Source organism: Neodiprion pinetum, chromosome 5 (assembly GCF_021155775.2).
Source record: "Neodiprion pinetum isolate iyNeoPine1 chromosome 5, iyNeoPine1.2, whole genome shotgun sequence".
In the NCBI taxonomy this organism is placed as follows: domain Eukaryota; kingdom Metazoa; phylum Arthropoda; class Insecta; order Hymenoptera; family Diprionidae; genus Neodiprion; species Neodiprion pinetum.
Genome location: NC_060236.1, coordinates 18,073,663 through 18,134,610, shown reverse-complemented (window position 1 = coordinate 18,134,610; position 60,948 = coordinate 18,073,663). Strand labels below are relative to the sequence as shown.

General features: G+C 38.5%; 2 protein-coding genes across 3 annotated transcripts; both read right to left on the bottom strand.

Moving 5' to 3' along the window:
• Nucleotides 1–2,963: 2,963 nt before the first annotated feature.
• LOC124220272 (endoribonuclease LACTB2) lies at nt 2,964–8,530 on the bottom strand. Its single transcript, XM_069136644.1, has 4 exons — nt 8,370–8,530; nt 8,101–8,281; nt 4,759–5,434; nt 2,964–4,285 (listed from the first exon to the last, which is right to left on the bottom strand). Exons 2-4 carry the CDS (start codon nt 8,226–8,228, stop codon nt 4,169–4,171), a joined length of 921 nt encoding a protein of 306 aa, XP_068992745.1. The 5' UTR covers nt 8,229–8,281; nt 8,370–8,530; the 3' UTR covers nt 2,964–4,168.
• Nucleotides 8,531–36,435: 27,905 nt separating this feature from the next.
• LOC124218895 (breast cancer anti-estrogen resistance protein 3) lies at nt 36,436–58,809 on the bottom strand. 2 transcript variants are annotated; one of them, XM_046625802.2, is made up of 7 exons: nt 58,561–58,809; nt 52,375–52,585; nt 48,222–48,348; nt 43,112–43,351; nt 41,795–42,382; nt 40,137–40,974; nt 36,436–37,974 (listed from the first exon to the last, which is right to left on the bottom strand). In XM_046625802.2, exons 1-7 carry the CDS (start codon nt 58,601–58,603, stop codon nt 37,643–37,645), a joined length of 2,379 nt encoding a protein of 792 aa, XP_046481758.1. In that variant the 5' UTR covers nt 58,604–58,809; the 3' UTR covers nt 36,436–37,642. The 2 variants fall into 2 exon arrangements, with proteins under 2 accessions (XP_046481758.1, XP_046481759.1); XM_046625803.2 differs by lacking the exons at nt 48,222–48,348; nt 58,561–58,809 and having other exon boundaries at nt 52,375–52,515.
• Between the last annotated feature and the right edge of the window lie 2,139 nt (nt 58,810–60,948).

Sequence of the window (60,948 nt, the reverse complement as noted above, 5' to 3'; positions counted from 1 at the left end):
TATTCTCACGTTGATCAATTTGCCGTCGTGTATATTATCAGGGGGATGGGGGGGCGTAAAGGTTGTGATAACGACTTGTGGAAAAATATACGCGTAGTTGTACCCATGAACAACAGATTTATGTGAAAAAAGAATTTTTTAAAACATAATGATTGAAGTAGTCTAAAAATCCCATGTTATTCAAATGAAAAACAAAACGAGCTTAGAGGCACGTCTTCTAATTGGACTACAGCGCTCCGTTTTCGCACACATTTTTTTTTCATTTATTTCGAACGTGTCTAGGGGGCGCACTTGTCGAAATTCATCAGCACCCCAAATAAGGACCACCCTAATATATATATATATTTTCATACTGAGTAACATTGTTTAACCCTTTACGGACGTGAGATCGCGAACAGCCGCCCGATTCTGTTTACAGTAGCGAGACCTACTGTGCACGGCTCCGTCCGCAAAGGGTGCCACAAATGGAAAATCATCTCTCCGATATATCTGTAAGAATTGAAAACTTGCCTGGAAAAATCTCGAAACCTCAGGGAATTTGGGGTTCTAAGATTAGCAGACACCCTGCATGAACATAGTTCGTTTTAACTCGTAGTAATGATTTTTACTATTTTTATTTGTATTTTCATATCGTAATTTGTGTATTTCCTCAGTGCCAGGGCTGCGTCCTTCTCTTCTGCTAAGAGATTTCACACGTTTATATATCCTACCTATATGTTTTATGCCAAAACCATAATCGGGCAGATAATAATAATAACAACAACAATAATAATAATAACAATAATAATAACAATAATAATAATAACAATAACAACAACAACAATGGTGATAACAACAATAGTAATAACAAAACTTCATGCATACGCGATCCGAATATGGCGTAATTCTATTCTAAAAATGTTTTTTTTTTGTCATTATTTCTTTTTAATTCGTTTTTATATTTATCCACACAACAAAATAAATATATAACAAGACGCCTTGTTTTTAAAATGATTCACTCTTTTTCTGCATTTTCTAATTTCGTGCATTCGCGATGATTCTGAATCACTTTATCTTACCATTACCCAATTTAACCGCACTAGAAAAAACAACTTTCAATCTTCACAGTATCTAGTATAAAAATCGAAATTTTTTGTGTGGATTGGGGAGAAACTTGGTAAATAATACTTTGACATCCAATCTAGTTATAAACAAGAAACAGGGTCTACGATTATTTATAAGTTCAGTGTCTTCATTTTTACAGGTTTGTAAAATGAAAAATTTATGATTATTATTATGTTTTTTTCCTCAAATAAACGAAAATACAATGAATAGATATATAATTGTAAGTAAAATATTGAACAAGATTTAAATTGTATGTAAATAATTTCGATGAAATGACGCCAATTTTGTTTATTATTAATATCATTTTTCAACAACTTTGTTGACCTAGCTTTGCAATTAAAACGGATAAAAAAAAATCGAAAAATTTTAATCAGCGTGGTCGTAATTTTGGAATAGAATTACCGGTTGTGGTCCTATGGATGAATTTGAATATTGCAAGATGTCGTTCTTTTGCCAATTGTACGTAAAACAAAATTATAATTCTATGAATTGTTTGTAATAATTTGCTCTTGACTTGATTTCATTTAATATAATGGATCATTTTTGTTATTGTACATCTTTATATACACCTCTTGTGTTATGTAAGTGTTATAAGTTTTATAGTTTAATTGTTCAGTAATAATAATAATAATGATAATAATAATATGATTGTGTTGTTGATTAGTGACGATATGAGAAAATTATGTGAGTTTGTTAATGTTATTATATATACGGAGTAAAAAAAAGGAGGCAAGAAAATATATTCAATGAATAGTGCGACAAAGAGATTGTACATGTATATATACACATACACACATATCTAGTATTATGTGTGGTAACAAAATTAACTTTAGGAGTACAACAATAGCTATTGATGAGGTGGAAAAGTTTGCGGATTAAAAATGAGAAACAAAAAAAAATGATGACCACTAATCATACACATATGAAACCGTGTATAAATACTGCAATATCAATCAAATACACACACATTGAACAGGTACGATGTATTGCTCACGCTCATTCAAAAGACGTAAAGAGTACGTGACCGATATGCTTAATTGAAATTTGGTTGAAATGAGCTTATTGTGAATCGCATAGCATAACTAAACGTAGCAAAAGATCTAACGTAATAATGGAAAACCAAATACCCCTTCCTCACGGTCCTTAGTTTGATCAATAAGAAGTTTCATGCCAATGATCAAGACTCCGAATACTCGCCAGAATTAGGATATATATATGCATTTGTGTATACATATATACGTATATACGTACACTCCTATACAGTAGGAAACAGATTTTATACACGCACGATGATATACGCGTACACATGTACTCATATGTCTAAAAAAAATATATATATATATATATATATGTACGTATATGAGCGTGTGCGCGCGCGCGCGTGTGTGTGTGTGTGTGTACATATGTGTACATATGTGTGTGTGTACATATGTGTACACACACACACAACTATATATCTATTAATGATCTTGAGGTAACGTTTATAAAAAAAATATATATATATTTTATATCTGTCATACAAGCATATAATTATCATGTCAATTTGTTGTAATACACAAAACTAATCAGATATATATTATATAAATGACGCATAACTAAATTTCTGATACGAAATGGTTCACAACGATAATTTCCTACCCAAAATTTTCACCACCTTCCAAACTTCATTGTGACATACGCATAACGGTTCTGAAACAGATTTGCCAATCAACTCACGCAAACGTTATGCATTCAACTTACCACCTCAATTATTACAGGGTGGCCACCCGTCTGGAAAACGGGGAAAACCGGGAAATGTCAGGGAATTTTGTATGTCAGGGAAAAGTCAGGGAAATGTCAGGGAATTTTTTGGTTGGTCAGGGACTTTTTATAGAACTCACGGATTTCAAAAGCCTTGTCCATAAAATTGAGATGCTGTCACCGCATCATTACAATTTTTCTTCTCTTCTTATTGACGATTATAAGCTTAGTTGTTGATTGTCACATGAATTCAGTAGTACGAGCAGACATCGGTCTGATTTATCTATGGCCGTCACTGCGTGTGGAGACGCACGTTCACCGACGCCTAATAGTCTAGAAAAAACGAAGTCTCAGTTTTTTGGCAATAACTCTAAAAGTAAAAGCGCTAGCGAAAATTTTAAAAAGATTCTTAAAGAGGAGGAAATTTCCAATAAAAAAGTACGAGCACCCGGAATTCTATCTTCAGTATTAGTAATTTTAATTTAACGCTGAACATAGGGCTCTGCGCAACTGTTACGGCATAGACGCGCCGCGTCTAGACAGTACACCGCCTAAAATAATTGTTTTGCTGTATTAAATATCAATTTAAATATTTGGATAAATTGTGGTGTATTCTTGACACTTAAAAGAAAAATGTCCCGTTGGAAAAAAATTTTTAAGTTTATTTTTCAAAAAGTTACACATTCGTTAATTAGTCATAATTCTTCGAACCTCGATTTTCATTGCAAACAGCATAAATGTTCAAATAATAGCTCTAAAAATATTTCGCTTCTTGGAGCCCCTTCTTAAATATATACTTAACAAGACGACGGAAATGGAAATTTTAATTTTTTGTCAACTTTCAAAAATCATAATGAACGGAATCAACAACTTTTAAAAACTTTTATAACTTTAATATATTTGGCCATACTTTAACTAGGTTACTATAGTTTTTAGTGATTTCTGCACAAATTGTGCATCAAAATGTTAGGGAAAAATAATGATTTCAGTCAGGGAAAACCGGGAAATGTCAGGGAATTCCGTGAACGGAATTGAGTGGCCACCCTGTTATTAAGACAATATCAGTTTATTACTTCCTTTCTCTTTATCCCTCTTTCCCTCTCTGTGAAGACGAAGGTTAAATCTGTGTCACTATTTTGGCAGAATTTAAGGTATGAAAAAAAAGCTTATGGATTCTGAAGTAAGTGAATATTTTGTGTATCATATCACATTATGTACATTTTGAGCTCTGTTTTTGCGTTAGATTGCTTGTGATGACATATTACAATATCGCTTTACAATACTAGTTTGTAAATCAACAGTACATTTTTATTGCTGCATACATTCAAACGCATTTGAGCCAGGCTCCCGTATCCCCGCGGACCTTCCGTTCCTTCAGAAGCTTCTTCAGATGATGGTTAACGTTCTCAGCAGCTGCAATCCAGAGGTTCTCAGGGGTATCCTGCAAACATGAATTATGTTTTGTAGCTATATAAAGTAAAAAAAAAAAAAATCAAAAAACCTTAGATTCACAGTAACGAAGAGTTTAACCATTTTTGAGGTCACGTGAAGTCATTTAAGGTCATGTGAACTCGACCGAAGCCTTGGTATCACGAAGTGGTTGAAATAATTTCAATTCAATTGAAGTCTTGCCGATTCAATTGCAGTTCTATGAATTCGTTCAAATCAATGGACGTCTTATGATGTCATTTTCAATTCAATTGAGGTCTGTTGAACTATTTTAATTCAATTCAAGTCTTTCGATTTCTTAAAGTTACTTGACATTTAATGAAAGCTTTCTGCAATCTTTCGACTTCATCAAGCCTTTGGAATTCACAATTAAGACTTGAAGTCATATGAACGCTCGAATTCCCGAATGGCCAAGCCCTCGATAATGCGAAACATTATCAGTAATACGATAATCATGATACCTACTTTGTAAACACGTCGAACTATGTCAATTTCCGACATCGGTGTCTCGGTGGCGTGCTTGTAGAGGACATCAAGGATTTGTTTTTCCCTCTGGTGCCTATGAGCGATATAGAACTTTATTCGAGGCACAGGATCCTCAATGACCGGTCCGTGTCCTGGATAAATGAGTTTTGGAGAAATATCGAGGATCTCTGATAGTGAAGCCATATAGTCGTAGAGGTCCTCGAAGACGGCCGTTCCCTCACCCAGAATGCAGTCGCCACTGAAAATCGCGTTCTCTTCTTCGACTTTCAGGCATGCATGATCCGTCGTGTGACCTGGAGTCCATTTAACTGTCAGAGTTGCCCCTTCCGTCCGAAAAGATTGCCCGTTCTCCATGGCCTCCCATTTCAATGAACGTTCGTCGTCGCTGATATTTTGAAAGTCATCTGGCGCCCTGGGTAACTTCGACACCCTGAGTCGGTCACTTTTTGAAATTTCCCAATTTTTCGACTTGTTCGGTTCGGTTACTCTGGATTCCACCAATGCTTTCACCGCCGACACACCGCCGATGTGATCATGGTGCCAGTGGGTTAACAAAAGGTGTTCCAATGTTGCATTTTCGCTTCTAAGCACCTCGGTCAAGTGCTTTGTGTACTCGGTCGACGTTGTTTTGTCACCCGCATCGATCAGAATCCGTCTTAAATTTTCGGTTTTCTTTCAATCATTTATTAATTCGTATCTCGTGTAGTAGACGTAATCGGTTTTGGTTACCTAGGTACCAGTTGTGGTCATAGTTTAATTATTCGATTGTAGCTATATATGTTCATTACATATAAACTGGGGATATAGCCCCAAACGGTACAGAGGTGTTTTGATCTACTTGAATACTAATTTTCAATCTAGAAAGTGTACCGAGTAATGAAAAACTTTTTTTCCAAAACTTGCTCGAAGTCAGATTTTGATAACGAGTTGAGTAATTGATAAGATTAGTAAGAATGAGTAACATACGAGCCAAATTAACAAATAAAGAATTCTATTTAATCGTCCACAACTGGTGCATCTACCCACTTTTTTCACAAAATTGGCGAAGAGCCACGGTAGGACCATTCTACATGCAATGCCAAACAGGAACACCCAAAATAATTTGATTATATGCGAGAATAACGCCAGGAAATGTATACCTGCATTAAATGGTAATTGAATTACAGGAATACATTCCCTAGCATTATTGTTACGTAAATCAAAACTTTTTTCAGATATTCGTAATTGACATAGTATGTAGAACGGCACTATCAGTTGGAGCTTTTTTGCGTTAGTGATGCGTAAGCGTCGGCATAGTCGAAATAAGTGATATTTCACACGGTCTCTAAAAACTCACTACAGCATCCTCTTAATATAACGCGATACTTTTTTATTTATTTTTATTTGAAAATGTTATTTCGCAACTTCAGGTTTGCGTATAGTTTAACAAGCCGTAATAAGGCATAACGTGATCATATTTTCAGTGCCGAATTAATGAACCTGCCGCCCCCAGACCCTAAAATTATCTGCCGCCCCGATACGTATTTTTTCCGATATCTTATTATTTAAATGAAAGAAAATGCATAGTTCAATAAGTCGATGCCATGACGTTTTGGGTAACTTAATTTTTTTTTTTACATCGGTCTACGTCCACTCTTTTGAGCAGCAAATTTCTCAATTAACTCTGTGTAATACGTAGAAGTTGTAAGATCTTTTTCAATTGCAAAAAATACAATGTATCCACTAATTATCATTTCATCCGAATATGATTGGAACACGATCTGACGGCAAAAACTGTAATAATGTAATCTTAACAAGAAAAAAAGAAAAAAAACGGCAGTGCTGCTTCTAAAAATTTGCCACCATGAAAAATCTGCCGCCCAAGGCCTGGGCCTAGTCGACCTAGGCGCTAATCCGACGCTGCATATTTTGCAAACTGAATATCTTCAAATTCACGAGAAAGTTGCAAAATACTGAATTTTATTTCAATGTCTCGTTACGTTAACGGTACGAACTTGAAACTCTTTTTGCGTTGAATTAACATCTTCAGTCAGCACTTCTTGTTCTTCTTCCTCAAGGGAGGCTTCTACTTTGTTGGGCCAGAATAAAAAAAGTTTTCGATTCTTTTTATCGGAAAGAGCCAATGCTTAAGTATACGCTCAGCAAATTTCACAATTGGAATCCAAGCAAAAATAATGGCAGACAAAAGGGATACGGTGCGCGTGAAAAAAGTTGCCGCCATACATTCCACTGCATTAAAAGACGCAAGATTGGCTCAAAGACTTGGGCGATGACGTCTTAGAGAGAGGGGGGGTTACAGCTTGCACGGTCTAAACTCATACCTATTATTAGGAGTTTTTTTGAAAGAAAATGAAAACACTTAGAGAATCTGAGTTTGAGGGCTTTATTATTTATAGTTTCAAGAAAAATTAGAATTTTTTCATTGAAATTAACTCTATAACTCATGATTTTATTTTTTTACCTCCAAACGCATGACTGGGGTTCGAAAATTAACTGCAGATTAACTTTAAACACGTTTTTCTCGAAACCACGTTTTCTCAGTTTCCGGAAGTGTCCCTACACATCCTAGATGAGCAATCGTTATGAAATATGGCCGGAACGTGTACCACAAACATCTTCATTAGTTGAACTAAAATTATCCAAAAATATTCGAGCGCTTTCATTTTATGAACAAAAAACTGCAAAAATTTTGGGTGATGAACTAGACATCCCCTTTGAACGCTCACTGTTTTGCTATTTTTCAATTTTTATTCTTGATTTTAGTTCAACTTGTACACAATATTGTACAAAGTAAAAATATATTTGATACTTTTTCTTCAGATTACTCGTCCAGGACTTAGGAGTTCCGCAAGCGAAGAATATCATCGTCGGCGCACCGACATACACGGTTCCTGTAACTCCCAGTGCCATCTTTTGTCAAACTTAAAAAAATACTATTACGTTCAATAAAGACCGGTTAGTAAGTATGCCAAATATCAACAATCTATATTTAATATTTTTCGCATCAATAATTTGTGAAAATTCGAACATTTTTTGGTCTAACAAAGTAGAAAACCTCCCTTAAAGCTACGTTTCTATTTTGAGGACAAGTACTCGACCTCATCGTCACGAATTTTGTTTGAAACAATTTGAAATAGCTAGTCAGTAACTTAAGGAAATTAACAAGGTTTTACATTTTCTTTTCTTCTTGCTCCGAAATCCGTGTAAATAGAAGTTTTGCAACATGCAAAGTTCCCAATAAATGTTTTATTACAAACTAACATTATCAGTATTTATGCAGGAAGAGTATTTCAACACAAAATATTTTCACGATGTAATCACCTTGGTCCTGTACCAACGAGGTACGTGTTTGTCCCCTGCAACGTCATCGGGCCTGGATTGCAACCGAGGATACGAATAACACGGCTTGATATTCGCGACACGGTAGGAATAGCTGTCAACGAGGTCATGATGCTAGTGTCCGAAACTCCGATATCATCAATAGCCCGCTATGAGTTTAAACCTCTAGACAAAAGTAACTGAATTGTAACTCTGGTAAAAACGATACATATTCAGTATCAGTAGAATAGAAAAGAGATATTTTAACTTGCCGTATGAATAATTATGAGCGCAGCTAAACTTCGATCGTTAGCAAGTTAGTTAATCTATTGATTCAGTATTCGCAAGCTCGATGGTACGGAACGATATTAGCGTCTTACATGACCTAACCTCAAAGGTTGCGGACTGTGATTTTTCAGTCATTCCTAGCCGCGTGTTCTACCTTACCGGCCTAACTCGCTGAATTCACATGTTTCCACGTCGCTGCCACGTTCTAATCAACACGAGGTAAACAAGTTTCAAGCTTATAAACTGCGTCGCATGTTCTGTGTACTTACGACAGACTTGTTGCGTCCTTACAATCGAAAAATATCTTCGTATTTGTTGTTAGGGGTCAATGACATAATTAACCGATTGACGCAGTGTGGGTTGATGCCAAGACGGGAGATAAGCCATTTGGAAACTCATTAGTCGTTGCTCATTATCTATAAATAAATACGAGTTTCTCGATAAACTGGAACAAATTTATAATTTCCGGGTGTGAAGTATTTTGTATTGAAACGAAGCGAAAATACTTGAAAGGAATCGGTTTTATTTCAAAACAAATTCTAATTTCATTCGGGGAATTCGGAATTGGGTACTAATATCAAAGTAATTGCAGCCATTTCGTTGATTATACGTAGTTGTAATAACTATACGTGCGTGATTGAAGGATTTTAGCAGTTTCGTGAGCAATGCTCGTTTTGTATTCGCTGTCTGCAAGTAACTTGCATCTAATTAGATTATTTTCATTCGGTTTAAACAAAACATAGTTTAATTTAGTTCATTTCATTTGAACTGACTTAATTCCCATTCTTACAATTACCTAAATTCAATTCGATTAATCTCAATCTGATTTAGATCAAACTAGCTTATTATAGTTTATGACGCAGTTATATTTTTCTACAGGCGTAACTATCGTACGATATCATTGACATTTAATAAATCGTTCCTAATTTGATTTAATCAAATGTAACTTATAGGAACTAATGCTTTCCTTTGCCGTATAGCATTAGCTTGATATTACTTGGTTCTGTCTTGAATTCTGATTTGAACATGATATGTTATGATTTTATAATGTGATACCGTGCTTTCTGATCTTCTGATATTCAAACAATTTATACTCATTGAAGTACGTAAATTCGTAAGCTGTTTTATCTTTATCATTTGTAAAATCGAGGATAATTTAGTTTTTGTGCAATTAGTTTTTGACAATAAGCAGCGAGATGGGTAGATTAACATAGCCTAGTTCATACTACTCTCTATTACGAATTCGGTCGTTATATGCTGTAATAGTAAAGATATTATTGGTGCAGGTTATTGTGATTATTATTTTTATTGTAACCACAATGACTACGGTATGATTGCATATGATTACAATTAAAAAAATGACTGCTAGATTGAAGACATTTTCATGATTACAATGTAATTACAGTGATTGCAAAATTACTACAGTAACGGATGACATATTGACTGCTTTAGTGGCTAAATCCTTGGAGTGATCCTGTTGATCTGACTTTATTACTAACAACGTTGAACAGCGAGGCGTGCGTGCGATGAAGAAATACTGAAGTAGGGTATGATGGACTACCGGGCACTGTTATAATCCTTCCTAAAATAATTTTAAATCATGATATTTTTCTATGCATTATCCCAATATGTTTGAGCAAAAATATTGCACGCGGATTTCAAAAAGTAATCGAATTAATTAAAAACAATTAGGTATACGGAGTGTGACATCGCTGCGACAACGAATCAGGACTTACAGCCGGAAAACAGGGTCCTTTGCTAATGCTTATTTTACATTTTTCCGGGTCCGATGAGTTTTCAAGAATTGAAAAAAGGCAAGGATTACTTTGAACGACGGATCAAAAATTACGGCTGAAATGCAAAAAATTTGCGACGGGTTCTTGGAACGGCGAGGAAGGAACATCACAAGTTTTTGGGTGTCAGTGTGCAGTAAGTTGACAAAATGACGAATAAAATTAGTGTATCAAAGAAAGTGAAATGCACAGATATAATTGAACATGACATAAGAAGTTGAATAATTATATGAGAGAGTAGGTGTACAGTATGCAATGTCTCGAGGAAAGTGTGAAAAATACTATATCAGATATGTGGCTTTTAATGTAGTTTTGACAAATAGCTTAAGTTTCCGCCGGTGGCCAGGTAAAACACAACTCTGCTGGGACACGATATATAATGTATGATATTGCATTGTCTCTTATTTTAGGTATGCTGTATTGGAAAGAATGGCAATCGAACTTTTGTAACGTTTTTTTTTTTTTTCTTGTATTTTCTCAACTGTTGGTCGTCGCCTAGTCTAGATCTCTTTGTTGCACTCCTCAGGATTCAATCAGGCTAGCAGACGAGCATAAATTTTCATTGTGTCCTTGAGAGCAATTGATGAAAGCATCTTCATTTTCGCGGCCTTGTTGCGGCTAGGGTGTTGTGCTGATAATTCCAGGAAATTCTTCAAATTTTTCAATTTTTCGAGTTGCGAAGCATGAGAGCATGTGTCATCGCATGACTGTCAAGGGAGGAAGGCATGCTTCCAGACACAGCATCGACATTGCAAGAAATTCATTACTGTATCAATGTATGCCTTTGTGCAGTTTTTGTTGTCAGAAGTCTACTTCTCATAACAGAGAAAGTTTCAAGTTGGAATCGCCACGATTCACTCAATCTCAAAAGGCCAAGTATGAAAGTAAACCTGCTTTGTAATTTGGCGAAGTCACATCGTATTTGTTGAGCAGTTGAATCTCGATTTAAACCCACGATATGTGAATGCTCACTTCGATTTCCCTTTGTGAGTCCGACGAGTTCGAAATAGTTTCTTCGATTGAGATTCACGAAAATCTATTGCTTAATACGCTGTATCCACATAATTTTGGAAGAGAACATGAATGCATCCAATCCCCCATGTTACCCTTTTGAATGATATGTTAACGGCAGATGAAATAATTATCAACTTCTTCATTGACTGGAGAATATAAAGACAGTTGCCCTAATCGGCTTTGGTATGATAACCGAAAATCGTCGTGCGCTTGCGCCCCCTGAGATGTTCCAACGGTACAGTTGAGAACTTATTGCAGAACATCAGAGAGTTACCGATTTCGACATGATGCACGCTGCATTCACCTTCCGAGTAATGCGGTCTTCGCGATGATACGCCCAAGCCAGTATTTTGCCGGTGTGTACTTACCGACTTGTCGGCGACACAAGAAATTAATAATGAGGGTGAATTTCTTCCAAAATTCGTAGCTAAACAGTGATTTGATTAAATATAGGTAATAATGATAGATCAGATGTAATAATGATGCAGAGATCAAATAGTATATATGTATATTCGGTCCATGTACGATATTAATATATATGATCCATTTACGATTACTACGTGATGCATACCATAGATTTTATAATTTTCTAGGAGACAAACTAGATTATCTACAATAATACGGAATAATATGAAATGGAAGAATTATTCATTTCGAAATGGGATTCTATTCGACACCCGCTCGATGTATTACATAACATTATTATTCATAAGTATTCCAATAACTTTTCATATGCTCTCTCGATCTTGGATTTTCGTAGGCATAGAATCTAAACGTTGTTTTAGCTAGTAGTAAGTGAAATACTTCACGTTGGGTAGAGAAGCAGAATTATTTTTCGAAAATTGTATGAAAAAAAATTCAGAGTAATTGTAATACATCACGGATGCGCTAATTTTGATCGAGATGAAATGGATGCTCCGTACATGAGACAGTATTAAACGCAGTGACCTGATTTAAAGACCTAAAAAGATGATTGTCGGCGATTTTTTGTTTCGTTTTTTTTTGATAGGGAGAGAAAGAACGAAGCTTCTTGAAACTTCGAGTGTATTTTAACACACATTTGAAAGGTACGAGCAAAAATTTTTATCATCCAGGTGTCGCAGAACGGCAGCGTTATTAGCTGACCCGTTAACTGAAGAATATATCTTTAGTCAAAGGCTGACCATCGAAGGGCCAACCGCTTGAGTCTGGCGTCGGCAGGAAAGATAAAGTGCGTATTTCTTGTCTGAAATGTGAAAACTAAAATCATCATACATCATATCATATCATCGTACATCATACATGATACATCATCATGCATCATACATCATGCATAGTATTAAAGTTTGATACCAAAGTTTGGATGTCGGATGTTCGGCTGTTCAGAAAGTGACGTCACCCAAAATTTTTTTTCTCTCGACGTCATCGATCTATGGTAATCAGCTGGCCAAATTCCTCAGTCTGGAAACAACCGCGCAGTAGAGCGGACGGATGAGAATCGCGCTCCGCAGATTTCGTGTACCGGGTTCTCTTTCTCCTGGATCCTGCGCTCCGGGTTCACTTCCTGGTGCAACTCGAGTTCCAGGACAAGCGCTCCGTAGTTTCTGCGCTCCAGGTCCGCTACGTGGTGAAACTCGACTTCAGGGACAAGCGCTCCGTAGTTCCGGCTGTCCAGGTCCTTGACCTGATAACTTTTGACCTTCCGGACAAATTTTCAAGTTTACAAGTTTGATTATTGAAAACGTCATGTTTTCTACTATCATCGGACAGGAAAAAAAACCGAACGACCAGGATTAACAAATTGCAATTGGTGAGTGGTTGGCATTGTATACATAGGAATACATGACAATAACGTCGTTCAATTGGAGCTCGAATTGCTGTGCGTAGTGTTTCAAATCTGTCAGCACTTAGCTGATTGTTCTGTGGTATTTTTTGACGAAATTTAGTGTCATAAAATCACAATACGTTATACTTTCATGCATGTGTAAACGTGATTTGTAGCATTATATAGAAAAAATCTTACTGATAGATTCGGTTTACGTCAGATGCACAAAGGCAGTGTTCGCTCTGTATACTATGAAGCATATACCAGATTTTTTTGGGGACTCATCGTGCCCCAGTCTCCCCTACAACTATGTCTTCCCTACAAAAACCAGTTACACTAGGCATCCGACCCCGAGCGAGCTTTAACAAGAGAGTGTTTTAAAACTAGTTATTTTTGATTCGCGCATCATTCTATTATCAATGTGTCGAAATAACCCAAAAAACCGTGATATAATATAAATTGTCGAGCTCGAACCTAAAAAGTAACGATTTTATCAAGAAAATTCTGAACGAAAATGAATGTGATTTAATGGATCTTTATGAGTTTTGTAGTTCATTGTTGATAAAAATATATGTCAATTCAAAGTGATTTCAGCTTTTACATTTCAGACACAAATTACGCACTCCGTCTTTCCTGTCAATTCGGGATTCCAGCGGCGAGGCGCTTCATTGGCCTGCTAATAACTTCGCCATTTTGCGACAATTGATGATAAGTAAATTTTTCTTGTACTCTCCAAATGTAAGTTGGAATACACTCGAAATTATAAAAAGCTTCGTTGGTTATCTTCCATAGAGAAAAAATAACCGACAATTTCGACGTTTCCCTGAAAAATTGTCGTATTTGATTGATTTAAAAAATAATAATATTTGTACTTTGCCCCATCTTTCATATGACAGCATTTTAAAAACCCGGTTTCCACTTTGAACCGACACGAAAAATATTTTTTCTCCATTATCTGATTTTATTATTCACCTTTCTTCAGTGTTACTTAAATATTTAGCTGCATAATAATTGATTGCTTTCAGTTTTTAACCATTTGTATGCGGTAATAGTACAGAACAAAGAATTATAATCAACTATTTTCCTGTGAACCATTAACAAAAAGCTATGTTACTATTTGTGCACGGTCAGTATAACATTTTTACAACATTTGATGGCGATTCTAATTATATTTTATCCACATTTTTTTCAACTTGTTACATTTACTATGAATTATTTCGATTCATTTTTCGCACAAGCCCAAATTCAGTAGCTCTCAATGCGGTCGTAAGATTTCGATAATTTTTTATGATTTTCTTATGATCTTCTTGGTCAAATCTGTCGCTGGAAAAATTACATTATTCCTTACACAATATTGTTGATGTGTTCTAATACTTGAAATATTCATTAGTATTCGAGGTATGACCCGAGGTGGTTAGAGGTGGTCGTTGGAGGTGGTTGGCGGTGGTCAAGGTGGTAGAGGTTGTTTGCGGGTGATCGAGGAGAACGAGTATTTGTGCACGGTGAATGAAACACTTTTGTAACATTTAATGGCAATTGTCATTATATATTCTCTGAAATTTTTTAATCTTATCACGTTTACAATTAATTATTTCAATTCATTTTTCGCGCAAGCCCCAATTCAGTAGCTCTCAATGCGGTCGTAGAAGTTCTATAATTTTTTATACTCTTCTTGTTGAAATGTGTCAACACAAATATTATAATAATCCTGACACAATATTTTTCATGCGTTATAATACTTAAAATATTCATTACCCAGTGAACACATGACCTCCATATGACGTCATAGATAGGTCACATAGAGATCATCGACTTTTTACATAGATATGACATAAAAATGACTTTATTGATGACTCTGATATGATGTCATGTAGTATGACATCATTATGACATAGTGCTGACATAAAATTTGACTTTTATATGACGTCATGATTGTGACTTAAATATTACGTAAATATTATGTCTTATCCCTATCACATGTGTGACGTCGCATCAAAGTCATAAATTTATATATTATTTACGTATGAAATAAATTATACAATTACATAAATTACAAGTCATATTCTGACGTCAAAAGGATATCATAATACCGTCATATTCTTACGTAAGAAACAACTAATACTTTTACGTAAAATTGATGTACGATGAACGTCATACTTAAGCATCAGCTTCCGGTCATTCTTTTACATACGAGTGACATAATACTAATGTCACGACGGTATAAAAAAAAACGATCAACGATACTTTTCTATTTATGTTCTATGTTGTATCATGTATTGATTTAATAATTCATAAGTGGAATTTCATATGACATTTCTTAATTTTTACTTTTATATTTAGTGTCAAAATTTAACTTACCGCAAATTCTCTTTAAATGCAAACATTAAATATATTTTTAACATTGAAAATCTTAGGATATTGTCATAAATAAAATATATAAACTAATTTCAAAATTAATTATTATATTGTAATAGAGGTACAGTAACAAAATAATCACTATATATAAATGAAAAATATAAACATTTTGACTTTACAAGTTCTGTTGTAACAGTTATATTATTATAAGCATTCTTAAATACTTTTTATCACTATGACATCAGAGTTATGTCATCGAGACGTCAGGTAAGTTATAATCATGTCAGCCAGACGTCACAATTTTGTAAGCAACTTTACATCACTATTTTACCTCAAATTTAAGTCATCTTGACGTCAGCTAAATAACAAGTACGTCAGCTGGACGTCATATTTTTGTAAGCTTCCGGTACCGACTTTACTTCTCTATGACATCAGAGTTATGTCATTTTGACGTTAGTTAAGTCATAATGATGTCAATTGGAGGTCATATTTACGTCATTTATCTTACGTAAGAATCTTACGTCAGGAAGTGGGAAATTATGAGTCATATGTGACTCATATATGACTCACATCTTACGTAAATCATGACGTGACATGACGTCATTCTGACATCAGTTTGACATAATTGTGTTCACTGGGTAGTATTCGAGATATAACCCGAAGTGGCTAGCGATGGTCGTTGGGGGTGGTTGGCGGTGGTCGAAGGTGGCCGGAGGTGGACGAGAAGGAGGTCGAGGAAGGCGAAAATCGCTAAAATTTTAGCCAAAAATACAGAGGAGTTAGCCTTACTTTTTCTTCATTCCTAGAGCCGAAAGTTTTTGGTCTCAGATTCGATGTAAATGACCCTTGCCTGACTGATTGGACCCTCAGGAACTCAGAAAACACAGCGCAAAGAGCGTAGGTCCAACAGGAGAGAAACGGCGAGCGAAAAAGCACCTGCTGAAAAATGTCGAAAACACAGGATCTGGTTTTTGGCTGTAACTTAAGATGCGTTGATCCCAGCGTATTAGGACTGCGCCCAAACGATTTTTCTCGCAAAATTACGTCGGATTAGTGCATAAAAGAATTTATTCCGGCACTTTTCAGAATCGCGGAAATTTGTGCCGAAAATACAAAGGGGTTAGCCTTACTTTTCCTTCGATTTCGGAACCGAAAGTTTTTGGTCTCAGATTCGATTTGGATGACCCTCACCTGACTAATTGGACCCTCAGGAACACAAGAAACAAAGCGAAAAGAGCGTGGGATCAACAGCAGAGAAGTTACGAAGGAAAAAGCACCCGCTGAAAAATGTCGAAAATACACGTCCTCGTTTTTCGGCTGTAACTCCTCATACGTTGCTCGCAGCGTATTGGGACGGCGCTTAATCGTCTCCTCTGGCAAAATTACGTCAGAATAGTGCACGAAAGAATTCATTCCAGCACTTTTGAAAATCGCGAAAATTTTCGCAAAAAATGCAAAGGGGTTAGCCTTGCTTTTTTTTCATTTTTCGACCAAAGAATTTATGGTCTCAGATTCAACCAGTATGATCCTTTTTCGACTAATTCGACCCTCAGGAACTCAGAAAACGCAGCGAAAAGAGCGTGGGATCAACAGGAGAGAATTTACGAAGGAAAAAGCACCTGCTGAAAAATGTCGAAAATACACGTCCTCGTTTTTCGGCTGTAACTTCTCATACGTTGCTCGCAGCGTATTGGGACGGCGCTTAATCGTCTCCTCTGGCAAAATTACGTCAGAATAGTGCATGAAAGAATTCATTCCAGCACTTTTCAAAATCGCGAAAATTTTCCCAAAAAATGCAAAGGGGTTAGCCTTGCTTTTTTTTCATTTTTCGACCAAAGAATTTATGGTCTCAGATTCAACCAGTATGACCCTTTTTCGACTGATTCGACCCTCAGGAACTCAGAAAACGCAGCGTAAAGAGCGTGGGATCAACAGGAGAGAATTTACGAAGGAAAAAGCACCTGCTGAAAAATGTCGAAAATACACGTCCTCGTTTTTCGGCTGTAACTTCTCATACGTTGCTCGCAGCGTATTGGGACGGCGCTTAATCGTCTCCTCTGGCAAAATTACGTCAGAATAGTGCACGAAAGAATTCATTCCAGCACTTTTGAAAATCGCGAAAATTTTCGCAAAAAATGCAAAGGGGTTAGCCTTGCTTTTTTTTCATTTTTCGATTAAAGTATTTATGGTCTCAGATTCAACCAGTATGACCCTTTTTCGACTCATTCGACCCTCAGGAACTCAGAAAACGCAGCGAAAAGAGCGTGGGATCAACAGGAGAGAATTTACGAAGGAAAAAGCACCTGCTGAAAAATGTCGAAAATACACGTCCTCGTTTTTCGGCTGTAACTCCTCATACGTTGCTCGCAGCGTATTGGGACGGCGCTTAATCGTCTCCTCTGGCAAAATTACGTCAGAATAGTGCACGAAAGAATTCATTCCAGCACTTTTGAAAATCGCGAAAATTTTCGCAAAAAATGCAAAGGGGTTAGCCTTGCTTTTTTTTCATTTTTCGATTAAAGTATTTATGGTCTCAGATTCAACCAGTATGACCCTTTTTCGACTCATTCGACCCTCAGGAACTCAGAAAACGCAGCGAAAAGAGCGTGGGATCAACAGGAGAGAATTTACGAAGGAAAAAGCACCTGCTGAAAAATGTCGAAAATACACGTCCTCGTTTTTCGGCTGTAACTTCTCATACGTTGCTCGCAGCGTATTGGGACGGCGCTTAATCGTCTCCTCTGGCAAAATTACGTCAGAATAGTGCACGGAAGAATTCATTTCAGCACTTTTGAAAATCGCGAAAATTTTCGCAAAAAATGCAAAGGGGTTAGCCTTGCTTTTTTTTCATTTTTCGATTGAAGTATTTATGGTCTCAGATTCAACCAGTATGACCCTTTTTCGACTAATTCGACCCTCAGGAACTCAGAAAACGCAGCGAAAAGAGCGTGGGATCAACAGGAGAGAATTTACGAAGGAAAAAGCACCTGCTGAAAAATGTCGAAAATACACGTCCTCGTTTTTCGGCTGTAACTTCTCATACGTTGCTCGCAGCGTATTGGGACGGCGCTTAATCGTCTCCTCTGGCAAAATTACGTCAGAATAGTGCACGAAAGAATTCATTCCAGCACTTTTGAAAATCGCGAAAATTTTCGCAAAAAATGCAAAGGGGTTAGCCTTGCTTTTTTTTCATTTTTCGATTAAAGTATTTATGGTCTCAGATTCAACCAGTATGACCCTTTTTCGACTCATTCGACCCTCAGGAACTCAGAAAACGCAGCGAAAAGAGCGTGGGATCAACAGGAGAGAATTTACGAAGGAAAAAGCACCTGCTGAAAAATGTCGAAAATACACGTCCTCGTTTTTCGGCTGTAACTCCTCATACGTTGCTCGCAGCGTATTGGGACGGCGCTTAATCGTCTCCTCTGGCAAAATTACGTCAGAATAGTGCACGAAAGAATTCATTCCAGCACTTTTGAAAATCGCGAAAATTTTCGCAAAAAATGCAAAGGGGTTAGCCTTGCTTTTTTTTCATCTTTCGATTAAAGTATTTATGGTCTCAGATTCAACCAGTATGACCCTTTTTCGACTCATTCGACCCTCAGGAACTCAGAAAACGCAGCGAAAAGAGCGTGGGATCAACAGGAGAGAATTTACGAAGGAAAAAGCACCTGCTGAAAAATGTCGAAAATACACGTCCTCGTTTTTCGGCTGTAACTTCTCATACGTTGCTCGCAGCGTATTGGGACGGCGCTTAATCGTCTCCTCTGGCAAAATTACGTCAGAATAGTGCACGGAAGAATTCATTTCAGCACTTTTGAAAATCGCGAAAATTTTCGCAAAAAATGCAAAGGGGTTAGCCTTGCTTTTTTTTCATTTTTCGATTGAAGTATTTATGGTCTCAGATTCAACCAGTATGACCCTTTTTCGACTAATTCGACCCTCAGGAACTCAGAAAACGCAGCGAAAAGAGCGTGGGATCAACAGGAGAGAATTTACGAAGGAAAAAGCACCTGCTGAAAAATGTCGAAAATACACGTCCTCGTTTTTCGGCTGTAACTTCTCATACGTTGCTCGCAGCGTATTGGGACGGCGCTTAATCGTCTCCTCTGGCAAAATTACGTCAGAATAGTGCACGAAAGAATTCATTCCAGCACTTTTGAAAATCGCGAAAATTTTCGCAAAAAATGCAAAGGGGTTAGCCTTGCTTTTTTTTCATTTTTCGACCAAAGAATTTATGGTCTCAGATTCAACCAGTATGATCCTTTTTCGACTAATTCGACCCTCAGGAACTCAGAAAACGCAGCGAAAAGAGCGTGGGATCAACAGGAGAGAATTTACGAAGGAAAAAGCACCTGCTGAAAAATGTCGAAAATACACGTCCTCGTTTTTCGGCTGTAACTTCTCATACGTTGCTCGCAGCGTATTGGGACGGCGCTTAATCGTCTCCTCTGGCAAAATTACGTCAGAATAGTGCATGAAAGAATTCATTCCAGCACTTTTCAAAATCGCGAAAATTTTCCCAAAAAATGCAAAGGGGTTAGCCTTGCTTTTTTTTCATTTTTCGACCAAAGAATTTATGGTCTCAGATTCAACCAGTATGACCCTTTTTCGACTGATTCGACCCTCAGGAACTCAGAAAACGCAGCGTAAAGAGCGTGGGATCAACAGGAGAGAATTTACGAAGGAAAAAGCACCTGCTGAAAAATGTCGAAAATACACGTCCTCGTTTTTCGGCTGTAACTTCTCATACGTTGCTCGCAGCGTATTGGGACGGCGCTTAATCGTCTCCTCTGGCAAAATTACGTCAGAATAGTGCACGAAAGAATTCATTCCAGCACTTTTCAAAATCGCGAAAATTTTCGCAAAAAATGCAAAGGGGTTAGCCTTGCTTTTTTTTCATTTTTCGATTAAAGTATTTATGGTCTCAGATTCAACCAGTATGACCCTTTTTCGACTAATTCGACCCTCAGGAACTCAGAAAACGCAGCGAAAAGAGCGTGGGATCAACAGGAGAGAATTTACGAAGGAAAAAGCACCTGCTGAAAAATGTCGAAAATACACGTCCTCGTTTTTCGGCTGTAACTTCTCATACGTTGCTCGCAGAGTATTGGGACGGCGCTTAATCGTCTCCTCTGGCAAAATTACGTCAGAATAGTGCATGAAAGAATTCATTCCAGCACTTTTCAAAATCGCGAAAATTTTCCCAAAAAATGCAATGGGGTTAGCCTTGCTTTTTTTTCATTTTTCGACCAAAGAATTTATGGTCTCAGATTCAACCAGTATGACCCTTTTTCGACTAATTCGACCCTCAGGAACTCAGAAAACGCAGCGACAAGAGCGGGGGATCAACAGGAGAGAATTTACGAAGGAAAAAGCACCTGCTGAAAAATGTCGAAAATACACGTCCTCGTTTTTCGGCTGTAACTTCTCATACGTTGCTCGCAGCGTATTGGGACGGCGCTTAATCGTCTCCTCTGGCAAAATTACGTCAGAATAGTGCAGGAAAGAATTCATTCCAGCACTTTTCAAAATCGCGAAAATTTTCCCATAAAATGCAAAGGGGTTAGCCTTGCTTTTTTTTCATTTTTCGACCAAAGAATTTATGGTCTCAGATTCAACCAGTATGACCCTTTTTCGACTGATTCGACCCTCAGGAACTCAGAAAACGCAGCGTAAAGAGCGTGGGATCAACAGGAGAGAATTTACGAAGGAAAAAGCACCTGCTGAGAAATGTCGAAAATACACGTCCTCGTTTTTCGGCTGTAGCTTCTCATACGTTGCTCGCAGCGTATTGGGACGGCGCTTAATCGTCTCCTCTGGCAAAATTACGTCAGAATAGTGCACGAAAGAATTCATTCCAGCACTTTTGAAAATCGCGAAAATTTTCGCAAAAAATGCAAAGGGGTTAGCCTTGCTTTTTTTTCATTTTTCGATTAAAGTATTTATGGTCTCAGATTCAACCAGTATGACCCTTTTTCGACTCATTCGACCCTCAGGAACTCAGAAAACGCAGCGAAAAGAGCGTGGGATCAACAGGAGAGAATTTACGAAGGAAAAAGCACCTGCTGAAAAATGTCGAAAATACACGTCCTCGTTTTTCGGCTGTAACTTCTCATACGTTGCTCGCAGCGTATTGGGACGGCGCTTAATCGTCTCCTCTGGCAAAATTACGTCAGAATAGTGCACGAAAGAATTCATTCCAGCACTTTTGAAAATCGCGAAAATTTTCGCAAAAAATGCAAAGGGGTTAGCCTTGCTTTTTTTTCATTTTTCGACCAAAGAATTTATGGTCTCAGATTCAACCAGTATGACCCTTTTTCGACTGATTCGACCCTCAGGAACTCAGAAAACGCAGCGTAAAGAGCGTGGGATCAACAGGAGAGAATTTACGAAGGAAAAAGCACCTGCTGAAAAATGTCGAAAATACACGTCCTCGTTTTTCGGCTGTAACTTCTCATACGTTGCTCGCAGCGTATTGGGACGGCGCTTAATCGTCTCCTCTGGCAAAATTACGTCAGAATAGTGCACGAAAGAATTCCTTCCAGCACTTTTCAAAATCGCGAAAATTTTCGCAAAAAATGCAAAGGGGTTAGCCTTGCTTTTTTTTCATTTTTCGATTAAAGTATTTATGGTCTCAGATTCAACCAGTATGACCCTTTTTCGACTAATTCGACCCTCAGGAACTCAGAAAACGCAGCGAAAAGAGCGTGGGATCAACAGGAGAGAATTTACGAAGGAAAAAGCACCTGCTGAAAAATGTCGAAAATACACGTCCTCGTTTTTCGGCTGTAACTTCTCATACGTTGCTCGCAGCGTATTGGGACGGCGCTTAATCGTCTCCTCTGGCAAAATTACGTCAGAATAGTGCAGGAAAGAATTTATTCCAGCACTTTTCAAAATCGCGAAAATTTTCCCAAAAAATGCAATGGGGTTAGCCTTGCTTTTTTTTCATTTTTCGACCAAAGAATTTATGGTCTCAGATTCAACCAGTATGACCCTTTTTCGACTAATTCGACCCTCAGGAACTCAGAAAACGCAGCGACAAGAGCGGGGGATCAACAGGAGAGAATTTACGAAGGAAAAAGCACCTGCTGAAAAATGTCGAAAATACACGTCCTTGTTTTTCGGCTGTAACTTCTCATACGTTGCTCGCAGCGTATTGGGACGGCGCTTAATCGTCTCCTCTGGCAAAATTACGTCAGAATAGTGCAGGAAAGAATTCATTCCAGCACTTTTCAAAATCGCGAAAATTTTCCCAAAAAATGCAAAGGGGTTAGCCTTGCTTTTTATTCATTTTTCGACCAAAGAATTTATGGTCTCAGATTCAACCAGTATGACCCTTTTTCGACTGATTCGACCCTCAGGAACTCAGAAAACGCAGCGTGAAGAGCGTGGGATCAACAGGAGAGAATTTACGAAGGAAAAAGCACCTGCTGAGAAATGTCGAAAATACACGTCCTCGTTTTTCGGCTGTAACTTCTCATACGTTGCTCGCAGCGTATTGGGACGGCGCTTAATCGTCTCCTCTGGCAAAATTACGTCAGAATAGTGCACGAAAGAATTCATTCCAGCACTTTTGAAAATCGCGAAAATTTTCGCAAAAAATGCAAAGGGGTTAGCCTTGCTTTTTTTTCATTTTTCGATTAAAGTATTTATGGTCTCAGATTCAACCAGTATGACCCTTTTTCGACTAATTCGACCCTCAGGAACTCAGAAAACGCAGCGAAAAGAGCGTGGGATCAACAGAAGAGAATTTACGAAGGAAAAAGCACCTGCTGAAAAATGTCGAAAATACACGTCCTCGTTTTTCGGCTGTAACTTCTCATACGTTGCTCGCAGCGTATTGGGACGGCGCTTAATCGTCTCCTCTGGCAAAATTACGTCAGAATAGTGCAGGAAAGAATTCATTCCAGCACTTTTCGAAATCGCGAAAATTTTCCCAAAAAATGCAAAGGGGTTAGCCTTGCTTTTTTTTCATTTTTCGACCAAAGAATTTATGGTCTCAGATTCAACCAGTATGACCCTTTTTCGACTAATTCGACCCTCAGGAACTCAGAAAACGCAGCGAAAAGAGCGTGGGATCAACAGGAGAGAATTTACGAAGGAAAAAGCACCTGCTGAAAAATGTCGAAAATACACGTCCTCGTTTTTCGGCTGTAACTTCTCATACGTTGCTCGCAGCGTATTGGGACGGCGCTTAATCGTCTCCTCTGGCAAAATTACGTCAGAATAGTGCACGGAAGAATTCATTTCAGCACTTTTGAAAATCGCGAAAATTTTCGCAAAAAATGCAAAGGGGTTAGCCTTGCTTTTTTTTCATTTTTCGACCAAAGAATTTATGGTCTCAGATTCAACCAGTATGACCCTTTTTCGACTGATTCGACCCTCAGGAACTCAGAAAACGCAGCGTAAAGAGCGTGGGATCAACAGGAGAGAATTTACGAAGGAAAAAGCACCTGCTGAAAAATGTCGAAAATACACGTCCTCGTTTTTCGGCTGTAACTTCTCATACGTTGCTCGCAGCGTATTGGGACGGCGCTTAATCGTCTCCTCTGGCAAAATTACGTCGGAATAGTGCACGAAAGAATTCCTTCCAGCACTTTTCAAAATCGCGAAAATTTTCGCAAAAAATGCAAAGGGGTTAGCCTTGCTTTTTTTTCATTTTTCGATTAAAGTATTTATGGTCTCAGATTCAACCAGTATGACCCTTTTTCGACTAATTCGACCCTCAGGAACTCAGAAAACGCAGCGAAAAGAGCGTGGGATCAACAGGAGAGAATTTACGAAGGAAAAAGCACCTGCTGAAAAATGTCGAAAATACACGTCCTCGTTTTTCGGCTGTAACTTCTCATACGTTGCTCGCAGCGTATTGGGACGGCGCTTAATCGTCTCCTCTGGCAAAATTACGTCAGAATAGTGCAGGAAAGAATTTATTCCAGCACTTTTCAAAATCGCGAAAATTTTCCCAAAAAATGCAATGGGGTTAGCCTTGCTTTTTTTTCATTTTTCGACCAAAGAATTTATGGTCTCAGATTCAACCAGTATGACCCTTTTTCGACTAATTCGACCCTCAGGAACTCAGAAAACGCAGCGAAAAGAGCGTGGGATCAACAGGAGAGAATTTACGAAGGAAGAAGCACCTGCTGAAAAATGTCGAAAATACACGTCCTCGTTTTTCGGCTGTAACTTCTCATACGTTGCTCGCAGCGTATTGGGACGGCGCTTAATCGTCTCCTCTGGCAAAATTACGTCAGAATAGTGCACGGAAGAATTCATTTCAGCACTTTTGAAAATCGCGAAAATTTTCGCAAAAAATGCAAAGGGGTTAGCCTTGCTTTTTTTTCATTTTTCGACCAAAGAATTTATGGTCTCAGATTCAACCAGTATGACCCTTTTTCGACTGATTCGACCCTCAGGAACTCAGAAAACGCAGCGTAAAGAGCGTGGGATCAACAGGAGAGAATTTACGAAGGAAAAAGCACCTGCTGAAAAATGTCGAAAATACACGTCCTCGTTTTTCAGCTGTAACTTCTCATACGTTGCTCGCAGCGTATTGGGACGGCGCTTAATCGTCTCCTCTGGCAAAATTACGTCAGAATAGTGCAGGAAAGAATTCATTCCAGCACTTTTGAAAATCGCGAAAATTTTCGCAAAAAATGCAAAGGGGTTAGCCTTGCTTTTTTTCATTTTCCGATTAAAGTATTTATGGTCTCAGATTCAACCAGTATGACCCTTTTTCGACTAATTCGACCCTCAGGAACTCAGAAAACGCAGCGAAAAGAGCGTGGGATCAACAGGAGAGAATTTACGAAGGAAAAAGCACCTGCTGAAAAATGTCGAAAATACACGTCCTCGTTTTTCGGCTGTAACTTCTCATACGTTGCTCGCAGCGTATTGGGACGGCGCTTAATCGTCTCCTCTGGCAAAATTACGTCAGAATAGTGCAGGAAAGAATTCATTCCAGCACTTTTGAAAATCGCGAAAATTTTCGCAAAAAATGCAAAGGGGTTAGCCTTGCTTTTTTTTCATTTTTCGACCAAAGAATTTATGGTCTCAGATTCAACCAGTATGATCCTTTTTCGACTAATTCGACCCTCAGGAACTCAGAAAACGCAGCGAAAAGAGCGTGGGATCAACAGGAGAGAATTTACGAAGGAAAAAGCACCTGCTGAAAAATGTCGAAAATACACGTCCTCGTTTTTCGGCTGTAACTTCTCATACGTTGCTCGCAGCGTATTGGGACGGCGCTTAATCGTCTCCTCTGGCAAAATTACGTCAGAATAGTGCAGGAAAGAATTCATTCCAGCACTTTTCAAAATCGCGAAAATTTTCCCAAAAAATGCAAAGGGGTTAGCCATGTTTTTTTTTCATTTTTCGACCAAAGAATTTATGGTCTCAGATTCAACCAGTATGACCCTTTTTCGACTGATTCGACCCTCAGGAACTCAGAAAACGCAGCGTAAAGAGCGTGGGATCAACAGGAGAGAATTTACGAAGGAAAAAGCACCTGCTGAAAAATGTCGAAAATACACGTCCTCGTTTTTCGGCTGTAACTTCTCATACGTTGCTCGCAGCGTATTGGGACGGCGCTTAATCGTCTCCTCTGGCAAAATTACGTCAGAATAGTGCACGAAAGAATTCATTCCAGCACTTTTGGAAATCGCGAAAATTTTCGCAAAAAATGCAAAGGGGTTAGCCTTGCTTTTTTTTCATTTTCCGATTAAAGTATTTATGGTCTCAGATTCAACCAGTATGACCCTTTTTCGACTAATTCGACCCTCAGGAACTCAGAAAACGCAGCGAAAAGAGCGTGGGATCAACAGGAGAGAATTTACGAAGGAAAAAGCACCTGCTGAAAAATGTCGAAAATACACGTCCTCGTTTTTCGGCTGTAACTTCTCATACGTTGCTCGCAGCGTATTGGGACGGCGCTTAATCGTCTCCTCTGGCAAAATTACGTCAGAATAGTGCACGAAAGAATTCATTCCAGCACTTTTGGAAATCGCGAAAATTTTCGCAAAAAATGCAAAGGGGTTAGCCTTGCTTTTTTTTCATTTTCCGATTAAAGTATTTATGGTCTCAGATTCAACCAGTATGACCCTTTTTCGACTAATTCGACCCTCAGGAACTCAGAAAACGCAGCGAAAAGAGCGTGGGATCAACAGGAGAGAATTTACGAAGGAAAAAGCACCTGCTGAAAAATGTCGAAAATACACGTCCTCGTTTTTCGGCTGTAACTTCTCATACGTTGCTCGCAGCGTATTGGGACGGCGCTTAATCGTCTCCTCTGGCAAAATTACGTCAGAATAGTGCACGGAAGAATTCGTTTCAGCACTTTTGAAAATCGCGAAAATTTTCGCAAAAAATGCAAAGGGGTTAGCCTTGCTTTTTTTTCATTTTTCGACCAAAGAATTTATGGTCTCAGATTCAACCAGTATGACCCTTTTTCGACTGATTCGACCCTCAGGAACTCAGAAAACGCAGCGTAAAGAGCGTGGGATCAACAGGAGAGAATTTACGAAGGAAAAAGCACCTGCTGAAAAATGTCGAAAATACACGTCCTCGTTTTTCGGCTGTAACTTCTCATACGTTGCTCGCAGCGTATTGGGACGGCGCTTAATCGTCTCCTCTGGCAAAATTACGTCAGAATAGTGCAGGAAAGAATTCATTCCAGCACTTTTGAAAATCGCGAAAATTTTCGCAAAAAATGCAAAGGGGTTAGCCTTGCTTTTTTTTCATTTTTCGACCAAAGAATTTATGGTCTCAGATTCAACCAGTATGATCCTTTTTCGACTAATTCGACCCTCAGGAACTCAGAAAACGCAGCGAAAAGAGCGTGGGATCAACAGGAGAGAATTTACGAAGGAAAAAGCACCTGCTGAAAAATGTCGAAAATACACGTCCTCGTTTTTCGGCTGTAACTTCTCATACGTTGCTCGCAGCGTATTGGGACGGCGCTTAATCGTCTCCTCTGGCAAAATTACGTCAGAATAGTGCAGGAAAGAATTCATTCCAGCACTTTTCAAAATCGCGAAAATTTTCCCAAAAAATGCAAAGGGGTTAGCCATGTTTTTTTTTCATTTTTCGACCAAAGAATTTATGGTCTCAGATTCAACCAGTATGACCCTTTTTCGACTGATTCGACCCTCAGGAACTCAGAAAACGCAGCGTAAAGAGCGTGGGATCAACAGGAGAGAATTTACGAAGGAAAAAGCACCTGCTGAGAAATGTCGAAAATACACGTCCTCGTTTTTCGGCTGTAACTTCTCATACGTTGCTCGCAGCGTATTGGGACGGCGCTTAATCGTCTCCTCTGACAAAATTACGTCAGAATAGTGCACGAAAGAATTTATTCCAGCACTTTTGAAAATCGCGAAAATTTTCGCAAAAAATGCAAAGGGGTTAGCCTTGCTTTTTTTTCATTTTTCGACCAAAGAATTTATGGTCTCAGATTCAACCAGTATGACCCTTTTTCGACTGATTCGACCCTCAGGAACTCAGAAAACGCAGCGTAAAGAGCGTGGGATCAACAGGAGAGAATTCACGAAGGAAAAAGCACCTGCTGAAAAATGTCGAAAATACACGTCATCGTTTTTCGGCTGTAACTTCTCATACGTTGCTCGCAGCGTATTGGGACGGCGCTTAATCGTCTCCTCTGGCAAAATTACGTCAGAATAGTGCACGAAAGAATTCATTCCAGCACTTTTGAAAATCGCGAAAATTTTCGCAAAAAATGCAAAGGGGTTAGCCTTGCTTTTTTTTCATTTTCCGATTAAAGTATTTATGGTCTCAGATTCAACCAGTATGACCCTTTTTCGACTAATTCGACCCTCAGGAACTCAGAAAACGCAGCGAAAAGAGCGTGGGATCAACAGGAGAGAATTTACGAAGGAAAAAGCACCTGCTGAAAAATGTCGAAAATACACGTCCTCGTTTTTCGGCTGTAACTTCTCATACGTTGCTCGCAGCGTATTGGGACGGCGCTTAATCGTCTCCTCTGGCAAAATTACGTCAGAATAGTGCACGAAAGAATTCGTTCCAGCACTTTTGAAAATCGCGAAAATTTTCGCACAAAATGCAAAGGGGTTAGCCTTGCTTTTTTTTCATTTTTCGACCAAAGAATTTATGGTCTCAGATTCAACCAGTATGACCCTTTTTCGACTAATTCGACCCTCAGGAACTCAGAAAACGCAGCGAAAAGAGCGTGGATCAACAGGAGAGAATTTACGAAGGAAAAAGCACCTGCTGAAAAATGTCGAAAATACACGTCCTCGTTTTTCGGCTGTAACTTCTCATACGTTGCTCGCAGCGTATTGGGACGGCGCTTAATCGTCTCCTCTGGCAAAATTACGTCAGAATAGTGCATGAAAGAATTCGTTCCAGCACTTTTCAAAATCGCGAAAATTTTCCCAAAAAATGCAAAGGGGTTAGCCTTGCTTTTTTTTCATTTTTCGACCAAAGAATTTATGGTCTCAGGTTCAACCAGTATGACCCTTTTTCGACTAATTCGACCCTCAGGAACTCAGAAAACGCAGCGAAAAGAGCGTGGGATCAACAGGAGAGAATTTACGAAGGAAAAAGCACCTGCTGAAAAATGTCGAAAATACACGTCCTCGTTTTTCGGCTGTAACTTCTCATACGTTGCTCGCAGCGTATTGGGACTGCGCCTAATTGTCTCCTCTGGCAAAATTACGTCAGAATAGTGCATGAAAGAATTTATTCTAGCACTTTTCAAAATCGTGAAAATTTTCCCAAAAAATGCAAAGGGGTCAGCCTTATTTTTTTTTTCGATTCAGGATCTGAAAGTTTTTGGTTCCAGATTCGATCCGAATGACTATTACCCGACTAACTGGACCCTGAGGAACTCAGAAAACGCACCGAAAAGACCGTAGGACCAACAGGAGAGAAACAACGAGCGAGAAAGCACCTGCTGAAATATGTCGAAAACACAGGATTTCGTTCTTTGGCTGTAACTTGAGTAGCGTTGATCCCAGCGTATTGGGACTGCACCCAATCGATTTCTCTCGCAAAATTACGACGGATCAGTGCATGAAAGAATTTATTCTGGCACTTTCCAAAATCGCGAAAATTTTCGCCAAAAATCCACACGGGTTCAATGGTTCAATGGTTTATTTTTCATCATTTCCATAACAATATTGGAAGACATTATTGCAAAATTAAAAATAAACAAAATCTTACATCCAAAACCTTAGCCTAGTTCTATATTTCTATTCAATTTCTAGGGATACAAAAATTAGAACGGAGAATCAGAAAAGAGAAAGACGGCGAAGACAATGTCAAAAAAAAAGCGACAAAGAAAAGACGAAAGGGGTTAGCCTCACTTTTTCTTCGATTTTGGAGCCGAAAGTTTTTGGTCATAGATTCGATTTGAATGACCCTTACCAGACTAATTGGACCCTTAGAAACTCAGAAAACGCAGCGAAAATAGCGTAGGACCAACAGGAAAGAAACAAGGAGTGAAAAAGCACCTGCTAAAAAATGTCGATAACACAGGATCTCGTTTTTTGGCTGTAACTTCAGATCCGTTGATCGCAGCGTATGGGGACTGCGCCCAATCGATTTCTCTCGCAAAATTACGTCGGAATAGTGCATGAAAGAATTTATTTCGGCACTTTTCAAAATCGCGAAAATTTTCTCCATAAATACAAAGGGGTCAGCCTCATCATCGGATGAAGAATTTAAAGACAGTTGCCTTCATGGGCTTTGATATCACAACCGAAAATTGCTCCGTGAGATGTTCCAACGGTAGAGCTGAGAACTTATCGCAGAACACCAGAGAGTTTCCGATTTCAACATGATGCTGGCTGCATTCACCTTCTGAGTAACACAGTCTTCGCAATGGTAAGCCCAAGCCAGTACTTGGCCTGAGTGTACTCACTGACTGGTCGGCGATACAAGAACCTAATAATGAGAATAATATCATTCAAAATTAACAGCAAAATAGAGATTTGATTAAAGTATAGGTACACGAGAGAAGAATGTATACATAGATCATGAATAAAAATAGATCCGATGTAATAATGATGCAGAGACCAAAAAGTACAAATGTATATGCGGTCCATGTACGACATTGATATATATGATTTATTTATGAATAATACGTGATGCATACTATAAATTTTATAATTTTCTAGCAAACATACTACATTATCTACGATAATCGGCTATAATATGTCAATAAAAAAATTGTTCGTTTCGATATGGGATTCAATTCGACACGCAGTCTATATGTTCAATAATAATAATATTCAGAATTAGGAGTAGGAATACGAGTGGGATCATGAGTAGGAGTAGGAATAGAAGTAGGATCAGGAGTAGGTTTAAGAGAAAGAGTAGGAATAGGAGTAGGATCAGGAGTTGGAGTAAGTTCGTAGTAGAAGTAGCAGTAAGATTGAAGTAGAAGTAGGATCAGGAGTAGGAGTAGGAGTAGGAGTAGGAGTAAAAGTAGGAATATAGGAGGAGGGTAGGGGCGGGAAGGGTAGGGTAGGGTAGGGTAGGGTAGGAACTTCTAATCCTACTCCTACTCCTACTCCTACTCTTACTCCTCCTCCTATTCCTATTCCTACTCCTACTCCTACTCCTTCTCTTACTTCTACTCCTAATCCTACTTCTACTCCTACTCCTACTCCTATTCTTATTTCTACTCCTACTCCCACTCCTACTCCTTCTCCTACTTCTACATTTTCTCCCAACCCTACTCCTACTCCACCCCTTACCACCCCCTACTACCTCCGACCACCTCCGTCCTCCTCGTCCACCTACTCCTCCTTTTCGTCTTTGTCCTCCTCGTTCGTTTCCTCCGCCTTCTCCTCCTCCTCCGACCACCATCCATCACCGCCAACCACCTCCAACGACCACCTCTAACCACCTCGGGTTATACCTTGAATACTAATGAATATTTTAACTATTAGAACGCATGAAAAATATTGTGTCAGGATTATTATAATATTTGTGTTGACACATTTCAACAAGAAGAGTATAAAAAATCATAGAACTTCTACGACCGCATTGAGAGCTACTGAATTGGGGCTTGCGCGAAAAATGAATTGAAATAATTAATTGTAAACGTGATAAGATTAAAAAATTTCAGAGAATATATAATGACAATTGCCATTAAATGTTACAAAAGTGTTTCATTCACCGTGCACAAATACTCGTTCTCCTCGATCACCCGCAAACAACCTCTACCACCTCGACCACCGCCAACCACCTCCAACGACCACCTCTAACCACCTCGGGTCATACCTCGAATACTAATGAATATTTCAAGTATTAGAACACATCAACAATATTGTGTAAGGAATAATGTAATTTTTCCAGCGACAGATTTGACCAAGAAGATCATAAGAAAATCATAAAAAATTATCGAAATCTTACGACCGCATTGAGAGCTACTGAATTTGGGCTTGTGCGAAAAATGAATCGAAATAATTCATAGTAAATGTAACAAGTTGAAAAAAATGTGGATAAAATATAATTAGAATCGCCATCAAATGTTGTAAAAATGTTATACTGACCGTGCACAAATAGTAACATAGCTTTTTGTTAATGGTTCACAGGAAAATAGTTGATTATAATTCTTTGTTCTGTACTATTACCGCATACAAATGGTTAAAAACTGAAAGCAATCAATTATTATGCAGCTAAATATTTAAGTAACACTGAAGAAAGGTGAATAATAAAATCAGATAATGGAGAAAAAATATTTCTCGTGTGGGTTCAAAGTGGAAACCGGGTTTTTAAAATGCTGCCATATGAAAGATGGGGCAAAGTACAAATATTATTATTTTTTAAATCAATCAAATACGACAATTTTTCAGGGAAACGTCGAAATTGTCGGTTATTTTTTCTCTATGGAAGATAACCAACGAAGCTTTTTATAATTTCGAGTGTATTCCAACTTACATTTGGAGAGTACAAGAAAAATTTACTTATCATCAATTGTCGCAAAATGGCAAAGTTATTAGCAGGCCAATGAAGCGCCTCGCCGCTGGAATCCCGAATTGACAGGAAAGACGGAGTGCGTAATTTGTGTCTGAAATGTAAAAGCTGAAATCACTTTGAATTGACATATATTTTTATCAACAATGAACTACAAAACTCATAAAGATCCATTAAATCACATTCATTTTCGTTCAGAATTTTCTTGATAAAATCGTTACTTTTTAGGTTCGAGCTCGACAATTTATATTATATCACGGTTTTTTGGGTTATTTCGACACATTGATAATAGAATGATGCGCGAATCAAAAATAACTAGTTTTAAAACACTCTCTTGTTAAAGCTCGCTCGGGGTCGGATGCCTAGTGTAACTGGTTTTTGTAGGGAAGACATAGTTGTAGGGGAGACTGGGGCACGATGAGTCCCCAAAAAAATCTGGTATATGCTTCATGGTATACAGAGTGAACACTGCCTTTGTCCATCTGACGTCAACCGAATCTATCAGTAAGATTTTTTCTATATAATGCTACAAATCACGTTTACACATGCATGAAAGTATAACGTATTGTGATTTTATGACAATAAATTTCGTCAAAAAATACCACAGAACAATCAGCTAAGTGCTGACAGATTTGAAACACTACGCACAGCAATTCTAGCTCCAATTGAACGACGTTATTGTCATGTATTCCTATGTATACAATGCCAACCACTCACCAATTGCAATTTGTTAATCCTGGTCGTTCGGTTTTTTTTTCCTGTCCGATGATAGTAGAAAACATGACGTTTTCAATAATCAAACTTGTAATCCTGAAAATTTGTCCGGAAGGTCAAAAGATATCAGGTCAAGGACCTGGACAGCCAGAACTACGGAAAATTAGTCCGAAGGTCAAAAGTCACCAGGTCAAGAACCTGGACAGCCGGAACTGCGGAGCGCTTTTCCTGGATGTCAAAATCCACCAGGTGGAGGACCTGGACAGCCAGAACTACGGAGCGCTTTTCCTGGATGTCAAAATCCACCAGGTGGAGGACCTGGACAGCCAGAACTACGGAAAATTAGTCCGAAGGTCAAAAGTTACCAGATCAAGGACCTGGACAGCCGGAACTACGGAGCGCTTGTCCCTGAAGTCGAGTTTCACGAGGTAGCGGACATAGAGCGCAGAAACTACGGAGCGCTTGTCCTGGAAGTCGAGTTTCACCAGGTAGCGGACATAGAGCGCAGAAATTATGGAGCGCCTGTCCTGGAAGTCGAGTTTCACCAGGCAGCGGACCTGGAGCGCAGAAACTACGGAACGCCTGTCCTGGAAGTCGAGTTTCACCAGGTAGCGGACATAGAGCGCAGAAACTACGGAGCGCTTGTCCTGGAACTCGAGTTGTACCAGGAAGTGAACCCGGAGCGCAGGATCCAGGAGAAAGAGAACCCGGTACACGAAATCTGCGGAGCGCGATTCTTATCCGTCCGCTCTACTGCGCGGTTGTTTCCAGACTGAGGAATTTGGCCAGCTGATTACCATAGATCGATGACGTCGAGCGAAAAAAAATTTTGGGTGACGTCACTTTCCGAACAGCCGAACATCCGACATCCAAACTTTGGTATCAAACTTTAATACTATGCATGATGTATGATGCATGATGATGTATCATGTATGATGTACGATGATATGATATGATGTATGATGATTTTAGTTTTCACATTTCAGACAAGAAATACGCACTTTATCTTTCCTGCCGACGCCAGACTCAAGCGGTTGGCCCTTCGATGGTCAGCCTTTGACTAAAGATATATTCTTCAGTTAACGGGTCAGCTAATAACGCTGCCGTTCTGCGACACCTGGATGATAAAAATTTTTGCTCGTACCTTTCAAATGTGTGTTAAAATACACTCGAAGTTTCAAGAAGCTTCGTTCTTTCTCTCCCTATCAAAAAAAAACGAAACAAAAAATCGCCGACAATCATCTTTTTAGGTCTTTAAATCAGGTCACTGCGTTTAATACTGTCTCATGTACGGAGCATCCATTTCATCTCGATCAAAATTAGCGCATCCGTGATGTATTACAATTACTCTGAATTTTTTTTCATACAATTTTCGAAAAATAATTCTGCTTCTCTACCCAACGTGAAGTATTTCACTTACTACTAGCTAAAACAACGTTTAGATTCTATGCCTACGAAAATCCAAGATCGAGAGAGCATATGAAAAGTTATTGGAATACTTATGAATAATAATGTTATGTAATACATCGAGCGGGTGTCGAATAGAATCCCATTTCGAAATGAATAATTCTTCCATTTCATATTATTCCGTATTATTGTAGATAATCTAGTTTGTCTCCTAGAAAATTATAAAATCTATGGTATGCATCACGTAGTAATCGTAAATGGATCATATATATTAATATCGTACATGGACCGAATATACATATATACTATTTGATCTCTGCATCATTATTACATCTGATCTATCATTATTACCTATATTTAATCAAATCACTGTTTAGCTACGAATTTTGGAAGAAATTCACCCTCATTATTAATTTCTTGTGTCGCCGACAAGTCGGTAAGTACACACAGACTAAGTACTGGCTTGGGCTTATCATCGCGAAGACCGCATTACTCGGAAGGTGAATGCAGCGTGCATCATGTCGAAATCGGTAACTCTCTGATGTTCTGCAATAAGTTCTCCACTCTACTGTCGGAACATCTCAAGGAGCGCAAATGTACGACGATTTCCGGTTGTCACACCAAAGCCCATTAAAGCAACTGTTTTTATATTCTTCAGTTAACGTAGGAGGTGTTTGGAGGTGGTTGGCGGTGATCGGAGCAAGTCGCAGAGGACGAGGATGACGACGGCCGAAGGAGGACGAGGAGGGGGACGAGGTGGACGAGGTGGACGAGGAGGACGAAGGTGGTCGGAGGTGGTCGGAGTTGGTTGCGGAGGAGGAGGAGGAGGAGGAGGAGGAGGAGGAGGAGGAGGAGGAGGAGGAGGAGGAGGAGGAGGAGGAGGAGGAGGAGGAGGAGGAGGAGGAGGAAGAGGAGGAGGAGGAGGAGGAGGAGGGCGTGGAGGAGGAGGACGACGTGGAGGAGGAGGAGGAGGACGTAGAGGAGGAGGAGGAGGTAGAGGAGGAGGCGGAGGGGGACGAGGTGGAGAAGGGGGACGAGATGGATAAAGAGAACGAAAGTGGTTGGAGGTGGTCAGAGGTGGTTGACGGTGGTTGGAGGTGCTCGGTGGTGGTTGGAGGTGCTCGGTGGTAGTTGGGGGTGGTTGGCGGTGGACGCGGTTACGCTTCTTCTCATCGGGATGATCGAGCTGATCGACATTTCTAAGTCGCAGTTGCCAAGTAGTCTTACTTACTCACTTTGTACCGACTCAATCTCAAGCTTTCATAATGACACTACTTTGGCTGCTACGAATGTCGGTGCGAGCTCGTTAGGTAGAGTCGATAGAGCAGAACCCTCCTACGTTCCCAGGCCCACCTGAGCCCACTTGCCCGCCGAAAACTGGTCACATAAATTTACCCAGGGGTATCAGTCTTTATGTTCTTCAGTCAACCACTTTTTTTTCTACCTCAAAAGTTGGTCCCACGATGGTTTGTATTCTACAGTAGAATCCCGTTTTTTATTAGCGAACAATGGATCAACAGCATCTCCATTAACGCATCTCAGGTTTCAATAGAAGACAACTCATACGTTTCAGTAGAAATAAAAATTATGATTGTTTGAAGTCTGAAATGACCGTTATAAAAAAGGTGATGAAGAAATCCACTGATTTCCAGCCACTTTATCACATTTTGATAGTATGCGAGAAATCGCATAATCTTTGTCAAGAGTAAATCAATAACCTCTCTCTGCCAATGGCAACGAGATTGTTGTCACGATACAAGTATGTACCCAGGAGTCAAAAAGTTGTTCTATCGAAACTTATCGTAGAACCTCAATTATGCAAACCCTCAACTATCCGGCCCATGACTTGGTTCAAATGAAAGCTCAATTATCCGAACGCCGGTTAAAAAAATAGATTTTTGGTGCGAAATATATATTGCTGCTCGCTAAAAAATGTGCAGCAGCTGATCGTCAATTGACAATAGATGATTATATAAAACCAAAGTAATAAAATAATCGTTCGGTATTTGAAAGAGATTTAATATGTATTTGGATGTTTAATACGGACTGTTTTTTCGATTTAAATTTGTGTTGTATATATATTATGATACTTTAAGATAAAAATTGCATGTCGGTTACCCGAACTTCTGATTATCCGAACTAGGCTCGGTCCTAATTAGTTCGGATGATCGAGGTTCTACTACAATACTTTTTCTTGTTTATTCAAGGCTCGAATTCCTCAGTTTATACGACGCCTTCTACTTACCACACTATATTCAAATAAACTCTACAAGCGTGTTCGACCATTCCTTCTGATTGTTAAATAAGATATTGTTCAGCGATTAACCGTTAGCTATAGTTGTACATAGTATTAAAATAATTTGTTTCTACTTTTCTTTCTATTTTTTTTTTATTTTTTTTATTTTCCTTTTTTCACGCTTCGAACCTTTGGTAACTTTTGGTCCACTTGACTAGACACTACATTTTACATAAGCTTACTTATTTTCGATAGGTTGCATGTGACTTGCCATAAAAAAATTCTCGAAACGAAAACTTTATGCGAAGATTCGGTCGTTCAATACACACATATGGGTGAGTTGGGGTATAGCAACAAGGAAAATAGATACAATCATTATTCCGTTGATATATGTATGAATAAGTAACAACATGTACAATTAAGAGTTGGTATAATATACAATTGGTTCAAGAGAGGATCTTAGTGAAATTTTGATGTGACAAAGTTTGAAAATGTGACAAATGAGTGTCTTAACTCAGAATCCGGTATATAGTTCTTTTCACATTAATATTATTGTAAAAATCGATGTGATTTTTCATTTTTTGATACACTTTTTACTACGTATAATACTGCAGTCGTTAAGTGCAGTCTGAATTTCGACAAACTCGAGGAAATTCGCTCGAATACAAAAGAAGTACGTGAAAAATATCAGTTTCACTTAGGTCAGCTCCCTTGATTAAGTACGTAACGCATCTATAATATTTATACATCGAATACTTCACATAATACATTTGTCGTTTGTGGTATTGTCTTGAGTGGGGTTCGTTAAATAGATTTGGGAGAGACATGCCTCATCTTCATTCAATTATTCAATACTCATTCTTAAATAATAATCTAATTCAATCTACGTACTAATCTAACCTCAGCAATATACAGAAGCCATTGAAATTAGGCTGTACGGGGAAACGCAATGTTTTGGGATAATTGGAATTACGAGGAAGTTTCCGTCGCCGCGCACTTGTCGTACATCGCGTCAAGGACCTGAGAGAATTTTAAGTGGCGTTCCTCCGGTGCTACGGCTGCGCCACGGCTCCCCCAGAGAAACTTCATGTGAAACTCCGTGCGAAACGCGTCAGCGAGTAATTCGTCGTTTCTGCATCCCTCAAGTGCGATTTCAGCGTTCCTTCGGTAAAGCGGAAGGCTCTCCGCAAGCTTCCGGGCCGCATCAAGGTGCGCCCAGACAATCGAAAGGCCGCAATCGGCTGCCGAACTCTCCCATGGAGACAGAATGGCTCCGGTTATTCCCGAAGGAGACGCCGTTCCTGTTGGAAAAAATTGTCGTAATAAAGTCAGGTGCTGTCTCCAAAAGTGAGTGTGTTAATTTTTTATATACTAGATGTGTCATTACGCAAATTAAGATGTTCATTTCCTTGTTAGATAAATTCATGTTATCCTTTATTTTATATACACAATAAGAGTTAAGTTCACGTTTCATCTTCCATCTCTATCTAGATAAGTTTGCTGATCATCTTCATATTTTTTATTTTATTTTATTTTTGTATAAAACCAACATAAGATACTCCCGAGTCTATGTTACAATTTTATCTAACTATTGTGCCAATACCGTGACATTATCAGGAAACTAAACTCCCAATTGCGCATGCTCTAAGTTTTTCATCTGTTCAGGTAGGTTGATCAATTCTGTCTTGTTTTCCTGTAGCGCAAACTGTAATTACGTTCAAGCGCTTTGAGGTTATGTTGACTTAAATGCAGACTCTGTATATTTTAGTTATCTCAGATTCTTAACGCAACATAACTTCGAGATGCCTGTAAATGTCATAGCTAGCGTCTGACCACAATTGAGTTGGAGATGAAAATCTTAGCGCAAATTAGTTGAATATATGAATGGCATTACATGATTTGGCATATGCCCATTTGCGTATTCAGTGTTCTGAGTCTGTAACAATTAATATTGCAGTTTGAATGGGTGTAAATCGTAAATTTTTAGATTCTAAATAATAATTAACGTCTGGTCGAAAAGTTGTTCGTCAGTGAAAAATTGAACCTCAATTTCTTCGTTTGTGTAGCCTACGAATAGTTTTATTTGCTTTTGTTTGACTGATCGAAATTTTAGGTGCCCACAGGAAGTAAAATTCATAGTAGAAACTACAGTATAAGAAATATTACAGCTTGGCGGTCAGAATGGAAAATTCGTGAGGAATAATATACCACAGTTATAGGGGTCACGGGTCCTAGTTGTCACAAGGTTCATATCTCTGCCGCTAGATATCGGAACGAGCGGCGCTATAGATCATAGACGTATAAGTCTATGCTATAGAATGAAATTGTAGCTCAATATTTGAAATAAATGAATATTGTTAACAATAATATCGCATCATATGCGGGCTCGCAGTAATTGAAAAACTGAAATTGGACCTTATAAATAATTACTTTCTATCTTCTAAATATGTTGTTCGCATTTTCTTGGCTGCATTGGGATATTTTGCAATAAGATAATCGCAAAGGTAGTTTTTGTTGCTTTCATTCGATATAGATATTTTTGATATTTGAATAGCGGGTCAGTAAGATATGCACATTCTTTAACAAAATCGCGGGTTGGTGCAAGTTATCACGTGTCACAATAATTTCGTAATGACTTGCTCCATCTCGACTTTTCCGTGGTTTTCTGAGTTCGGGTCAAGTTTTTCGGGATTTTCGGAGTCTGAGGCGAATTTTTCATAGTTTTCACAGTCTAGGTCACTGTTTCGTGGTTTCCAGGAAAAAATACAACGAACAAAATAATTATTGCTCAAAAGTATACATTGAACATTCGAGTTTCTTACATTGAAACAAAAACAAGTAAACAAAAATGCATATAAAAATTATTCATCATTTTTGACCCTGTGGCGGGGTAAGTTGTCCCAAGTATTTTGAATGACAAAAACGGGTAAAAAAAATTAGGAGCAATTTTTTTTCGCACCATTGTTGGTAAGTTGGTACACTCTGCAATTTTTTTTTTGAAAATTCGAAAAATCGCATAACTATTCAGACTTGCTTTGGAACAACCACGAATTTTCCCTAAGTGGCCAAATGATGCATCTACATGCGCCATATCTGAATTAAATAAAATTTTATTCGAAAAAATTCTAAAAATCAGAGAGTAAAAAGAAAAAGTGTCACAACTAGGACTCGCCTCTCCTATCAGTGTATCCAAAAAAAGTTGTTACGATTAACAACGGTGAAAAAAAAACGCATTTAACACGAATAGTTAATTCAAATACAAATTTTGGAGGTTTAACTAATATAAATACGGTTTTTCCCGCTATTTATTATTACACTCTGTTTTCAAACTACCATATATTTCGGCTGCATGTCATGACACTATGGCAGTGACGGCAGTGATAAAAAAGCTGTCAGTGCATATAAACTGAGACAATCATACATACGACCACAAGGTTTAATTTCCGGTATGAGAGTTACCTACCCAGAATATCCTCAGGACCTCGTTCCCCCAGCAGAGCGATAGGTAAAAGGTGAGGTAGCGTGGTGTTCGGAGCCTGAGGATTGGCGCACTCGTTCATAGCTCGAAGAGTGGGTCTGAGCTTGGCTTCAAAGCTGAAAGCCTCGTCGGTATGCTTCTGTCTGAGCAGATGCCAGGTATTAGCGAGTCGCTGTATCTGAGGAAGACATAATCCAAGCATGACCCCACAAAACCCGTAGAGATTCCCGAGCGCAGTCTTTGTGTCGACCGCGACTCTAATCCACTTCGATATGGTCGCCGCCCTTTCGATGGCTGTCGCACCGGCAAGAATGGTAACAGCGACGAGGAGTTTCAGACACTCGGACCTCTCGATGAGATCCAAACGCGCCTGACGTCCGTGCGGCAGAGTCGCGAGTTCTATGCCGCTGAGGCCGCTCCTGTTACCGGTTCCTGGGCTCAGGGCGATCTCCAGATCGACGCGGGTTAGGTGAGTAGCTAAAACTCGTGGCGCCGAGTCGTGCAACATTCCCGAGACGCCCCTTAGGGCCGTGGAATCTAGGGGACGGTGTTCACCCGCCGGAAGAAGCAGCGTTACAAAACCGTCGAGGTCCAGGAAGGACGGTATCTCCAACGAAGGCGCGGCTACGACGAGGTGCTCCTCGGCTGAGAGTTCGTACTCCCCTCCGCACCCCGAATTACCCTCAATAGCGTAAGGGCTGCGAATTATGACCCCCTTGACCGCCGGGGGTGCGGGTGGCTGTCCGTTGCCCCCGGAATTGTTCAGCTCGAATTCACTATCCCCGGATCCGTTTCCACTGTCGCTTCCTGAGGCCTGGTAAACCTGCGAGTGCCACACGTCGGAATATTCTTTGGTACAAGTTCTATAATTAATTGAAAGTAACCACTGATCCTCAAAATTTATCAACATATTCTGAGATATTTATAATAAAGCTAGTATAACCGTAAAAACGACTATGAATGTGCACGAGTTAAATATCCGAATTGTCAAAGTTCTCAACGTTACCTCCAACCATCAACACTCCGAAGGGTTAAACTTCAAAATGGCCAAAACCTCGAATGCTTCAAACTTCGGATTGGTGGAAGAATCGATTTATCAAAACTCTGAGTGATCAAAACCCCAAATAGTGAAAATCCCGAATGGTGTAAGCTCCGAATGGTCAGAACTTCGAATAGCTAGAGGTTCCGAATGGTTAAAACACCAAATAGGTTGAAGTTCCGAGCGATCAAAACTTTGAATGGTCACACTCCCGAACGGTGCACATTCCGAATGGTCAAAATCTTTGATGATCGATACCCCAAATGGTCAAAGCTTCAAAGGGTCTAACCTTTGAATGGTAAATGCTCAGAACGATACACTCCACAGGTGAAACAATTGCTTCGCGGCATATCTGAAGGTTGGTAACAGTCTGGGTTTTAACTATTTAACACTTCAACCTATCCGGAGTTTCAGCCATTCGAGATTTTGACCATCCGAAATTTTGACCGTTCAGAGGTTGACCATTAGAAATGTCGACGAACTCTGACAATTCGGAACAATTCAACGCACATGTTGATTACTTCACTCTGTATTTCTATTATATCTACCGAACTCCTGTGCAGTTCTCTGCAAGAGAAGAAAACAAATATACAACTAGAACTACCTGCGGATGCTGATGCTGGTGGTGGTGATGACTGTGATGGTGATGCTGGTTCGGGGCCTGCGCCGATATGAAAGGAACTCTCGGGGGCTTTGGAGGCGCCGAAGGAGCGCTCGCGTTCACCGGAAGCTGCTGGTGCTGCAGAGACGGGTCTGATATTACCCTCGTAATTTTTTGACGACCCAGGGAAAGAGAAGAGGATGAAGAAGATGAGTGAGGCGGCGTCGGCGGAACACGCGGAAGGGTGCTGGATGATCCTTGAGGTTGGAATCCCTGGTGAGTTGTGCTGTGCTGCTGTTGTTGTGGTGTTAAAGAGTGACTTCGCTGTTGCTTTCTGGGTAATCTGGGTGGAGATCCTGCCAAGAGTGAGTTCGAAGAGGGACTTGAGGAGGAGTGCTGGTTACCCGGTGATGGCGCGCAGGAGAGCGGCACTGATCGAGGTCTTGGGTTCACTATTCGGGCTCCGCTAGCATGGCTCACCGGCCGACCGCTGCCCACATAGAAGGTTATCAAGTCCGCAACGGTGTCGAAAGCTTCGTCTTCGAATTGGTATTGAGCACGTTCGTAAACTGTGTCGGGCTGGAGGACGACCTGAAGTTGAGAGGACGGGTGTTTAGATATATGGGGTAGGCGTTGGTATAACGCTAACGTTATTGTTATGTATCGAAACATTTGCTGAGACAAATGTCATTTGTATAGTTGCCAGAAATTTTTTCGCAAAATTGATATCATAAAAACAAGGGTTTAAATACTGTTTGTTTTAGTAGAAAATATGTGATGATAGTTGTATCGTTACATGTTCGAAATGTAGTTTAAACCATCGAAGCTACATTTAGTACTATCACTTGTTTCGAGTATAGTTTAGGCAACTGAAGATACATTTCGTAGGTCATGTATTTTAAATGTAGCTTAGGCAACTGAAGCTATGTATTATACTGCTACGTATTTGAAGTACAGTTTTGGCACCAAGCACATATTTTGTACTATACACTACATATTAAAAACGTAGTTTAGGTAATCGAAGCCACATTTTGCACTTATACACGTTCAAAATGTGGTTTAGTAACGAAAGTTATATTTTGCATTATATCAAACTACAGATGTAGTTTAAGCAATCGGAGCTACATTCTGCACTACCGCACGTTCAAAATGTAGTTTACGCGAGCGAGAATAAATTTTGTACTGTGGCATATTCAAATGTAGTTCTCATAACCGGAGTTACACTGTGTACTAGTACACATTTGAACTGTGTTTTTTACTATCTGTCCATTGGCGTTGGGCAGCAAGTTTCACACCAAATTCATGGTATAAATTCTTTACCCTGTTTATCACGAAATGCAACGGTTGTCCCTTGCAGCGAACGGTAAGGACGTAGTTTCCAGGCTGAGAGGCGCAATCGCGTACGAGGAAATCTCCCTCGTTTGGCACTTCCAGTTCTGCCCCCCGCCGCCCGCCACGAAGGGTGTTTCCGTGGTACCAGGCATGCGAGCGAAGGTCACGCGGATCCAGCAAACGCAATTCCCGTTCTAGGAGGCGCCGTGCAGTCTCCTCCGGCTGTTCCTGCGAGGGAAGTGAAAGGATATCGTTGAACGTTATACGGATGGTCGAAGCTGCAAGTGTAATTCGACATGATCAATAATTGGAGGTATTCGAAGAAGCACATGTGCTCACATACTGGCATGTCTAATTATAGAAGGTATCAGCGTCGATGCAATGGACCGATGCAAGACTGGGATGAATGAAAATCTTTATCGTTTTATGAGATTGGATACGTTCGGTATATGCTCTGATCATAACACGTGTTGTAACAGTACTGTTTAACTTATTTTTTTATACAAGATGGCAGGTTCAACAGCAGAAGGCAAAAAACATTCAACCCGGGTGTCGAAGATCAGTCGACCCCAACGTTTGAATAAAAGCTAAGAAAATTAAAAAAAAAAACATTTAAAAAGTCTGCAGCAATGTTATTTGCGCTAACGATAGTGAACATTAATGGAACAACTACTATGTAATTGAAATGAATCTGTAAAAATTCAAGTAACACGAGCTAATTGTAAGATATCAACAATTCGCGAAATGGTTTTACTCTTATAATGATAAAAGAAATTAAACTGTGGTGTTTTTGATCTGGTCCTCAGGTTTTTAGTCTAATTTAGGATATGCTGTTAGTAATCGAACAGTTTGTAACGTAAATAAAGCCTTACTTTACATGGAACTCCAACGTGTCTGTATATTTTTTTTCCTGTCAATTGGCTAGGATTGCAGGCTATTGTCAATAAAATGACATATAATTTCACCTCGATATTCAATTTTTGTGAAAAGTCGAATGACAAGTATTGAAAAAGAGATATTCAGTTGAAAATATTCCGTTATATATTTGTTGCTCTACTTCTGAGGCTTGCTCCCGAAATGCCAATGTATAGAACTGCAAATAAACACGTGTGCCTCCATATATTATTTTATTCTTCTCAAATGTACACGGTGTTCATTTATCGTGCATGCAATACCGAAGTGGCGTAATTGATCGAACACAATGGTGTCATATCGCTAACAATGAACAAGCCCTGTCAAAACATTGAACCTGCAGCATAACGAAAAGACAAAAGTGACTGTAGACGACTGCGTTCATTGTTTTCCTGAATATCAATGGAGCTGGAACACCGGTTGAATTCTTTTATTCACTCTCTGCGGGAGGTTGTTACTCCATCTTTTTCAACTTTTCTGACAACTCCGTATGCATTTATACGTAACTTGGTTGTATCAATTTGAGAAAACAAGTGCTGTATTGCATATATTCTGTATTTTGACAGCGAGTGTTTTATTCCGAGGTAGATTGATTAATGACGCAACTCTGTAACTGAATACGACAATAAAGAAGAGTGAATTCCCACGGGAACATTGGGAAATAGCAGACATCCGATTATTTGGAGAGTGTAGGTTTCAAAGAATGCCGATTCTTGTTATCTTTTAAACGCGGAATGTACGGTGTATTGTTCTTTTTTTGGGCCGTGCTGCCACAGTTTTTTCTGCTAAGACTACTATTTCCAGTATTTAAAAAAGTTACAAGAAGTATCAGTTAGTAAAGTAATTACATACAATACAACAGTTTTACTATCATATATTTGGATCATCGTTTTTTTCCAATTTAAACCGGTTCATCGTCGTTCTAAACACTTGACGCTATATTTTACAGTATATCTAAAATTTCACTGAATAGAATCATCGCCTTAGCATGAAAATTTCAAATCTACAATACATATTTTCCATCCTACCCGAAGTCAAAATTTCGCTTTGTTGTTTGATCTACAAAAAGCACCTAATCAAATTTTCGGCATAGTTATAAGCAGTAGTGACTGACTAAAGTTTCAATAGACATATAATACTTGAAAATTACCTATGTAATTGTAACGAGGTGATTTCTAATGGAAATATGTTGTCATGCTAAGAATTATGAACTGCAGTTTCTTTGTTTTCGTTATCGAGAGTCGTGTCAGTAATATACCTGTTAGAAAAAGAGGGAAAAAAGGAAACGGCAATTAACCTGAGGAATTCCTGAGACGGCGGGACGCAACCACAAATATCTTTGCCGGAAGTTCGAGGATTAAACCGGGTCTTACTAACGCTTAACTCCGGGAAAGGTATACAACTGTCTCGTTTGATTTTATAAACCGCAAGTTTTGTTAACTTTTTGTATAACACACTGTATGCATTTTATGAGATATTTCGTGTTAAGTGGATTCAGCCCACGGATATCGCTTAGTATTGCACGTACATAATTCTTGAGACGGTATAATATTTTTTTACTAAAAATGAGTTTTGTAAATTAATCAAGGTACTTATTACGATTGAAAAAATCTTCACGGATTTGTTCAACAATTTTTGCACATGTATTCACGTATAATTATGGCTATTTATGGTCATATAAGACAAATATCTGTGCATGGCACATGTATATTATACGTATATACGATAATTTCGAGATAATTTTCATGCAATCTTCCATTATGCATAGCTGTACAGTTATATATTGAAGCGTGCGTTTCATTTCCTGGGAACATCAAGTGAACGTATCATGAGGTATGTATACACACATTACACAAACAATCTGTGAGAATATTGGTCGACAGGAATAGATAAGAAAAGAAAAGTAAGAAGAAGAAGACGAAGAGACTTGTCTTACGCCGCGAACCAAAATAGAGGCTGTATTCGACGATGCTGTTCTATTTTCTATTCGTGTCAGGTAAAAACAGTGGGCATACATACCTATACATGTAAAACCGGAAGTTTGTACAAAGAAGCGTTACAGCGCATATCGTCTACCGTTAGGCTAATTCATGTACCCTTCCTCATCTACGTTTGTAATATTTCTCGTAGTCAAAATAAAACGGCTAAATTCACTCTACGTTAACCATACGCGATGTTAATTTGAGTTTATGAAAGTTAAGATTATTGCTCGGGGATGACAAACGAAGGTGAGTCGAATTGAACTTCGAAACTGAATGAACTAAACGCAATTTTTATTATCTACATATATCTTTAACCAATTACAAAACTGACAATGAACCTTTGACTTCTTGCAGTGTAAATCACGTGACGTTTTTATTTTTCGAATGTATCCAAAACAGGATTTCAACTTTCCATGTCTTCGCACATTCAAAGCACTAATTTCAACGCGTAATTGAGGCGGATTGTTTTCTTTTGTTGTGCTGTAACCACAATTATTTAGGAGCCAATGACCAAATATAGAAAATTTTCCTGTTAAACTTTTGTTTTTGGCAGTCAGCGGTGAAGATAAAATTTCTCAACCTCGAGTCATCGACCCAGGACAATAAGTGCAGAATAGATAGCTGCATTCTTTATACACTCGCGATTCGTTGCTACGCACCATCAATCATATAGCTGTAATAGTTTCAATCGATTCGAACAAACTTAAACCTGTATCAAATTTCTGGTACCCAATAATTTGGAATATATACAACACTAACATATCTAATCTCTCGTTTTATACAGACAGTTGAAGTCCAGTTGCAATTCGAATAAAAGAAATTAGGGCAAATCGATGTGCTTCGATCAATTTTTTTTTTTAACATCTGCGATATGCAGTTACACCGGGATTCAATTTCCTTTAACAATGCGCTGAGGCAAACTCACCAGAAAAAACGTTGCACAGGACAAACTCCCAGTCGTTAATCGATTTTCCTCAATCCCCTCGACGGACTAAAGATTACTCATTGTTTACAGGACGCATTCTCAGTCTTCGCACAAAGAGTCTCTATTTAACTTGGAATCAAAACAAACTGGCCGATCAGGGTTTTCTTACTTTTTTTTGTCTGAGTTTTTAATGAGGGAATTTCCCACACTAACTTAAAATAGATTTGGTGCTTTCTCCTGATTATACCAAAACAATTTATGTATATGCACTGACTCTTATCGACGGATTGGTAATCGGGGTTATTAACATTCAGGAAGTATACAGAATTAAGAGTGAAATATGATGGCGATTCGTTCTTGAGTGATACTACACAAAATGTACACACGTGCCGGTGAATATCGTGGAATGAATACTCTGCAGCTTCTAGAATTTAGTTGACGCTGAAATCCTGTTTTATTTACTCTTGTCGTCATTCTGTTTAGCGTGAAATGTCGTTCCATAGTTACCGAGTCCCGAAAATGACCGTGAAGCCAAAAAGAAATTGCAAGCGTGTTTCGACAACGGCCATGTTGACTTTTCGCCAGCTTCCAAACCCGCCTGTCAAATATATCTTGAAAATAATGTCTCCTTGGTTTCGACTAAGTTTGAACTTCTTCATTGTTATTCACCACCAAGTATTCTTATCATCTAAAAATACCTTCATATCGTTTAAGAATTCAGCCAGCGAATTGAACGTGTGTCTTTGGATGTGATCGGGATAAGGAGCAAAAAAGATCACATTTCGTTCACTATAAACAACAGCAATCTCGGCATCGATTTATCGTTAGAATATTTTCATCCGTTTTTATTAGGATTCAATGATTGATATTATAAAACCTCGCGAAACAGTGAAAATACTGGAAGGTGAGATCATAAGATCGACACCTAAATTCTAACGAATAAAAATTATTACCTGACCAAATAGAATTAGTCGCTCAATCGGAGAGCTTAAAACCTAGCGAATAGTGACAATATTGAAAGATGAGAACGTAGGATCAACGCTTGGGTTTCAACCAATCATAATTAGTCCCTAACCAGTGAAAACTAGTCTGCGATCAATGCATAGAGCTCGAAGCCTATGGTATAATAATGACAGTACCAAAAACAAGTGAGATTAATAAATCGTCTCCCATATATCAGCCAATCAGAATGAGTCTCTGACCAATCGGAGAGCACGAAACCCAGCTAGTTGTAGTGAAAATACAAAATCGAAACGAATGCACGCAGCTTTTTACTCACCATGTCCGGACTCGCCCCGCGGTTTTTGGCCTGGTCTTGTTTTGACTTTCGAGACTGAAAAGCGGAGGATGATCTCTCGGGACATGCGCAATCGTTGTAAATGTCCTCCTCGGAGCAGCCCTCCTTCCTGGAAGAACGGAATGATTTCGGTTTAGCCGCGAGCGAACTAAAGCGCAGCGATACCCGAAGGCGAATCGTCTCTCGCGGCGCGCGTCTCTGACAGCCGGCAATTGAGCGCGTTAGTCTCAATTGGTGAAAGGAGCGGAGACAAAATCCAAGTTGAAGTCAGGCACGAGTAGCTTCTCATCCCGCCTTAGACTTCTATCTTGCTCCAATCTTTGCCCGAAATTATCGCGAGGCTCACCGACCGACAAACTGCCCGCTTTCGTCCGTCGCCACACCGTTCCTTGCCGCACGTGACATGTTCCCGAAGTTCTCGACTAGCCTCACCGGCACGATTATTGCTCCGCGGAGCCTGGAATGTTGGCTATGCACTGCGTGCCTGACTCCGCCGGACTTATTGATCCTACGGGGACTGAGGATGAAGCCGAAGCCGCCCGCGCCGTCTGATCGCCTTCCGCGCATGCGCTGCGCTCAACTCGCCGGCTACATCGGCCACGATTTCAGATAACGCGTTTAAGGATTATCGCCTGCGATATTTCACCGCGCGATTCGGAGACCGTGGGATCCTTCGGCTGGAGGACGAATTGATGTTTTCTTTGGTCGGGAAGGATCTGACGAAAATAATTTTTCGTGGGGCGAAAAGGGGAGTGGTCGCACTGTAGTGGAACGGCTGTGATATCGATTTCAAAAATGCGATGGCACTGATCGTAGAATATTAAAATTTAGAAAATCGAAGTACGTAGGAAGATCAAAATACAGATGGCCAAAGTACAATAGAACGGTTAAAATTTATTAATTAGTTTCAGAATGTAGAAAGTCGAAACTTAGAAAAGTCAGAATGTAAAATGGTTAAAGCAGAGAAAACCATAATGTAGAATGGTAAAAGTACACAAAGTCAAAATCTTAAAATTTATATGTATTTATCAATTTCAAGATTTATAAAAAGTCGAAAAGTGTATGAGCCAAAATATAATAGAATCGTCAGAACTTACATTACATAGTCATCCATCAATTTAAAAGTGTAAAAACTCAGAAGATAGATAAACCAAAATGTAGAAAAGTGAACGTAGAGAAAGCTTGAGTATGATAGAAAAATGTTGAAATGTAAAAATACAAATGTAGAACCGTAAGAATAAACATGCACCGTTTTTATGTCTCAAAATTTCTATCTTTCGACTTACTACATTTCGAAATTTTACAAGTTAGATTGTAGCATGTTTTTGATATTGAGACCCTTCTCTATTAAGTGACTGTTTGATCCCTATCCGACAATAAAAGATGGACTGAATAACTCATCTCCAATAACGTAAAATTTCAGGTCTTATCATATAAATTTCTTGTTTGTACTAAATTATCGAGCAGAAATTTGAGAATCATAAAGGAGGCTTTTCGCAAAACCCTTGTGTTGTTATTTCTAAGTACTAATCGTAATTCATTGGTAAGTCGATGAGACTATAGTCCTTTTTTTTCCAAGATTCTTCTGCTATTTTTGAATTCTCTCGAAAAAAATGGCCGAAATTCAAAATACCTGTTTCTATTTCTTAGTACTCATTACCACGCGTAATTTACTATAGAATTCGGATAATGTATTACTATTCATCCCAATTCCAAGATAGGTACAATCACTTTTGGAACAGCTGCGTTGTCTGGCTAGAATAGGTTCTCACAGAGGGGTAGAGTGGAAAGTAACGCGGTGTCACAGCAGTGCCTTTTGAAGAATCGATTTTTTCGTAGGGTCCCCTTTTTATAGGGGTCTTTGAACAGCGCTGATTCCCGTATATGAGCATCGCTTGGAGAATAACGATCGTAGGTATTATATTTAGTAACAAAAGTCCGTTGATGACCAGCTTTAAAAAATTTATGACAAGTGTCTCGTACCCGAGTTCTTGTCCACATAGATCAGTTAATGACCTTAAATTTTATATAGATATGTACTGTTATTGATGGCCGCGGCATTGTTTTTACCAATTAAGTATAAATTTAGTTGAATGTGATTGTTATCACAGGTGTTGATTAATTAACAGTAAAAATAATAATAATTAATCAATTAAAATTTCGTACTCAACTTCAAGATCTTTGGTAAGATTTGTAATTTTGCATTCTTCTTTAATCTTATAGTTTAAGGAATGTTATCACTGTATTATAATTAATTTAGTGGTTTGTACGAAGTGTAAAAGACGCTGAATAAAATCATCTTCAGAAAATATATCAAGTAGTCCATTCTGTTTTAATCTCGAGAGAAACGGGACATTCTACCATTACAATTTATATCTTGTTAAACTATTCTCCATATTATTCCAGAAGCGAAACACTTAATCTTATCGATTACTCAGCCATAGTCGATTACGGAACAGTTATGACTTAACGAAACAGAGGCGTCGCTCAACTTCTTTCAATGGTTTGCCGTGAATGTCACAAAGATTCTCATTTAAAACCCCGAGTTGCATGATATACGGATATCAAGCATGCGATCATCAATGTGGTATTCAATTGGCAATTGCACGATATGTTCTGCGAATAACTATCACATTCGCATACAAATGATGTGTCGATTCAATACGACTACGGATATAATTATAATAATACTTCAAATAAATGATCTTGATAAAATATATTTCCGGACAACAAACATAGTGAGAACATGAGGAAAAATGTCGAAAAATGAAGCGAGTGTTGACGCCTTCTTTGTTCAGTAGCGTAATTTATTGTTATACAAATACAGTCTGCAAATAATTCAAATGACTGCAGAAATACGTTATCATGTTGCTATCTCGGTATATCACGTTTTCATCATCTACTGAGGTTTTTGCTATGATAATAGTGCTCTGTGGCCATTTTCTGGAGAATTCTCTATCCAACTTCGAGTATCAAAAAATCGTAAAAGAAGATAGTGTTTTGATCAAGATCAATTACATTGACTCAAGGTCATATAATACTCCGGCCCTTACCGACCGAGCAAACTCACTCTTTTTCTCCTTATATTAAATAAACAAACGAACGAAAAGGGTTTAAACTTCGATGGTCATCCATGGAAATCTTGGCCGTACGCCCAGTTGATCGTGAGAGCATCTTTTATATACGAAATTATTGTAATTTCTCTCTCTCTCTCTCTCTCGTCTAGCGACCTCCACATTGCATGACAACAGTCTAACGACGGCTCATTTTACTCATTCTTTGCGGAATAGCGGAAAGTGTCTCAGCTATGCACTTTTTGGCCCCTGAAATACGGGAAATGTAGGAATAGTAACACATGTCAAAAAACCACACATTTTTTGGACGATTTTCTGGATATGAGTCACTTTCCTGAATTTCGCTACAAAAGAGCGATGTACTGTCGATGTCGAACCTTTTCCGTTCATTTGTTTATTTAATATAGGAAGAAAAAGTGTGCGTTTGCTCGGTCGATAAAGGTAGGAGTACTACATGACCTTAAGTCTTAGTATATCAATTCTGATGCTTTCAAACTATTTGTTTAGACTGTACACCTAATGAAACATATTTCTCTAATATTTCCAATCAAATCTTGCACGGAGTGCAGTGTTTTGAAACGAGTTAACGATGCGATGATAACTTCTATCGACTTGACAAACAAGCGTCGATTATGGTCGGTAATGCAGAGTCGGTATGTCAGGTCACGCTTCGAAATCATGTAAGGTGCCGCGACTAGCGGTTGAAATGATTGAACCTAAACCATACGCGCGTGGCAGTTTGAAAGAACACTATGATTCTGCAAATACATTAATCACGACGTTGTCTTGAATGCAATTCTAATTATTCACGCAGGAATTTGCAGGGAAAAATACAGCCTCGTGAAAATAGTCGAAGAATTCAACTTTTCGTTCATAGGGCGGTTGTAAAAAATACCAAAAGCTGAAAGTCGAGAAAGTATTGCTCATCGCTAGCAGTTAGTCGCATAAGTCTTGGATTTTGAAAGCTGTAAATTTCATTATTCAGGTATCGAATAAATCGCTAGTAATTTTTTTACTGGATAAATTATAGATGTCACTTTTCGTATCCAAATCGCACTAACCATGAGTTATCTCTGCTCTGGCATGGCGATGGCGGAGTTATTATAAGGGCAGGTTCCTTCTGCATGATTGTCTCTGGTTGAAGATGTATTGTGTGCCGCTGCTGATGCCCGTATTTCTCCATCGATAACGTATCTCTTTTCCTCCGACGGCCACTCGCGCTCAGATTTTGCAGAGTACCCATCGACGGGAACCGGAAGCTCCATGCTATACCTAAATTCACGAGAAAATTTAAGGCATTAACAAATGGATAAAGCAACATTTAGGGAAAGAGAATTGGTGCAGCTTAACCATCTAAATTCATGGATACGCATCATGAATTTGGAACTACAGAACGAAATTAAAGATCCATTTCACTAAATGTTAATATTTTAAGGATGTACTTGTTTTCTATTCTATCGCAGTTATTTGTCACGATGTTTAGAAGCAAGCATCAATCTACTTTATATTTGTTCATACTGCTTCTAGAAGAAACGTATTTATTCTCACGAGATTCCACGTGGCGTATACGATAATTATGCAAATGCAAAACATTGCTATTCGACATCTCGAAAGCAATTACTTTTCGAAGTTCAAATTCCAAATGAAATAATAATTCAAGCTGAAGATGAAAGAAAATGAATACCGTGGTTGCATGAGACTTTTGAAGACTGGAAACAGTTCTGCAATATCGCCGATGAGACATTGACCAAAACAAGAAGACAGAAGAATATGAAATCGATCGTCAGTTCATAAAAATGATGTTCAAGTTTTGTCTTGTGAAACAGATGGAAACGTACAATTTGCTTCGAAGTTGCGTGGCACTGTCAAGAATCGAACGAAAATTCGAAAAATTGCAATATACGATTTTTTTTTAGTATAACTATAACCAATTCAAATTAAAATCAATATACACTACTTCTTACGTATACCAAACAAAATGTGAGATACATAATTTTTCGTTGCATTACCTTATACTTAGGAATTTTCAAGTATAACTATCCAACTGCTTAACCTGCACATGAAATGTATTTTATTGTTGTGCTTTCCAGGCGTATATAATTCACATTTTTTGTTGCAACTTAACCGTCAAATTTGTGCCAAGCACTATAATCTACAAGTCTTCTATTTTCGTAAAATCTCCTCAAATATAGTCAATTTCAAATTCAAAATTTGGATATCAGTGTTATCTAATAATATTGAGTTTACGCTTTTTCAAGATCATTGGATCATGTTAGTTTGGCCGATCTAATTGTCAGATAACATCGGATTAAAATTTTCAATCAATCGAAGCTCGATGATGAAATCGTAAATGTTCATCACCTCGTGTCTCATTTCTTTTATACTCATAAAAGGTTGTCATAATAGACAGTGCGCGACGTAAAGAAAAACTGGTTGTCCTCCATCGCTTATTATATCACACGTATAATAGCATCGCTCATTTCAGCAGCTACCGTATTTAATTGTATTCGAAGGCGAGTCGCGCGCGCAGATGGTCCACTTATAAAGGCAAGCCTGATGCAGTAGTACAACAGTGAGTGGGCCTGCAAAGATCCGTCCACTTCAGTACAAAGCTGTTCCTTTCAATTCTCGTTAGCTCGCGTTTTGCTTTCGTTGTTATTATCATCAAACTAAACGTGATTTTAATGAAACCGTTGCCACACAATCTATAATCTTAATTGCAGAAAAGATCATAACAGCTTAATTGTCGTTAGCTCAGCTCATCATTTTTTTTTAACCATAGACTTAAGGTTTCGTTGGTAGCACTGCAGCAGACGTCTTACTAAACATTGATTTCTAGATCTTCAGTTTGGAGACTGAATCATCCATTACAAATATAATATGTCTGGTCAATAATAATTTCGGTACTTTCAGCTACGGTAAACGGTAAACATACCTTTATATAACGCGAGCATGTTTTACGCGTTTGTTTATACGTGTTTTCCGTACACAAAATATCCGTTTCCATGACGGTAGGAGTGAGTCTGCGAATGCGCGATATGCGCAGAGTACAGAAAAAACCACTTTTAATTCCTGGGAATCTTTTTCGTACAGCGCGCATGCGTTAAAAGTTGTCTATTCTGTACTCCGCGCATGCGCTGTTGGAAACAAATCTGACATTACGCGACCCTAACCTCATTTCGTGCTTCGTGAAAAAACGCGTAACATATTCTTGTTATATAAAAAATCGTGTGCAACAAGGAGGCAACAGTCTTTTCGCCTCGCGTATTTGCAATATTCGTCTTCAGTTCGCACAAATACACTCACCTACGACTCGTATTGCAAACTTACGCTCGGCCCGAAAAGACCAAGTTTACTTCCTTCTTACACAATGTTCTATTTCACACTAATTGTTTTTAAGTGATAGCAATCATATTTTACATGCCAGTTTTAAATTCTTACGACAACTTCATTCGACATAATTCATTTGAAAACATTACTGCAATTGCAGTGAAAGGAAAATTGTTTTATTGCTTTATACGAGAATCCTTTTAGGATTCGCCACATGTCAATTGGCCAAAATCAGTCATAAATTTCGACTTTATATAATAGAGTAACTGATGAATATATCGTCTTCAATTAGATACAATATTTGTAATAAAAAAGTAAACTATTCACACTTTTTGAAAACCGTTTTTCGTGTCGTAATCGAAAAGGATATTTTATACTGAATGTAAATTGTATTAAAAGTTTGATATATTTTCGTCTTTAATACTTGTGTTGGAAATTTCTGAGTTATAAAATTGGCTCCAAAAGATTTATTAGTTCTAAAAAAAATTAGCATTCAAATAGCTCTTAAATTTTATAGATTATGTCATTCTCGGTTTTTCAGTTTTTACGATATTCATAGTCCCACATACAGCATCAAAATTAGCATGTCGAACGTGCGAAGTGGCATTAACAGAAGTGACTATTGCAAACAGTTTCTTGGGTTGTCTAAGGCTATTTACTGAAATATGAGTTGAAAAGAGTACGAATTAAACAGTTTTTTCCACAGTGAAAAATGTACACATTTCTGAGAAGTATTATTTTGCAATCACCGCATGTGTGAGAAACGAAACTGTAAGCCATTTAATCTTGAATCCAGATTGCAAATTTGAATGTGGTAGATTATTCGAAGTTCAAGTTTTTAGCGTAAGTCAAATTTGAAACAAAACAAAAAAAAACAACAAACAAAAAAGCGTTTTTAACATTTTTTTATATTGCATTGCGACTTGCCAATGGAATAATAGAATTTCTATCAATACGAGAATTATGATTCTGAATTTTGAGAAACATTTGAAATTTAGTTTAAAATCTTAAGTATACTATAATACGTTTTCGAGTTTTATCTGTTAGGAGTAAAAAGGAAGAAAAACAGGAAACGACCAAAAAATCTGTTTCTACGATATATTAAATCTCGTAATTTTGCTTCGGAAATTGATTAGAGGCAACAGCAACATATAATATAAATATAACGTTTTAGACACAATTCTGCAATTCATTTCCATCCGTTTGCCACACCAGTATCCATCCAATCGAATTTAATCAATATCTACAGATTTTTGTGAACAGCAAACTGTGCTGGAAACTTTTCGAAACTGCTGATTTGGATTCAGGATCCAACTCAAATAGATTCGATTATATAAGGTTCACATTTGATTGCATGCCTAGAATTGACAATTTTGAAAAAGGTATAACGTTTACTGAAATAAATATACGTACATCGTTGATATTATTTATTTCTATTATTAATTATTTGATTATTATTCAATCAATTTCCAAGATTTAAATTTAGATCCCTGGATAAGTGATAAACTTCTTTTTCAAATTTACGAAGTCGTTTCAATTTTTCATCGCGTGCAGGACCTGAAGTTATATTATGACTGATTTGAAAATCTGTACTGAAAATTATCATCTGCGCTACCTACGTCAACAACTAGACTACTTCGCAGTTTTTATGAACACTAGTGCTCAGAAGTAGATTTTTTAACACTAGTACTTATAAAAACTACACAATATTTTCGTTTTCAACAAGAGATAGCATAGTAAATAGGATTTGTGGCATGTGCGCATTAGGGTGACCGTTCTTTAGAGTGTTGGCGAATTTTTTCCGTACCACCCCTCAAATCAACTTTAAATAATTCAAAACAGATTCTCAAATTTTTTCACATTTTTAACTCAACTCTAACCCCCCCCCTTCAAAGAGGGTGCATTTCCCCATTTAAAATACACGTGTTTCGGATACATTCTTAGCATATATTTTATTGTAAAAATAAAAATGGTAAAGAAAAATTTGTAACCACGAGGTTTTAGTGGACATTAGTGCTACTATCTGAGAAAAAATTCAAATCATCATACCATGCAATTTCGACAAATTACACGCCCTTGAAATCTGACTTTTTTCCATTTAGAGGAATTGCAATTTGTCTAGTTTACCTGGTATAACGATGTGAATTTTTTTTCAGATAGTAGCACTACTGCCCACTAAAACTTCGTAGTTGCAGATTTTTTTGATCATTATTACTCTTACAATAAAATGTATGCTAAGAATGTGTCCGAAACACGTGTATCTTAAATAGGGAATTCCACCTGTTTGGGTGGCGGGTTAGAGTTGAGTTAAGAATCTGCAAAAATTTGGGGATCTTTATTGAATTATTTAAACTTGATTTGGGGGCAGTACGGAAAAAATTCGTCAACACCGTAAATAATGGTCACCCTAGCGTGCATATAGGGACTTCATAACTCGTGTGAGTTTGGCATTCACCTTTTATGGCTCGTGCGGGACTTTATACTCGTCAAGAAATCTTTTGCGTCATAGTAGGCGTAAAGCGGGATTTTACGCCCGCGAAGTGGACCGGTAAATCCCGTTTACGCCTACGTAGGACGAAAAATATTGTTCGCATCACGGGCGTGATACTTTACACCCTAGGTAAGAAAATAGCTTAATTTTATGCGCACTTGCCACGAAAAGATCTATTTCGTACGACAAATTCTATTTTCTGTGCTAACTTCCGTCAAAAACGCGAATATTGTGTAGTTTTTATAAGCACTAGTGCTCATAAAAACTACAAAGTAGTCGAGTTGCTGACGGAAGTAGCGCAGAAATAACTATTTTAATTTGGGTTTTGGTCTACAAATTTTGGACGTCAATTCGTTTCAAAGTTTGAATAATTGGATTTTGCCATTTTGTCAACAATTCTTTATTTCGTTCTGAAACTGTTTTCGTGCTAATATTTCAGTTTCCTAAAATCGAGTTCAAATATGTGCCTTTCTCTTTCTCGTTTGGCAACTAAGCCATTTATCTGCATTCGAACTGTACAGTTGTTGGTTGTAGAAAGTATCATACCTCACATCGCGGAGACACGTGGTAGCCAAAATTACTGACGTGCGTCTATCATAAGACAGTGGGTTCAGTATCCAAGTTTGTACATTTTTTCTCCAAGTCAATTTTGCTGTTCTAAAATATGATTGTTCTCTGTCGCCAGCGATTTAATTGCTGCGCTCGAATTGGTTGCAAAATTTTTTATACAAACATGTATAATATTAGGTAATATGTGCAACGTCAGTGAAAAAATTATTACGCTACGCAGGCCTGCATGTATGACGGAATAATAATGAAGCGCGGCGATACGGCATCAAAACAATGCTCAACATAGATATATAAACAACGTCGCTGTACGTGTTCATCTGCACTTAAGTGCACGACTAGCACAACATCTGGCTATATGATAAAAAAGCGTAACACCATAATGTAAGATCACGCGTATAAGTAAACCCTATAAACAGTACAATACATGTCAGTTACGCGTTATAGGTATGTGTAGGCGTGAATATAACGAAACACTGATAACCAACGTCGTCGACAGTGCAGCGAGTAGAGATAAAACTTGTATTGTAGCGCGGTGCACAACTCACCTTTTCATTCGTTATTGTATACTTTAAATGGGAGTTTGTATTACGTGTATTACACCCGACGGACGACAATAATTAAGCATGTATAATAATATGTTTGCACATAGATTTCTATCTACGTTGTAATTTCCGCGGGTGGTGCAAGCGCAAGTATTATATAATAAATTAAGTTCCAAAATTCATAATCAAGGGTGTTGTATTCAATACGTGACATGTTTGTGATGATAATAATAATAAAAAAAAACGAAATGAAAATCGAACGTGAAACAAAAATCGTATTAGACAAATGAATAAACAAACGATGATCGACTAACTTTGGCTGCGACGCGATTTGAGCTTGCTTGCGGTTTTCCCCATGTTTTCTGTGACGTCAGCGCGGGATTGATCAGTTGCGGGTAAAACGTGAATCGGCGGGCGGTGTTGCAGCAGGGTTAAATGACGCGGATCCACTCTACCCGGACACACTTGTTGAATAGGAAGGTGCAATGCGATTACACAAGCTGACCGCGTGGCTCAGCGCGGCGCTGCGCTCTGTCCGCTCCGAAGCATAACGCGACACTGTGCGAGCCAATGTAACGTGAACGTCACGAAGGATTGAGAAGCGTCGTTGATAGGAATGTAGGGGAACGCGTGAGAAAGAGAGAAGGAGAAGGAGATTGTGAACATAACCCCAGATTGGGACCGACTTATGGGGTGTGGCGTGAGCGGAGAGAGAGAGAAAGAGGGAGAGAAGACCAGGCGATAGCTTCAGGCCCCCGCAAACATGCCGCCATGCCGACATGGGTGTGTGTTAATATTGTACGTGAACATATGTACACACAGCTTGCTGCTGCTGTTGTTGCTGCTGAAGAAGAAGAAGAAGAAGAGACGAGGACAAACTGATGCGGTGATGATAGTGGGTTGTTTAAGAGGATGCTGTAGTGTCTCTTCATCGACCGTGTCGAATGTCACTTATTTTCACTATTAATTATCAAAGCCCGAGGTATCGCTCATGTAAAAATACCGTAGTGAGCGCGATTCTACATGCAATGCCGAATACGTATGTACAAAAAAAAAAAAAAAAGGTTTTGTCTTACGCAACAATAATGCCAATGAATTGTATTTCTGTAACTGAATTACCACTTGTGGCAGAAACGAATTTCCTCGAATAATTTTCGTATGCAGTGAAAATGTTTTTCGATAGTTTCGATCGGCATTGCATGTAGAATTGCGCCGATTGCGGCACTTTCGCATAATAGTTAAGAGAAGTGAAATTTTACTCGATCGGTAAGTACTGACTATAGCATCCTCTTAAGGAGGTTGTACAATTGAAGATCGATACTAGTTTGGTATAATTTTATAACAAGACAGTCGCACTTCGACTGCATGTCAGATTATTACATTCGTACAACTCGAAAAACGACTAAAATTAGGAATAAGAGCTTTCGAATCGTTATTTTTTTAAATTTTAAACCGTTTCGAAATGATGAGAAATTTGGTGGAATCGTTCTGTACTATCACTCCACAACTGTTGATTTTGGTTAGATATAAACGTTTTTTTAGAAATTCGACAGAAGCGATATATTTTTCACTTAATAGTCAACTCAATCAGTATTGCTGTTTGTTATCGAAATCACTGCAACACGGAAAAATTAAAAATTTAACGACACCAATCTGATAAGAAACAAAGAAGAAATTGTCATGATGGGAACGTGAAGAATCATCTTCTGAATAAAACCAACCATCACGTAAATTGAATTTAAGTGAATTTATGATATGTTTCACCGTTTTACAGCGGTTAAAGATCACCAAAATCGACATCAAAGCTTTTGTTCGTAATTTTGGTCTGTTTCTTTGCATTCATATATAGGAAACACCTTGGCTCGCGAATTTAATGATTTGAAAAATACTATCTTGCGTTAAAAGTACCAAAAGAATATTGATTTTCAACTGTATAATCTGCTCAATAGCGCATACAGAAGGTCGACGATATTGCAGCTGGTAGGCGACTGATGACAAACATTAAAATTTAACTGGATAGTAGCAGACAACGATGGCTTCCGTTTATCATCGTATTCTAGCGAAGTGTAGACACTGTGTTTGTGTTGCGCTGCGTGTGTGTTATATTTGGTTTGCATATATATTATGCTGGCGTTGTTGGCTTCGCCTCATTGATCGACGACACTTTTTTTAGGCGTGGGCAACTCGTGCTGCAGGTTATCGATTTCTTTGAAACGTACCAATTTATTGAGTGTTACGTGTAATGATACTATTTAGGATAATGATGATTATGCAGGTGACGAGGAACTGGAGAATTGCGAAAAGACGTCCGATACAACGAGATATATTTATTAATCCCAAAATCTGAATAATGGCTTTGGGGATGAATAAGCCCTCAATATCTGAAAGTTAAAACGATCAAAATGATAAAAATTCGGGTGTTTTCCATACGACTTTATGATTTGATTTGAATAATTTTCACTGACAATATTTTCATTTAGTTATACTTAATTTTTATACAGTGAACAACATTCTGCGTAAATTAAACTAAAACATAGAAACAATACAAAAACTGTACCAGAGTATGTAAAAATTCTGTAAAAAAGTAATAAATCAACAAAACTTACAACACTATCACAGTTTTGAGAAAATATGTAAAGATACATGCCTTATGCGTTCCCTATGAATTTGTCAATTTCGAACAATCATGCTTACATAGTTGT

Bases quoted from the DNA above. Each gene is read 5' to 3' on its own strand.
- LOC124220272 (XM_069136644.1), bottom strand. From the start codon at position 8,228: ATGACCTCGTTGACAGCTATTCCTACCGTGTCGCGAATATCAAGCCGT. The intron at 5,435-8,100 runs GTGATTACATCG...CGAAAATTTAAG, and splicing joins CTCGTTGGTACAGGACCAAG to ACGGATTCTGATCGATGCGG. The intron at 4,286-4,758 runs GTAGGTATCATG...TCATGTTTGCAG, and splicing joins TAGTTCGACGTGTTTACAAA to GATACCCCTGAGAACCTCTG.
- LOC124218895 (XM_046625802.2), bottom strand. From the start codon at position 58,603: ATGGGGAAAACCGCAAGCAAGCTCAAATCGCGTCGCAGCCAAA. The intron at 43,352-48,221 runs GTGAGTAAAAAG...CTTCCCTCGCAG, and splicing joins GCGGGGCGAGTCCGGACATG to GAACAGCCGGAGGAGACTGC. The intron at 40,975-41,794 runs GTAGTTCTAGTT...TGGCACTCGCAG, and splicing joins ACCAGCATCAGCATCCGCAG to GTTTACCAGGCCTCAGGAAG.